Source organism: Ctenopharyngodon idella, chromosome 18 (genome assembly GCF_019924925.1).
Source record: "Ctenopharyngodon idella isolate HZGC_01 chromosome 18, HZGC01, whole genome shotgun sequence".
NCBI classification, from domain to species: Eukaryota; Metazoa; Chordata; class Actinopteri; order Cypriniformes; family Xenocyprididae; genus Ctenopharyngodon; species Ctenopharyngodon idella.
The window spans coordinates 33744256-33816344 of NC_067237.1; the positions used below are offsets into that span (position 1 = coordinate 33744256).

Here is a 72089-nt window from a genome sequence, read left to right on the forward strand (position 1 = left end):
GCATACTTGGTTAAATTTACAGTGGTTTCAATATAGATTCTTTGCCAAGGCAGAATTGCTGCTGTCAATACATCATGTGAGTGAGTTAGCTGAGATAAAAGAGGGCAACGAGAACTTAACATTCACATTTTTAGTATTTATTATTATTATTATTATTATATAGGTTTGTAGTCACTTTGGACCATAACTCACTTTTCACAGTATGGTGGCTCTGGCTCGGTTCTGAAGCTCAGCTCTGGGAACACTGTGAAAAAGTGAACATGGAACAGGCCTCCAAGTATAACATCTCCATCCTGGTACATTCCATTTAATTTGAAGCGTCCCTGGAGCTGACAGGTACCTGATCTGAGGATTGAAGCTGCAGATATACAGTTAAATGACAGGTATAGAGTAATATACAGAGTCATCCACATCTCCCCCTCTCTCTCTCTCTGAACCACTCACCCACTCTAAGTAACCAATTTATGATTAAGTTTGTATGGGGTGTTGCTTTAAAAGAGCAGGTGATGCCCTCAAAAAAAAAAAAAAAAAAGGACGTCACTGTGCCAACATAGACAACGGTCCTGATGGAATTAAAGGACATTTTTTTGCATGCACAGTGTATTGCTGTTCAGAGAGGTTGTCTAAAGATGAAGAGCAGATTTTTTTTCTCTGAATGTCCTCTAGATGCCAGTCATGCATTTCACTTTTGTTGTGCAAAAAAATAAAAAAATAAATAAAATAAAATAAATGATGGCTGTGTCCGAAACCGCCTACTCAATGAGTAGGTAGTTAATTTCAATAAGTACTTACTTAACGAGCTCTAAAAGAGTATGTACTTAATAGCCAGATCTCGTTGTGTATGAATGCGTTCCGGATATCATCCGCCATGTTGAAGTTATCATGTGACCTACGGCGTTATCACAAACACAACAACTTAAAAGAAATGAGTGACAGGTTTAATTCATCTATCTGTAAATATCTTGATATTGATTAAACTTACTCATTTTGTGGTCTTGTTGAAGAAATAGCTGCCCATTTATTTTGTGATTGTAGTATAACCAATACATTTTGGGTTAATTTAAGTTCTCATATTTTGAACCCTACTAATGTGACCCACAGTTTATTTTTTGCTACGAAAACCCAAAATCGTGATCTCTTGAATATGTTGTTAATTTATTTATTTTATATGCAAAAATGTTCATCCACAAGCAAAAGTGGCATACATTTCATTTATGTTTTCCTTTTTCTTGTTGAATTTAACTCTCGTTTCATCACTCAGGCTTATAAATAACAATAAATAAATAAATAAATAAATAAATAACAATAAATACTTTTTTATGCGTTACGGTGATGTATTCAAAGATATTTAACCTCGTCATCATGCTTTTTTAAACCCATATTTATGTTTTTTTTTTTTTTTTTTTTTTTTTTTTTTTGGTCATTATTATTGTTCATTGTTAAAGATACAACCATGGTATTTTCCCTTATCTTGTATGTAATTATAAGTTCTGCAATAAAAATAAAGATATGAGAAACAGGTGTACTAATACCTCATTGCACCAGTAACTCGATAACCCTACGGTTTTCCTCAGCGTTTGCAATGTCTGCACAAAGAAGACATCAGGCAGCTGCTCGAAGATCTCGCCTTTGAAGAAGACTGTTGATTCTATACTAAAAAAAAAATTAAGTATCACTACTTAAAAAATTAAGATTAATAATGTCCCTCATTGCTTCTCTTCTCAATGAGGACATTGTTGACCCAGAGGATGAGGAAGACCATGATGATGGACCCCTGAACCCCACAACCTTGAAGCTAGAGTGGGAGAAGATGTGCGGGACAATCTGGCTGCTGCTGTGTCTGCTCCAAACATTTGTGTGCCTGCTCTCCATGAGCATGACTACCTGTAAAACATTTAAACAGATTAAAACATTTTACAATTCCTTCATGTCAGCATTCTGTTTACATTACATGCTCATTTTTGTTGTAGTTTTATTACTTTTGCGGTGTAGTGGGCTAAACCACTGAACTGGTAAGCAGAAGGTTGCTGTTTCGATCTCTGCAGCCGTCACCACCAGTGTGTCCTTTAGCAAAGCACTTTACTCCAGGCTACAGGCTTTGGATAAAAGCATCTGCCAAATGCATAAATGTAAATTTGATCTTTGTAAATCCTTTTTTGTTAGTGTCTCGGGCACAAACGCTCAATAAGGCTGCTTATTTCTTAAAGTTTACTTTTTCAAGGTACTACTATAATATAAATGCATACATACATTTCATACAATTTCTATTTGGGGACATAAAGGATTATTTCACCCAAACATATAAATTCAGTCATTATTTACTTGCCTACACACTGTTCAATCCATGTGTTCATTTTTGTTTCCTTTTTCATCTGAACACAAAAGGTGATTTAGGTCAAGTTTGTCCTGCTGGTTTCTGTTCATACAATATCAGTCAATGGAGCCTGACTTCCAGAAGCTTCATGACAATATTTGATGATGCTTTTGAAGCTTATGAAAGTTGGGCTCCATTGTATGGACAGAAACCAGCAGAACAAACTTGACCAAAATTACATCCTCGATGCACACTTAATAACATAAACATAATACAAAAGCAGTCATTTTAACAGCACAATGTCATTTGCTTTCTGTATTAGAAGTAACAAAATGATCTTACTTTATATTTTTGTTTTAGGTTTTCCCTTTTTTCCCCACAAATGCCGGCATCACCTTGCCTTGCAGGCCCTTCTCCACAACAAAAGCTCTGCAGCAAATGCACAGAAATCAAGAATCAGAAAAGTTCTGTATTGAAATTACAGTAATTAAAATAAACTACAACGTATGATTTAAATAGATTTTTTATTTATTTCTGTAGTATACTCAAAGCCTTTGATGGCAGCATTCCTTCATCAGTCTCTTTCCACATGTGTGATCATCTGTCCCTGTGACATCCAGACAAGATTCAAGTTTCCTCTGAGATTTATGTGCTCAATACTACATTTACATGTTGAGGTAGTTGATGATGTGTTAACTCACTTTTTATCCAACACAAATGTTCCTTAATTTATCAACAGTACTAATGGACAAATACAATAGATAACTTATGTTTATTTTATGTAGATTTATTTATTTACATTATTTTCATTCATGTAATGTAAACAGTGTTGACAACAGTGAATTCTACATAATAGAATTAACACATACATCACTCAGATGTCTATTTCATGTTGCTCATTTTTAATACTAAAAGACATTTTTCCTGTCAGAATAAACATTTAGTAAGCATCTTTAAGATGTATATGGTTTAGAATATGTAAATCCACTTTAATTAAGTTATGTGTGCTTACTAGAGCTCCCCTGTTGTCTATACATAATAAAACATGTTTTTACTGCAAAATCACAACTCTACTGTCTAGCGTCGTTACATCTTTAACACTTCAACAGTTTGACTCTACAGTAGTTCAACAAATGCGATTTTAACACAAGCGACCGTGTTTTTGGTTTTTAATACTCACATTTGAAAACACCCATGTCGCTTTTCTCCTCCGTGTTCGATTATGACGTATCATCTCCCGTGGCCTCCTGGGATAGAAAAGTATCCATCGGATGAGCACTCAAAAATCTGGGCAGAAGCAGTAGGCCATCCAGGAACTTCTCGCCTACTCTTTTATGATTACTAAGGATTCAGACATACTTATTCGCTTACCTACCTCTTTTCGCCTAAAAATAGTAGAGAAGTAGGCGGTTTTAGACGCAGCCACTGTGTTTGTAAGGTTTAGGATTTGTTGCAGGGTGGGGTTAGGATTGGGCAATCAGGTAGAAGTAGCATATATATTTTAATCCATTATTTATTGATATAATTTTAATTTATTATTAAAACCCTATTTAAGAGTTGTACAAGTGGTTGTTTATAATAAATATGTGAGCAGTGAAATCTAGTATCCTACGCTTTCTTATTTGTCACTGAAATATAGGACTATAGATTTAATTTGAGCTGCTTACCACATGTTGAGCAGCAAGCTCATTGGCTGCAGATGCAACAGACCAATCAGCTTGTGCCATGTAGTAAACTGAGTTTGTTAGCTAGCAGATTGCATTAAAGATTTTCTGTAACGCAATAGATTAAGTGAAGTGACTTATAGCCAAGTATGGTGTCCCATACTCGGAATTTGTGCCTTGCAATTCACCCTTCCAAGTGCACACACACAGCAGTGAGTATTGAACACACACACACACACCCCGTGAACTCACACCCAGAGCAGTGAAGTGAACAGCAGACAGCGACAGGGAAACTGAGCGTGTGTGATTACCTGCATCTGTCTTTCTTTAGGTAATATATTCATGAAAAAAATAGCTTAAACCTAACAAAAATAAACTTTACAGCTCATAATAATTAACTCTCGGTTAAACCTGACTTCTTCCCTTTGCATTGATCAAGTTGGGTCTGCCACCTATGTTAGCAAATTTGATTTGCTAAAGGGTCATTGGCAGGTGCCTTTAACAACTGGAGTACAAGAAATCTCTGCATTTGTTACTCTGTCAGGCCTATTGTCCTATAAGGTTATGAGTTTTGGCCTGAGAAACGTCCCAGCTACATTTCAACGATTAATGAATAGAGTTATCGCAGGTTTGGAAGGTTGTGCAGTTTACTTAGACGATGTAGTCATCTATAATGACACTTGGTCAGAACATCTAAGTTGGATTAGAAATTTGTTTGATCGTTTTGCTGTGGCTAACTTTATTGTTCATTTAAGCAAATGTGAATTTGTTAAGGCCACTGTCTCCTATCTTTGGAAAGTTGTAGGTCAGGCTCATGTACATCCTGTTTGAGCTAAAGTGATCGCAATTGATCAGTTTCCTACCCCTACCACTAAAAAAAGAATTAATGAGGTTTCTTAGGATGATTGATAGGGGGTTCTGTCAGTTTTCAGTTTCTACTGTGGCAGCTCCTCTTGCCAACCTCTTTCGAGATATAATCAAATTTGAGTGGACCTCTGTGTGTCAGAAAGAGTTTGAGGATGTTAAATCTCCCCTCACTGCGTCTCCAGTTTTAGTTGCACCAAGACTGGATAAACCTTTTAAATTACAGGTTGACTCAAGTAATGTGGGAGCTGGAGCTGTTCTACTGCAGATCTCAGAAGATGATGTAGACTGTGTGGTAGAGTATTTTAAATTAAACACAAGTTTAATTCTTTTTAACTTAAATATTTGGTTATTAGAAAAAAGCCCTAGCTCTAATTTGGGCACTGAAACATTTTGAGGTTTATGTGGGTTCAGGTGGAGGACCATTGGTGGTTTATACAGATCACAACCCTCTAACATTTCTTCATTCTTTGCAGAACTCAAACTAGCAACTAGTTTGAAGAAACACCATCTACATCTAGATGGTGCTGCTTGGACACATCCTCAGTGATGAACCCAGATTCATAGGGTGTTTCGGGTTCTAATCATCAGACACCCTCACCTGGGCGACCCAACTGCGGGGTGATCAGTCCCCGGTTTGTGTCCAAGCAGCGCGCTACACCACAGATCTACCCTTTTAATCCATAGCCACCGCGAGGCCTTTTCAGCAGCTTCACTGATGTTCCTGGTGGCTTTTCTCAGATGCAAACCTCTCAAGGAGCCTGAGTGCCCGGTGAAGCGACTGCCCTGGAAATCCCCTGCATCCCACCTCAATAGGTTCACAGCAGGCCCTCCACCCGATTCCTCTGCAAGCCTCCACCAGCTTGAGGTACTTAGCCCTCTTCTGCTCGTGGGCCTCCTCTATACTTTCCTCCCAGGGAACTGTCAGCTCCAGCAGCACCACTTGCTTTGAGGCGCCAGATGTTAAGATCAAGTCAGGCCTGAGTGACGTACTTGCAGTCTGCTCTGGAAACTTGAGCTGTCTCCCAAGATCCACTCTCAACTGCCAGTCATGAGCCTTGGCTAGAAGTCCTGTCGGGACCTTGTGTTCTGCCTGAGGTGTCTCCTCTGCCCTGATGAAGGCTATGTTATAACTTGCAGATTGCTGGTGTTTACTCTGCTGGATTCCTGTGCTGATGGTGTCAGCTACTGCCTTCAGCACCTGGTCATGGCACCACTTGTACTTCCCTCTCCCAGGGCTTTAGGGCAGCAGCTCAAAATATACTCCAAGGAACCTCTCATGAGATTGTGTATCTTCCTACAGGGATCTCATCTTAATAAGACATATTAAGGGTAAAGACAACGTGATTGTGGATGCTCTATCACGAGTATAATGCATGATACTGCGATGTTGTGTTTTCTCTTTTCCTCTTCTAGTTTTCTCTCTCCATCCTACCTCTTCCCCAAGGCATATGGGGGGATGAGATGAAGGAAGATGCTGTGACATCATTGTTATTTGGGAGTATATGTAGTAGAGATTTGTGTATATAGTAATTAGTAATTTTATAGTAATTTTATTTGTTATTTGTTTTTTGTTTTTTTTTGTAGGTGTACATCCCAGTTTAGTTAGTGGGTTTTTTATTTTATTTTGGGGTTTGTTTTTGTTTTAGGTGGTAATCCTGAATGCACTGTAAAAAAAAAAAAAAATCCTAATTTTATAAAATGGCAGCCGTATCAATACTCAAAACCACGATCAGCAATGCAGCGATTGACAAATTTCTGGACCTCTCATAAGAAAACAGCCAATCGACCAAAATGACAGTTATAGGCTAGTAGATAAATAAAATGTGCACTGTTTTTTTTTTTTGTTTGTTTTTTACATGTTTCCCTATAATTTATTCTATATTTACGATTTCCTATTTGTACAGGCTTTACGTTATTTCAATGTTGTAATTAGCCATTCGTTTAATTATACCTTTAAGCAGATGTGTTATGTGACAGCATTAATTCAAGTTTCTTAAGGGTCAAGATCAAGTCATCTGCATCTCGTGCTGCATCAAACCACCCCTATAATATCTGTCGCGGCACGCATTGCATAGATAGACTAACTGTAGCCTACATCATGTGTGTAAGACTCCTATAAAATTATTAGATTAAACGATTAAGACTGGCTGTCTATATTATGATAGACTACACAACATTATAATATTATTTGCAAATTTATTTTTAAATCATTATTATTGTCCCTGGTTTACAATAGGGTACTCTTGTAAGAAAGTAGCAGTGGCTGGGACAGACTTTAAGCATCACCTCCTCTTAAAAAGATGCAATCTAATCCTGTTTACATGAAATAATGCTCCCGAGCAGGTTTAAGCTTACAAACCTGTTGCTATGACAGCAAGTCCAGGATGAGTGCCGAAGAACCACACAATCCAAGATCATGCCAAATCGTCATCAATCAAATCCAGCTAACTGAGTTAGCGACATACGAAGAACAGACCCCTGGTGGAATATTGACGAAAAAAAATATAAAACTGATTTGGAAAATACTAGCTAAAATACAAAGCTAATTAAACAGCACAATTTGTAACTTTCTCCATTTGTTTCAAAAGTAAAATCATGATCTCATCATGACAGTAACCCTAATTTATAAGATTAAAATGCAATTTTTAGTTTTTCAATTCCTCCTGGGGGCTCTGAAGAACTGTTTGTGAAGAATTTGTTTACATAAATTTACATCTGAATAATGAAACTCTTAGAATCAATAGTGGTGTGAAACAGTGACAATCTTGTAAATGTATCAGTTTTGAAGTTTGAAGTTGAGAATATTTAATTAAACTTTTTATTAAATTATGATTAAAATGTTCTACTGTTACCTGGTACAGTATTTTCATTTAAAATTTGCACTGTATTTTTTCAAAAACTGAATTATTAGATTTTCTGATTTATACAGTATTTGTATTTTGTCTTCCAAAATAAAACTGTTCATTTAGAATCTTGAGCATGCTTTAACACTTTATTGAAGGTTTTTTTTTATTATTATTATTATTGTAATAATTTGTAAAATAACAGTGTTTCTCTGTAGAACTTTGTGCTGTCACTTTATTGAAGGTGTTTGATCATAATAATCTGTAAAATAACAGTTTTACACTGTAGAAAAAAATCATTAAAAAAAAACCAGTCAAATGACTCATAATATCATAAAATTTGCAATTAAATAATCATAAAAAAATGAAGTAAAATATCTTAATTAAACAAGGAAAAATCTCTAAAATTTTTAATGAAAATGTTATGTTATTTCTGATGTTAGTTAGGAGGTGTACACTGATGGAATTATTTTTATGATTATATGATTGTATAGTGGTGGATTTACGCATACTGCGCAAATTGTCTTGAGCCATGTGTCGCAAATTGATGAATACGGCCGTCTGCTGGAAGCTAGTTATTATAATTAATAAAGTTTTAAATATGGATATTTTTCTTACAAAAACCCACAACTTTGCTTCAGAAGGCCTTTGTTAACCCCTGGATCCATATGGATTATTTTTATGATGGATGGATGCATTTTTTGGGGGTTTCAAAATCACACCCCCATTCACTACCATTATAAAGCTTGAAAGAGCCAAGATATTTTTAAATATATCTCTGATTGTGTTCATCTGAAAGAAGAAAGTCATACACACCTAGGATGGTTTGAGGATGAGTAAATCATGGGATAATTTTAGATGAACTATCCTTTTAATGATTATAATTCTATAAAACAGATGGCATTTAAATATTTTAAATAATTTTACACAAAGATGAAACATCACAATAATGTAAAACTATCTCTTTTGTGTTTCTCTTCCCATAATGGCTTTTTTAGTGTTTCTTTCTGGATGTAGAAGAATGATGTAGCACTTTGGGGCAAATATGGCTACCAGTAATCCAAAACTGGAAGCTAAAATGGCAAATATCTCTACAGCTACTGCATATTTCCCTGGTGAACTCACATATGCTGGAACAAATGCAATCCACACAGCACAGAAGATCAACATACTGAAAGTGATAAACTTTGCTTCATTAAAATTATCTGGAAGGTTTCTCGCAAGGAAGGCTAACATGAAGCTTGCTGCGGCCAACAGGCCAATGTATCCCAGAAGCATAGAAAAACCAGCCACTGAGCCAATAGCACATTCATATACTATTTTAGAGCGGATATACTGGTTGTTTTTATTGGGTGTTGGAGAGGCAGTTGATAGCCAGACTGCACATATCACAACCTGCAGGGCAGTTAGGACCAGAACTGTGCATCTTTGTTGAGCTGCTCCAAACCATTTCATTGCACCTTTACCTTCTGGTCGAGATGACTTAAACACAGCTATTACCACCATAGTTTTGACCAGGATGCTGGAGACGCACAGGACAAAGCTTATGCCAAACACAGCATGTCTTAACTGACACGTCCACAGCTGAGGCTGGCCAATGAATAGCAGAACACACAGGAAACACAGTTTGAGTGACAACAGCAGCAGAAAGCTGAGCTCTGAATTGTTGGCTCGTACTATGGGGGTATTACGATGATGTGCAAAGATGACCATTACAAGAGCACAGAAGCAGGTGCCAAGCAAAGAAGCAGTGGTCAGAGAGATGCCCAGAGGTTCCTCATAGGACAGAAACTCTACTTCTTTGGGGACACACTGATCCTTATCTGGATTAGACCAGAACTCATCTGGACACATTGTGCACTCTATAGCATCTGTGAGTAAGAAAAAGAGAGAAGGTAAGAAGTTATGAGGACATTATTCTCAAATTATGTTCTAAGTTTTTCCAACAAAAATCTCCTTACCTGTTGTATTAGAAATCTCTCCATCTCTGCATGGCATGCAGTCAAAACAGCAGACAGGAAGACCCTTCCTCATGGCTCGTCTGGTCCCTGGAGGGCAGCTCTCACTGCACACAGAATGTGGTGGCTGTCAGGGGACAGCATATGTTGTTAGTTTCATGAGGCATTTGGAAACTATTGTTCTACACAGTATTCCAGAAATGTAAGAATGAATGTAACATGCCTTTAATTATAAAAAATAAAATAAATGAATAACAAATTTTATAAAATTAATTACTTTTTTCATCTGAAAATTCCAATATAATGCATCCTCATCCAGTGTGAGCACCTTCCCTGTTCCTGCCCCTTCATTTACTACACCAACCGTTTTTACCCTTATTGATCCATCAGAGCTCGGCTGCCAGTTCATCACATCATAGATAGGCCAGAGCATCTCCATTCTTATCAAATGACACATGATCCCCAAAGCCTGTGGTGAAGTTCACTTTCTGTAGGTAGTGAACCAGCTGTACAGTTTGTAGACAGGAAAGGTGTTTAAAAGTTAAAAATAACAAATATGCATTTATACATGATTTCCACACTTTACTTTTACTTACTAAAGTTCTGTGATACAAATGCATAATTGACTGATGTCTCATACAGTTTAATTGTTATGGATTCAAATATCACATATAAATATATCTTTTGTTATTAAAATATAGTAATATAATTGTGACAATATCAGTTTCATTAAAATATCCAAGAACACATATTTTGCCTTTCCATATAAGCTCTTCTATATGCCTGGAGAGAATCTGCAGTACCTGTGGGTCTTACTGTACCTGCCAGGGTTTTAGGTTGATCATGTTGGCACAGTTGTTCCCATTGAATGGTCCTCTACCCTCCTCACACTGAATCAAGTCATGAAGCGCATGTGCCAAGGCATACACTGCCTTATAGACATTATAAGCTGCCCTCAACCCTGAAACATCAGAGTATGGTGTGTCCGTGGTGTTCAGATCCTCCTGTCCTGTACACACCTTTTTCATTTGTTCTCCATCTGTCTCTTTACTCCCAGTTTCAAAACTGCAACTGAACATGTTCTCCCAGAAGATCCTTAACATATTATTTCTTCGATCATTGCTGGGACATAGATGTAGCAAAAAGTCTTTAAGTCTCTCGATCTCTCCACGTCTGATGGCGATGCCCAGTGTGCCCCCCAGGAAGGGCAGGAAATGTGAACTGTGAAACACAGGTGAAGTGGCCCAAGCTTCACTCGCAATCCACTGCCTGCCTGTCAGATTTTGCAACACCACCTCATCCATCAAAGGTATCAGATAGGATGAAGTAGAAAAAACAACCACCACTTTTGCTGTAGAGGCCTGAATCACACTCATTATACGTTGAATGTCTTTGGGGTTGTTATCATGAGGCAGGATTTCAGAAAAAGCAACACAACTTCCAAACAGCTGCATTTCCTGCTGGAAGGAAACAGAAGCATAGATTCCGTAGTCGTCATCACTGTAGAGGAGACCAACCCAGGTCCATCCAAAATGCCTCAAGATCTGAACCATAGCCTGCACCTGGAAGGCATCACTGGGGATAGTTCTGAAGAAAGAGGGGTACTTTTTCCTGTCACTCAAACAGGAGCAGGTGGCATAGTGACTAACCTAATTAGGAAAGATGGAGCGAAGGCATGAAACAGAAATGAAATTGAGAAATGGAGTTATGATCAACATACACATACAGATGAGAAAAAAAAAAAAGTCATACAAGAAATAGATTCAGAATATATATGGCTAAAAAGAACATGTAACTGAAAAGTGCAAAAAATATGCATATAGTGCATTTTTACTTTTTTTCATCCCATCTTACTATAGGTACTCTAAACAGCCCCAGAACACTGGAAATCGCAATAGATGGAGTTGATCCTGGATCCCCCACAATCCCAATCACTGGAGGAGGGCCAGTGCAGTTTAGGTTGAAGAAGGAATCCTCTGTCCCACTAACCAGGGATATGGCAGCCCGAAATGCCATCCCTAGCATCACACAGTTGTCATAAATTTGGTAACCAAGAGTGATGTTTGGCAGCAGGTTTGGATTCTTATTGATCTCCTCTATAGCAAAAACCATGGTCTGTGCCTGCTGGAAGCTTTCCATATCAAATCTGAGGAAAAAGAAAGACAAATTAATATAATAAAGTGATAAAAAAAAAAAAGCTAATAACTAAAATATGAATTAAGCATTAATACATTCCAAATAAATGTGAGATCATGCATCACTCATGGAACCCTTTGTTAGATATAAAGTGGTTTTAATACATTTTTTAATTATTATTATTATTATTAATATTGTATTTTTGTTATTTTGGTCAAGATAGTATCATAGCTGTCTACACATTATTTGACAAAAACAGCCATATTTCCTATTTATTTTTATTTTTTGTTTAATTCCTTCTCTCTTCTTTTCTGGCCCCAGACTCACTTTTCACAATATGGTGGTTCTGGCTCTGTTCTGAAGCTCAGCTCTGGAACACTGTGAAAAAATGAACCTCAAACAGGCCTCCAAGTATAACATCTCCATCCTGGTACATTCCATTCAACTTGAAGCGTCCCTGGAGCTGGCAGGTACCTGATTTGATGATTGATGCTGCTGAGATGCACTTAAAAGACAGACACAGGCAGATGTTTAGCATGATCCACATCTCTCTCTTTCTGACCCACTCACCCATTCTGCTTGCTAATTTATGATGATGATTGTGTGGGGTGTTGCTTTAAATGTGCAGGCGGTGCTAAGTGGGCGTCTCTGAAAAACACGATGTCACCTTTCCATCACTTTATCATTTCCTTTTCTAATTTATGTGAAAGGTGAAGTATGTAAGATTTTTATGTAAAAATACATTGTCTTAACCTAGTTTATTTTTCATTAATATACCATTCATGAGTTTTTCTAACCAAAAGTGTAAACATCGAGCCTCCCAGGCACCATCAAAACACTGAGAGTGGTCTGCTTTGATCTGTCAATCTCATTCGAACTCAACCTATCCACCTTATTTTTAACCTATAAGAGCGGGCGTGGCCATTTGTAATTTGAATGTGTTGAGCCTTCCGGTCTCATCTGCTTCCAGTTATTTTAGCTGTACAAAATGCTGCTAGATAAATGCTGTTATATTACTTTTATGACATTATTTATTATCATATTATCTATTATTGTAAACACATCCATGTTGCCAAATAATTAGGATAGTGAGAGTTTGGGACGTGTCTACTGTAGCAGGCAGAACCAGAGGGTGTTTAGTTGGTGTTGTAAAATAGTTCTTTTGAGAGTATACATAAATACATATCCATTCAATTGATGTGATGAAATGCCCCTTTCACTGGGTCTGTGTACTTTTGCATCCATTCCTTTTTTCCTTTTTTAAACCAGAAATGAAATATGGAAAATGTGGTTTCTTCCTTTTTTTTTTTTTTTTTTAAACTGATGAATAGAATTAGCAGATACAATCTATTTTCCTTTATTTCCTATAAAACCAATAGAAATGCATTACACTTGTGAATTTACCTTCAACTGTTTTATCTTCAACATTTTTCAAAATTGTTATTATAATAATAATGTTTTAATAATTATAAAATTATTATTAACGATAGAAATTATGTTATTATTATTATTATTATTGTCAATATTATGGTATAATTAAGATAATTAAGTTCATTTCTGAGGGGAAAATAAATAAGGTCAAGGCCGATATAAAACTCTACACTGTAAAAAAATAATTGTTGGTTTAATTTAAAAAAGTAAGTTACCTCGTTGCCTTAAAATTTTGAGTTCATTGAAATTAAAAATTTGAGTTAATACAATGAAGGCGATTGGTTTAATCAACAGAAACTCAAAATATTATGTTATCTGAACCCAATTAATTATCTAAGTTGATCTGACAAAAGAAAAAATGTAGTGATCACTTGACTTGACTTGACTTGACCCTTAGCAGGACTTGACTTGCTTGGTTTGTGCACTGTGACTTGCTTGAGACTTGATGGTAGGGACTTGCGACTTACTTGTGACTTGAACATCATTCCTCACCATGTCTCAAAATGATGAAAATTACATGAATCTGACTAAACTTGGTGCATTTTTTTTCCCCCGAGTTGATGACTGTGGGAGTTGTTGACTCTGTTTACATGGATCACCTCAGAAATTGCCTTTGAATAGTGTGCGCTCTCCATGGGTGTGGCCACATTAGCGGATAATGAGGTGACTTACTAATGACTGACATCTCTCTCTTTTCAAACACATTACATAAACAGAGAATTTGTTTTTTGACTTACATTATTTAAAACCCGAAATTTCAACATTTCTTCGGACACATGACTCATGTTAGTTTTCTTTATTTTGCAAAAAGCACATTTTGTTTTTACTATGAGTGTAACAGCGCGATCAAAAGCTACATTCTGCTTTGTTCTGACGAGTCACGAGTCTGTAATGCAGTGAAGCAGCGCAGCGTCTACTTACTAGATCACAAACTAAATTTGTTCATTACCACTATCTGTTGTTATATCACGCATCTTGCGGCTTTACAGTTCGTCCACTGACAAGAGATCAAAGGACGTACAGGAGTGGTTATTTCTCATGTGTCGAGTAATTTATGCAAACCAAAGATTAAAATGCTGTCTGCGTCGAAGACTTTAAGCACATACAGGAGGTGAATAATAGCCTTTTTAAATGTATTAATTATCCTGCTTTATTGCACTCTATATTTAATGTCTATTTCCAATCTAATTACAGATGACCCGCCATGGGTTAATCCACAATTTTGTAATGAACCCAAAAGATCACTAATCGAATCGAATAGTAGTGCACTTATCACATGAAGGGCCCTATTTTACGATCTAAGCGCATGGTCTAAAGCGCACAGCGCACTTAGGGCATGTCCGAATCCACTTTTGCTAGTTTAAGGACAGGAAAAATGGTCTGTGCGCCCAGCGCATTGTCTGAAAGGGTTGTCCCTATTCTCTTAATGAGTAATGGGTGTGTTTTGGTCGTAACGTGCAATAAACCAACCGGAGTCTCGTCTCCCATTCCATTTAAAAGCCAGTTGCGCTCGCGCCATGGCATATTCGTTATTTAGAAGGCGGAATTTGCAAATGGAAAAAATGAACACGTCTATAGTGAGGCTGGCTAGTTAGAGCCAATTTCATGTTTTGTACAGTTATTTGTGTGTGTGTGTCCTCAGAGTTCCCCCATACATAAGCGTGTCAAATTTGGTGAGAATATCTCATTTTGTTTAGGAATTATCGATATTTATATTTATGAGCTCATAAAAAACGATCCACACCCAACTTTGATTGCATTTTTTTGCCACTTGCTATAAAAAATGTTGACATTTGGCAGTTAGCTTTTAAGCAACGATCTGTTTTCGAATTGTCTCAATCAGACGAAAGTTGTTTAAATGTTAAATCACAATGTTGCACAAACTGTAAGGCAAAACATGTTTGGTATCATTGGACACGGCAAGGATTCGGGAATCTGTTACCATGGAAACCACTTTGCGTTCCACCTTCCCGTGCGCATGGAAAAGTATTGAAGATATACTGATAATTTATAATAACTGATGTTATTTAATGATACTATAGATAGACTGCACTTTGTAGATTACTTTAACGAAAACAACTGTTTTGCATAACGTGCCATGTTTGCTGTTCTCGCATTTACGAGACTTTGACCAGCGGATGTCGCTAGCGTGCCACGCCCTTCCGCTCTGCTGCTCTGCGCATGCGTAGAAGTTTCTCATTATTATGAGAAACTAAGTCATTATTACGAGAAAGTTTCTCATTATTATGAGAAACTAAGTCATTATTATAAGAAAGTTTCTCATTATTATGAGATACTAAGTCATAATTATGAGAAAGTTTCTCATTATTACGAGAAAGTTTCTCGTTATTATGAGAAACTAAGTCATTATTATGAGAAAGTTTCCCATTATTATGAGAAACTAAGTCATTATTATAAGAAAGTTTCTCATTATTATGAGATACTAAGTCATAATTATGAGAAAGTTTCCCATTATTATGAGAAACTAAGTCATAATTACGAGAAAGTTTCTCATTATTATGAGAAACTAAGTCATTATTACGAGAAACTTTCTCAATATAATGAGATACTACGTCATAATTATGAGAAAGTTTCTCATTATTATGACTTACAGAATTATATTTTTTTACTCAATTGTGGCGGAAACGGGCTTCCATAGTGAAGCACTGTATCGGAGCTTGATTCGTTTTGCCATAACCACGTGATCGGTGACGTCCGAAGCTTCGTTTTCGTAAACAACGTGACTGCTTCGTATTCTGATTCACGTGAACCCTTGCGCAGATGTGGTGTCATTTGCTTTTCAGCAAAATAATATGTCATAATACGAATAAATATTTACATGTGTTCAGTTTGTATGTATCCTCAGTTCATACTTCATTCTATGACAATAATTTATTTTGATAATATATGCCCAAGCTTGCCTATTCAGACTCATTTATTCAAATTGTGTAAGTAAAATGACACGTGAAAGACTTTTTTTTATGTATAATAATAATTTACATTGTTTTATACGCTTTTCATAGCACAAACTGATTTATTACATGAAACAGTCCAAAAATAGCTGGGTCGTCTGGGACGCAAAGGCAGTTTTTTTCCACCTTTTGACCACAAGATGTCATTAGTGTGCACCATGTTGAAAAACTTCGAGTAATTAACTTTTTTACAATACACTCGAGGGGAAAGCCTCGGTGCTTCGCAAAGCTTCATTTCGCTATCACTAACTATACACCACTGTGAAGGGATGGCGTTCAGGCACGATCTGCAATGTCCGAGTCTCTCCTGTCTTATGATGTTTCTCATTTGTTTTCAGTCGGCGCAAGCAAGAAACGTTCACTAGACTATGGACTAGCTTTGACTCTGTGAACAGTACGTGGCCAGCTGAATGCAGCTGAATTTTTGTGACCACGTGTGCCGAACGCGTCTTTCCGCACTCACGGGCAAAGGAGTATCTCTGAAAGGCACCTATAGTGAATTTTAAATCGCAAATAGCAATTTTAACCAGAAAAATCACAATTAGATTTCGTAGTTGTTGTTTTTTTTTACAGGGACCAGATGCCACTGATGAGTCCTGCTGACTAAAACTTGTGCACAAGTCTCTTCAAACTGTTTTTCTGAAAGGTATGGGGCATGTTGAAAGGCCTTTACAATTAGTCACAAAAACTGCCTGTTTGGGTGTAGGGTAGGTTAAGAAGTTAGTATTTGTTGTAGCAATGTGCACCTTTCAGCATACGAGATTTTGGCACTTCTCTGACCTGCAGCTATCCCTGTCTCACTTTCAATGTTAGTGCGATATCTCTGCAGAATTAGAGCACTGATCCATTTATCTTTATTACAGTAACAAACTGAGTAGTTGCGTTAGTGGATTGGTAATAATACTCCTATTTCACAACAGGTGACTTCAATTTAATAATATTTTTTTTTTTCCTTTGTTTTAAATGCATTTTCTTTCTAGTTTAATCTGATTTAACTGGACCAAAATCTTTCAAGCAATCTTCTTTTATTTTTTCTTAATTAAAAAATAAGTCTTAATAATGGATTAACTTTAATTTGCAAACTTAAGTGTTACAATTTTACAAGGATAAAAATATAAGTCAATATGACAAATTCATAAACTGTTTTTTATGAAGCAAACAAACTGAAAAAAAAAAAGTTAATAATTCTAATACAAAAAAAAAAAAAAAAAGCACTGCAACCAGAGGTGAAACCCAAAACAATACGATGGTTTTACATCCCTGTAAATAAAACTATTTATTTTGTCTTTCTCTTCCCATGATGGCTTTTTTAGTGTTTCTCTCTGGATATAAAATGATGATGTAGCACTTTGGACCAAATATAGCCACCAGTAATCCAAAACTAGAAGCTAAAATGGCAAAAATCTCCACAGCTACTGCATATTTCCCTGGAGAGCTCACATATGCAGGAACAAACGCAATCCACACAGCACAGAAGATTAGCATGCTGAAAGTGATGAACTTTGCTTCATTAAAATTACCTGGAAGATTTCGTGCCAGGAAGGCTAACAGGAAACTTACTGCTGCCAACAATCCAATGTATCCCAGCAACATAGAAAAACCAGCCACTGAGCCAATAACACATTCATATACTATTTTAGAGCGGATATACTGGTTGTTTTTATGGGGTGTTGGAGAAGCAGTTGATAGCCAGACTGCACATATCACAACCTGGATGGCTGTTAGGACAAGAACTGTGCATCTTTGTTGACGTAGTCCAAACAATTTCATTGCATCTTTGCCTTCTGGTCGAGATGACTTAAACACGGCTATTACCACCATAGTCTTGACCAGAATGCTGCAGACACACAGGACAAAGCTTATGCCAAACACAGCATATCTTAACTGACACATCCACAACTGTGGCTGACCAATGAACAGCAGTACACACAGGAAACACAGTTTGAGTGACACCAGCAGCAGAAAGCTGAGCTCTGAATTGTTGGCGCGTACTATGGGAGTGTTACGGTGATGAGCGAATACACCCATCACAAAAGCACAGAAGCAGGTGCCAAGCAGAGATGCAGTGGTCAGAGAGATGCCCAGTGGATCCTCATAGGATAGAAACTCAACTTCTTTGGGGACACACTGATCCTTATCTGAATTGGACCAGAAGTCATCTGGACACACCATGCACTCTGCTGCATCTGTGAGTAAGAGACAGAGAAAATGTGAAAACTTGAAAGGAAATTTAAATTGTATTCCAATTTTGCCAATAATAATCTCTTCACCTGTTCTATTAGAAATCTCTCCATCTGCACATGGCAGGCAATCAAAACAGCAGACAGGAAGGCCCTTCTTCCTGGCTCGTCTGGTGCCTTGGGGGCAGCTCTCACTACACACAGACTGTGGGGGCTGAAAGAGACATCATCTGTTATAAGAAATGTTTTTTGTCATCTCTTTTAGATAATGACACGCTTGGATTTTTTGTTAATTTATTATTTGTCTTTTCATATTTTGAGCATTTAGATCTGCAAAAAGGATGACATTAACATGTCTAATGTCTAATTACTTTTTTTGCCTCAAAGTTCCAGTATATTGCATTCTCATCCAGTGTGACCACCATGACTGTTGCCACCCCCTTATTTACTACACCAACCGCTTGGACCCTCATTGATCCATCAGAGCTTGGGTGCCAGTTTAACACATCATAGATAGGCAGAGCATCTCCATTCTTATCAAATGACACATGATCCCCAAAGCCTGTGGTGAAGTTCACTTTCTTTAGGTAGTGGACTAGCTGTACAGTTTGAAGAAAGGACAGGTATTATATGTTTATCTGAAATTTAAATTGATATGGAGCACATATTTTGCTTTTGCAGATATTCTACATGCCTGGAGAGAATCTGCACTATATCTGTGGGTCTTACCTGCCAGGGTTTCAGATTTGTTATTTCAGCACATCTGTTCTCACTGAATGGTCCTCTTCCCTCCTCACACTGCATCAGCTCATGAAGCGCATATGCTAGGGCATAAACTGCCTTATAGACATTATAGGATCCTCTTAACCCTGAAACATCAGTGTATGCTGTATTTGTGATGCTCAGATCCTCCTGTCCTGTGCACACCTTTTTTACTTGCTCCCCATCTGTTTTTGTTACAAAACTGCACCCAAATATGTTCTCCCAGAAGATCTTCAGCATATTATTTCTTGGATCACTGCTGGGACGGAGATGTAAAAGAAATTCAAGAAGTCCCTGGATTTCCCCACGTTTAATGGCAATGCCCAGTGTGCCCTTCAGAAAGGGCAGGAAACGTGGAGTGCGAAATGTAGGTGAGTTGGACCAAGCTTCGCTTGCAATCCACTGTCTCCCTGTCAAATTTTGCAACACCACTTCATCCATCAAAGGCAGCAGATAAGATGAAGTCGAAATAGCAACTATCACTCTAGCTGTAGAGGCCTGGATCACTCCCATTATATGCTTAATTTCTCTAGGGTTGTTTTGGGGCAGAATTTTAGAATAAGCAACACAACCTCCAAACAGCTGCACAACCTTTTGGAAGGATTGAGCAGCATAGATACCGTAATCGTCATCACTGTAGAGAAGACCAACCCAGGTCCATCCAAAATGGTTCAAAATCTGAACCATTGCCTGCACCTGGAAGGCATCACTGGGGATTGTTCTGAAGAAAGAGGGATACTTTTTCTTGTCACTCAAACAGGAGCAGGTGGCAAAGTGACTAACCTAATTAGAGGAGATGGAGAGAATGCATGAGACAGAGAAATAGATGAATGATCTACATACACATTAGAAACAATGTGTTGAGAAAATAGTGTTGAGATATATTTGGCTAAAAATATAATTGAAAAATCCAAAAATATACATATAGTGCAAAAATATACATATAGTGTATTTTTACTTTTTTTCATCCCATCTTACTATAGGAACACGAAATAGACCCAGCACACTGGAAATGGCAATGGATGGAGTTGATCCTGGATCCCCTACAATCCCAATGACTGGAGGGGGGCCAGTGCAGTTGAGATTGGAGAAGGAATCCTGTGTCCCACTAGCCAGAGACATGGCAGCCCGGAAAGCCATTCCTAGCCTCACACAGTTGTCATAAATTTGGTAACCAAGAGTGATGTTAGGCAGCAGGTTTGGATTCTTATTGATCTCATCTATAGTAAAAACCATGATTTGTGAATGCTTGAAGTTTTCCATATTGAATCTAAGAAAAAAAAAAAAAAAAAAAACTGTTAAATGCTGAAATTAAATGATACAGTCCCACTTTATATTAGGTTTTATATTTAAATTAATCATTTGATGCAATGCAGTATCAATATAGTTTAAAAAATACTTGCATGTAATTATATCTGTAATTACATTTATAATTACACTGTTGACTCATCACTTACACCTTAACCCATACTTAAACCTACCCATACCACCAAACCTGTCCCTAACCTTACCAGTATCCAACCTCTATGGCAACAGAAGTGTTTTGCAATACAACATGAACACAGTAAGTACACCGTACAAAATTTTTGATGTGAGTACATAGTAGTTAAAGCCACCTAATATAAAGTGAAACCAATGATACAAAAGAGAATTCATTAAAATAGAAATGAATTTAATCATTCATATTATATATATATATATATATATATATATATATATATATATATACACACTGTATATAATTATTGCTGTCAACACATCATTTGAGCAATTTAACTGAGGTAGAATGCATAGAAAGATAAGAAGAACATAACATTCATATTTCTTAGTATTAATAATAATAATAAAAAAAAAACCTCTTTTTTTTTTTTCTTCATAGTGAGAGAGTCATTCAGGCCTCAGACTCACTTTTCACAGTATGGTGGCTTTGGCTGCATTCTGAAGCTCAGCTCTGGGAACACCGTGATTAAGTGAACATCAAACAGACCTCCAAGTATAACATCTCCGTCCTGGTACAACCCATTCAACATGAAGCGTCCCTGGAGCTGACAAGTACCTGATCTGAGGATTGAAGCTGCAGAGATGCATTTAAGGGACAGATACAGGCAGATGTTTAGCGTGGTCCACATCACCCTCATTCTGATCCACTCGCCCACTCTGCACACTAATTTGTGATGAAGGCTGTGAGGGATGTTGTTTTAAAAGAGTAGGTGGTGCCAAGTGGGCATTCCTGGAAATCACATCATCACATTCCCATCCCTTCATAATTTCCTATTCCTATATTAAGAATTTATTTAAGAATCTATAACCTATATTAAGAATTTATAACCTATATTAAGAATTTATTTATTTGGGGGGGCAATAGTACTGATGGAATAATAGGCATTGTATATGTGTAAAATATGTATTATGTATTTGGGTAATTTGCAGTATTAACCCTTATGCGGTGTTACACCCTGTAACACTTTTGTGCATAGATAATAAATGAACTGAAGTTTAATGACATATGAATATTTTCCAGTGCATGATAATATGAATTGTTTAATAACATTTAAAAGTTTAATAACATTTGTAAGCATTTTAATTTACCTTAAAGTGCACCATTATGCATTTTCGAATATTACCTTTCATGCAGTGTGTAATGTAGCTGTCTGTGAATGTAAATGATCTGCAAAGTTGTGAAGTCGAAAGTGCACGATAAATAAAGTTATTGTCTCTCAAAAAGAAAAAAAAAAAAAAAGAAAAAAAAAGAATCAACTCTGAACAATCTAAACGATTCATCAGGAATTCCATTCTCACTTGCGTGACGGCCACACGTCACTGGGTAACACATTAGCATAATGCCCGTATATGTTCTACGTTGTCTGCTGACGAACAACTTGACTCACCCACTATAGCATTTTCATGTGGTTAACATCATGTCGAGAAGACGCTGTGTCCTACACTGTGAAAGTAAATGTGTTTTATTTTCAGGGTCTGAGAGGACAGTCTTTGGACAGGGTCATGGTGAATGAAATCATGAGAATCACGCCTTCTCCGTTGTCCAAAAAAAAACCTCAGATCTCCTGGCTTCACACCACATGCAACGCTCCTGGGAAGAGTGCACGACGGATGAGAGTCATCTCCGCTAGGTCTGCCTGCATGCCATCGTAAAAATGTACAATCTTAAAGACTAGGATGAAGTCCCATTCAGTTATGGCAATGACCATTTAGTTTCTGGCACGCGGTGTGCATGGTAGACCAATCACAAAGGATTGGGCCATGTGGCCAATCAGAGCAATGTATGTTCACAGAAAGGAGGGGTTTAGAGAGGCGGATATACTGCTTCTAATGAATCGTTTACGAATCATTGAGAACTGAGGTGAAATTAAATGTATATTATGAGAAAACGAAAGTGCTTTTTGACCTTGCATGCATGTAAAACTGTTGTAGGAGACTCCCAAAACAATATTAGGAACATTAAAAAAGGCAAAATAGGGGCACTTTAAATAACGATCTGTTAATCATTATGTAATGTTTAATAAGTTAATAATTGTTAATAGTAAACATCAACAAGCCATTATCTCACATTTCTAGCTATGCAAATTTATATTAACTAATGAATCGTTAAGCATTATATAACGTTTGTTAATGATTTATTAATGAAATTTATTATAAAGTGTTAGCCACATTTTAATGTATTGTCATTATTTCTCTGCTGCACTCATGTCTGTTTAACACAAATGCTGTTATATCTCAGGAGGTTCTCAACTAATATATAAAAACATAAATAAATAAATGTTTAATATATTAAATTATATAACAGTATATTTGAAAATATACAGAATAATACATAAGGAACATTTGAAAAATATGTGACAATATATTTACTAATATTGTCAAGCAACGGAAGGAAGCAGACAGGTAAGTATAGCAAACAGGACTTTATTTAAGACAGGCACGGTTCTGGGTTGAGGAGATAACAGGTGAGTAAATCACAGTAAGCACGTTGCAGTATGACTTAGCTGAATACTGATACAATGTCTCTTTTGCAGGAATGGAGAATGGACCGATGGCAGACAGACGATGGAGGACGGATGACAGAAGACGGACGGTTCAGGTAAGTAGCCGGTAGGTAGTCCTTGTGGTTCGTCGGGACATAGTGATACACATCAACGTATGGACGAGACCAGACAACTGTGGTGAGGAAGGTGAATGCTTAAATAGGGAGTGTAGACGAGTGTAAACGAGGGTGATGTTTTGCAGGTGCCGATGATTGATGAGTGAGTGCAGGTGAGGAACAGGAGGGATGCTGGGAAATGGAGTGCAGGGAAGGTGACTGAGCTGGTGGCTGTGACAATACTTCCCCCTCCCAATAGGCATGTCCTCGTGCCGTAGATGGAACAACCGGGGAGGGAGGGCGGGCGTCCTGGAGTCTTAGCAGGGTGACGGTGCAGGAAGCTATGAAGACTCCAGGACAGAGCCATGGCATATCAGGGAATTCAGGGCGCCATGGCGGAGTAGGCCCTTCGGGAAGCCACGGCGGTGCTGGCCGTTCGGGAGGCCACGGCGGGGCAGGCTCTTCAGGACGCCATGGCGGGTCAGGCCCTTCGGGTTCCGTGGCCTTGGCCCATACCCCAGGCTCAGCCACCAAGGTCGGGATAGCCCCCCCCCACCCCAAAAAAAAATACTTGGGCGAGACTGGGTGTTGACGGGAGAGTCGCCTCTGGCCTCGGGACGAGGACAGGAGAGTCGCCTCTGGCCTCGGGACGAGGACGGGAGAGTCGCCTCTGGCCTCGGGACGAGGACGGGAGAGTCGCCTCTGGCCTCGGGACGAGGACGGGAGAGTCGCCTCTGGCCTCGGGACGAGGACGGGAGAGTCGCCTCTGGCCTCGGGACGAGGACGGGAGAGTCGCCTCTGGCCTCGGGACGAGGACGGGAGAGTCGCCTCTGGCCTCGGGACGAGGACGGGAGAGTCGCCTCTGGCCTCGGGACGCGGATGGGAGTCTTCTCAGGACTATGGTAAGGGACAGGATCCTGGATTAGGAAGAGATTCATAGCTGTAGCGGCGGCCATCTTAACCGAGAGCTCAGGAGTGGCGGCGGCCATCTTGACCGAGGGCTCAGGCGTGGCGGCGGCCATCTTGACCGAGGGCTCAGGCGTGGCGGCGGCCATCTTGCGACGGGGTTCTGGAGTGGCGGCCATCTTGCGAAGTGATACTGGAGACGGGAAAATAGACAACTTCATTAAAGGGGTGGTTCAGTGTTTTTTTTCCTAGGTTTGATTGTGTTTTTGGGGCACAGTTTAACATTAATGCTTCGGTTTTTTTAAAAACGCTGTATTTTTCATATATTTTACCTTTATTCTACAACTCTGTTTCCACTCTCATATGAACGGCTCGTTTGACTTCCTGCTTCTATGAAGCCACTCCCTCTGAAATACGCAATGTGCTCAGATTGGTTAGCTGGCCCAGTGTATCCAGAGCCATCGTGATTCGCTGAAGCGTCCGGAAATGCCACGCCCCTAACCATTAGTGGTTACCGGTTACATGGGCTTTGGTGGAAATGTAAATAATGGCGTCTATATTGCTCTATCAAATTGAGCCCGAATCAGACCCAGATGAAGAGGGTCAAGTAGAACCTCTGCAATCGCGGCTTTTAAAGGACGTTTATGAATGGTATTTCATTTAGTATTTGTGTCAAAGTGTTTAGATATGCTGTCACTGCTGTTTGTTAGCTTTCAATATACGGTTTTATCCTGATTAAAGCTTTACTGTAGCCGAATACATGACTGAGTAGTAGCATTTTTGTAAAGGTATCGTTTAATTTATAGTATGAACAACTGTTTGTCTATGAACATAGAAGTTTGTTGGTGTTTGTTGGTGTTTGTTGGAGAAGTATGCAATAGAATTTAGCTAACTGGCTAACGAAGCAAAAACGCATTGGTCTTTGTTTACGTCCTTGATGCAACCGAAAATAGCAACAGAACTATACATTTAAAAGACATGTACAAACAATAAAACGTACTTACAGTTTGAAGCCAATAAACAGCAGCTTCTGCTTTTAAAGTAGGAACAGCTTCTTTCAGTAAAAGCCTTTGTGCAAATCCAGCACTGAACTCGTGTAGATTCTGGAAGCTGTCTTCAGCGCCGCATCCAGTGTAGAAAATATCACAGATTATAATGGGTTCTACTATCTTTTGATGCGTCGCTCGCTTCCAGTGTACACAACTCTTCCGCTTCCATTAAGCTGCACGACATGGCCTCGGCCACTTTGTTGCGTGTTCCCGGGGGTGTGTTTTGCAGGGTTTACGATGTCACCAACCCGGGAAGAAGCTTGTTGTAGTCCAAACCGGTTGTTTTTGTAGGCATTAAACTGCCATAACTTTAAAATATCTTTAAAATAACTTCAACAATATCTCCGTTTGCATTGAACTTTCAGTGCTGTAACTTTGCAGAAACTGTTTATGCTCATGCAGCAACATTACACACTAACTAAAGTTTACACACTAAAAAAGTGAAATCGCATTGAACCACCCCTTTAAGGCAGTCCGAACTGTAAGTGGGAAACTGATGAGATCCACATCTCACAGGAAGACTGGAGGTTCAGGTGTGGTGACCAAGGTGACAGGAGATGAGGGTGACTGTGGTTGAGTGGCGGTGGTGTCTTCGTCAACCTCACAGACTGTGAGGGAAGAGCCACTCAACCACAGAACATAATCAATGTACTGGGCCAGGGAGCATGTAGTCACTGCCGCTGGGACATGCTGGTAAAGTTGGTCATCTAACCCACCCCAAAAGACGACTTCAGTGTGTTGTCATTCCAGGACACCAACTAAGAGAGATCAAAGAACTCCGTGACATAATCCTCAATTGGGCGGTCATCCTGGAACAGGGTGAGCAGACAATTAGCAGGCACTGTATGACATGTGGTAGATGGAACCAATGTTTGATTCCCACCAGAATCCGTGGAGCTCTGCATGAGGTCTGGTCTTCTGTCAGGCAACGGAAGGAAGCAGACAGGTAAGTATAGCAAACAGGACTTTATTTAAGACAGAGGCACGGTTCTGGGTTGAAGAGATAACAGGTGAGTAAATCACAGTAAGCACGTTGCAGTATGACTTAGCTGAATACTGATACAATGTCTCTTTTGCAGGAATGGAGAATGGACAGATGATAGACGACAGATGATAGACGACAGATGATAGACGACAGATGATAGACGACAGATGATAGACGACAGATGATAGACGACAGATGATAGACGACAGATGATAGACGACAGATGATAGACGACAGATGACAGATGATAGACGACAGACGACACATCAAAGTATGGACGAGACCAGACAACTGTGGTGAGGAAGGTGACTGCTTAAATAGTGCAGACGAGTGTAAATGAGGGTGATGGTTTGCAGGTGCCGGTGATTGATGAGTGAGGGCAGGTGAGGAACAGGAGGGATGCTGGGAAATGGAGTGCAGGAAAGGTGACTGAGCTGGTGGCTGTGACAAATATATCATAATGTATGTAATTTTATATTCAGTAATATACTTCATAATATATAGATTTAAATGTGATCTGAAATGGTACTGCATGTGTAATATATTGCAGATATATTTGAAGAGTTTGGTTCCAAAACTCCATTTTGATTAATTTGAGTAAAAAGGTGTTTTCTTTACCAAGAAAGTGGCAAGATGAAAACCACTATTTTCTGTTTCAAACTTTCACATAGCATCTTTTGGTTAGAAAAACATTAAAAATTCAAGTCTACGTTTTGATTTTAAAAGGTTTATTATAAAAATGGATTATTTTTCTCCAAATTGCAATAAATCCATGATATGTTTTTTTTTTTTTTCAAAATGCAATTAATCCATCAATATAAAAGTTATTTTTCATATTAAAAATACACAACAAAGTAAGTTGATTCACATATATGACAGCCTCTAAACTTTGCCAATACTAATCTTGTATACAGGCATTTGACTAAAAATACATTCAGCCGTCGCTCCCAAAATGAATTCAACGAGTCATCTTGTTAATGTTATAAATTAATTATGTCTCCGTTTGTCATTACCGATTAAAGAGTATCTGGCACCACCGCACGGTTAAAAGAAACACATTTCCCGAGTACATTGGTATTAAAAACGCCTTTTAAAAACAGTCCATGATTCAGTTTTGGGGACCGTGACAGAAGTTTGATGCTGTTGTGGAACAAGCAACAGCCTGACCAAGTGCCTCATCTTCTTAATCTCCTCACGTTAATGATTACATTTTGATGACTTGCGTTTCTTCCCCACCACAGAAACCACCACAGGTTCATCAATGGTGTCAAAATGATTAATTTTTCTGTTTTTGTTGATCACAAAGTACAAAGCAGATAAGGAAAACTAGGGCGCCGCCATTACTGTTTACAGTGCGTAGAATGGTGCGCTGTGATTGGTTGAGCGGATATATTGCATTCTGCAGAGAAAGGAGACTGGCGTTTGTCGTGTTTTGGAAAGAAAGGTAGAAAGCATGACAGAATAACACGACAGATAACGCATTTTGCGCAAAATTAATAAATGACTTTTCAATACCGACCAGATACAATACTGATTGTGGCGGAAACTCAATTTTTAAAAAAAATGGCGTTTAGTGCATTTTGGAACCAAACTCTTCATTTACTCATGCAGTATAAACAAACATATGTAAAGAAATGTATTATGTAATACATTTCTTATATTTTATAATTATTTACATATTAAATATTTCATAATTTCAAGCTAGTACACCTGCATGTACTAAAGTATTGAGCAAAGAGACTATCACTGCACTGAAGGGTGCAAAGCCATTACTTTTTAAATAAAGGAGCTGGGGATAGAGGAGGGTAATTAGCTCCTGACTGAGAAGCGCAATAGCTGCTGATAATGCTGAGGGAGCATATATATATGGATACTGTGATGTGAGTCACCAGAGAGTCAGCTGATGCAAACTTGACTGACGGGACCTGCCAGAACTAACGCTACGCTTGATTTCTGTCAGGACCACTATCATCATAAATGATTGACAGTTACATAGAGTTTGGATTGGCGGTATGGTTCTGTTCTGGGCAAGAATGGAGAGCAGCGATAACCCCCCAAAACAAACCCATATGCTGATATCCCCCAAACACAAACTGACAGTGAAAATCTGAATGCCATTTTTTCCAAAAATACGTTTTGTACCTGCAAAAAAAAAAAAAAAAAATTGATTTTTTTTTTCAATCCACCATTTGGAATTTTCCAAAAAACTACTTTTTTGAACACCTCCTAGATGGTTTGTCCGAATTTCATTGGAATTCAAGTTGATTTGTCAAACTGTCTTGTATAATGCGCAAACAAATTTTATGCAGTGTTTGTAAAAATAGATGCAAGGCTGTATCTCTTCATTGCTTTAACTGGTCCAGAGATACAAAAAAATTGCTATTTTTTGCTTATAACTTCTGAATCACAAAAATTATAAAAGTGGTCTCATTAGATTCAGGGCGGCATGTGAGTTGAATGGTATCCATTTTTTCCATATTGGCCATTTTGAATTTTGTAGTAAAATGTTGTATTTTATGAACACATTAGCGTATTGTTACGAAACTTGGTATGGGTCATTGGCACGATGCCCTGAAGGAGCCTTAGAAGTTTTGAGCCAACTATTGGTAAAATAAAATATTAACATGCTTATAATCTTGGATTTGGTTGACTTATTTTCATGGGAGTCATCTCCTTAGATTCCTGAATCCTTGCCAAGTCCAATGATACCAAACATGTTTTGCCTTACAGCAACATTGTGATTTAACATTTAAACAACTTTCGTCTGATTGAGACAATTCGAAAACAGGTCGTTGCTTAACCAGAAAAATCACAAATAGATTTTTTCACCCAAATTGTGCAGCCCTAGTTGCTCCTGATATCAGCATGTTCACAGTTGTTTTTTTACAGGTACCAGATGCCACTGATGAGTCCTGCTGATTAAAACTTGTACAGGAGTCTCTTCAAACTGTTTTTATCTGAGCGTGCTGAAAGGTAAGGGGCATGTTGAAAGGCCTTTACAATTAGTCACAAAAACTGCCTGTGTGGGTGTAGGGTAGGTTAAGGAGTTCGTATTTGTTGTAGCAATGCGCACCTTTCAGCATACCCCTAGATTTTGGTACTTCTCTGACCTGCAGCTATCCCTGTCTCACTTTCAATGTTAGTGCGATATCTCTGCAGAATTAGAGCACTGATCCATTTATCTTTATTAAAGTAACAAACTGAGTAGTTGCATTAGTGGATTGGTAATAATACTCTTATTTTTGTGAGACAACAGGTGGCATCAATTTAATAATATCTTTTTTTCTTTTTCTTTTTTTTTCAATGCATTTTCTTTCTAGTTTAACCTGATTTAACTGGACCAAAATCTTTCAAGCAATCTGCTTTTATTTTTCCTTGTACAAGTCTTAATAATGGATTAACTTTAATTTGCAAACTTAAGTGTTACAATTTTACAAGGATAAAAATATAAGTCAATATGACAAATTCATAAACTGTTTTTTATGAAGCAAACAAACTGAAAAAAAAAAAAAAAAGTTAATAATTCTAATACAAAAAAAAAAAAAAAAAAAGCACTGCAACCAGAGGTGAAACCCAAAACAATACGATGGTTTTACATCCCTGTAAATAAAACTATTTATTTTGTCTTTCTCTTCCCATGATGGCTTTTTTAGTGTTTCTCTCTGGATATAAAATGATGATGTAGCACTTTGGGCCAAATATAGCCACCAGTAATCCAAAACTAGAAGCTAAAATGGCAAAAATCTCCACAGCTACTGCATATTTCCCTGGTGAGCTCACATATGCTGGAACAAACGCAATCCACACAGCACAGAAGATTAGCATGCTGAAAGTGATGAACTTTGCTTCATTAAAATTATCTGGAAGATTTCGTGCCAGGAAGGCTAACAGGAAACTTACTGCTGCCAACAATCCAATGTATCCCAGCAGTATAGAAAAACCAGCCACTGAGCCAATAGCACATTCATATACTATTTTAGAGCGGATATACTGGTTGTTTTTATGGGGTGTTGGAGAGGCAGTTGATAGCCAGACTGCACATATCACAACCTGGATGGCTGTTAGGACAAGAACTGTGCATCTTTGTTGACATAGTCCAAACAATTTCATTGCATCTTTGCCTTCTGTTCGAGATGACTTAAACACAGCTATTACCACCATAGTCTTGACCAGAATGCTGCAGACACACAGGACAAAGCTTATGCCAAACACAGCATATCTTAACTGACACATCCACAACTGCGGCTGACCAATGAACAGCAGTACACACAGGAAACACAGTTTGAGTGACACCAGCAGCAGAAAGCTGAGCTCTGAATTGTTGGCGCGTACTATGGGAGTGTTACGGTGATGAGCGAATATACCCATCACAAGAGCACAGAAAAAGGTGCCAAGTAGAGATGCAGTGGTCAGAGAGATGCCCAGTGGATCCTCATAGGATAGAAACTCAACTTCTTTGGGGACACACTGATCCTTATCTGAATTGGACCAGAAGTCATCTGGACACACCATGCACTCTGCTGCATCTGTGAGTAAGAGACAGAGAAAATGTGAAAACTTGAAAGGAAATTACTTTTAAATTGTATTCCAATTTTGCCAATAATAATCTCTTCACCTGTTCTATTAGAAATCTCTCCATCTGCACATGGCAGGCAATCAAAACAGCAGACAGGAAGGCCCTTCTTCATGGCTCGTCTGGTGCCTTGGGGGCAGCTCTCACTGCACACAGACTGTGGGGGCTGAAAGAGACATCATCTGTTATCAGAAATGTTTTTGTCATCTCTTTTATATAATGACAAGCTTGGATTTTTTGTTAATTTATTATTTGTTATTTCATATTTTGAGCATTTAGACTATACATCTGCAAAAAGGATGACATTAACATGTCTAATGCCTAATTACTTTTTTTGCCTCAAAGTTCCAGTATATTGCATTCTCATCCAGTGTGACCACCATGACTGTTCCCACCCCCTTATTTACTACACCAACCGTTTGGACCCTCATTGATCCATCAGAGCTTGGGTGCCAGTTTAACACATCATAGATAGGCAGAGCATCTCCATTCTCATCAAATGACACATGATCCCCAAAGCCTGTGGTGAAGTTCACTTTCTTTAGGTAGTGGACCAGCTGTACAGTTTGAAGAAAGGACAGGTATCATATGTTTATCTGAAATTTGAATTAATATAGAGCACATATTTTGCTTTTGCAGATCTTCTACATGCCTGGAGAGAATCTGCACTACATCTGTGGGTCTTACCTGCCAGGGTTTCAGATTTGTTATTTCAGCACATCTGTTCTCACTGAATGGTCCTCTTCCCTCCTCACACTGCATCAGGTCATGAAGCGCATATGCTAGGGCATAAACTGCCTTATAGACATTATAGGATCCTCTTAACCCTGAAACATCACTGTATGGTGTATTTGTGATGCTCAGATCCTCCTGTCCTGTGCACACCTTTTTTACTTGCTCCCCATCTGTTTTTGTTACAAAACTGCACCCAAATATGTTCTCCCAGAAGATCTTCAGCAAATTATTTCTTGTGTCATTGCTGGGACGGAGATGTAAAAGAAATTCAAGAAGTCCTTGGATTTCTCCACGTTTGATGGCAATGCTCAATGTGCCCTTCAGAAAGGGCAGGAAACGTGGAGTGCGAAATGTAGGTGAGTTGGACCAAGCTTCGCTTGCAATCCACTGTCTCCCTGTCAAATTTTGCAACACCACTTCATCCATCAAAGGCAGCAGATAAGATGAAGTCGAAATAGCAACTATTACTCTAGCTGTAGAGGCCTGGATCACTCCCATTATATGCTTAATTTCTCTAGGGTTGTTTTGGGGCAGAATTTTAGAATAAGCAACACAACCTCCAAACAGCTGCACAACCTTTTGGAAGGATTGAGCAGCATAGATACCGTAATCGTCATCACTGTAGAGAAGACCAACCCAGGTCCATCCAAAATGGTTCAAAATCTGAACCATTGACTGCACCTGGAAGGCATCACTGGGGATTGTTCTGAAGAAAGAGGGATACTTTTTCTTGTCGGCAACAGTTGGTACTTTTAGCATTTGGACAATAGCTAGCCAATTAATTATAGAAACTAGAAATTATTAATAACTTGAGCACATGAAGAGATTTATGTGAAATTGTGTTTCTGTGGCATAGTCTGTTTTTGTACATGCATAGTGTATTGTCAATTACTGTTCATCTAGTCACAATAATCTTTTTATTACATTTATTAAAAATCTTTATATCTCATGTAGGTTAATGTAATCTGATTTACTAATGTAATGTCACATCTTTTTTCTCTTTTCTTTCTTTTTTTTTCTTTTTTTCTTTTTAGCACAAGTGACACAAATCTGCAAGCTGCCCGACTTATCCAGGAGGCTGTTCAGCTGTTACTGAATAACCAAACACCCAGACACTCAAACCCTGCTGACACTGCAGCAACGACTGAACATAATACAGTGGGTATGGAAAGTATCCAGACCCCCTTAAATTTTTCACTCTTTGTTATATTGCAGCCATTTGCCAAAATCATTTAAGTTCATTTTTTTTCCTCATTAATGTACACACAGCACCCCATATTGACAGAAAAACACAGAATTGTTGACATTTTTGCAGATTTATTAAAAAAGAAAAACTGAAATATCACATGGTCCTAAGTATTCAGACCCTTTGCTGTGACACTCATATATTTAACTCAGGTGCTGTCCATTTCTTCTGATCATCCTTGAGATGGTTCTACACCTTCATTTGAGTCCAGCTGTGTTTGATTATACTGATTGGACTTGATTAGGAAAGCCACACACCTGTCTATATAAGACCTTACAGCTCACAGTGCATGTCAGAGCAAATGAGAATCATGAGGTCAAAGGAACTGCCTGAAGAGCTCAAAGACAGAATTGTGGCAAGGCACAGATCTGGCTAAGGTTACAAAAAAATTTCTGCTGCACTTAAGGTTCCTAAGAGCACAGTGGCCTCCATAATCCTTAAATGGAAGACGTTTGGGATGACCAGAACCCTTCCTAAAGCTGGCCGTCCGGCCAAACTTAGCTATCGGGGGAGAAGAGCCTTGGTGAGAGAGGTAAAGAAGAACCCAAAGATCACTGTGGCTGAGCTCCAGAGATGCAGTCGGGAGATGGGAGAAAGTTGTAGAAAGTCAACCATCACTGCAGCCCTCCACCAGTCGGGGCTTTATGGCAGAGTGGCCCGACGGAAGCCTCTCCTCAGTGCAAGACACATGAAAGCCCGCATGGAGGACTCCAAGATGGTGAGAAATAAGATTCTCTGTAAGCGGTATGTGTGGAGAAAACCAGGCACTGCTCATCACCTGTCCAATACAGTCCCAACAGTGAAGCATGGTGGTGGCAGCATCATGCTGTGGGGGTGTTTTTCAGCTGTAGGGACAGGACGACTGGTTGCAATCGAGGGAAAGATGAATGCGGCCAAGTACAGGGATATCCTGGACGAAAACCTTCTCCAGAGTGCTCAGGACCTCAGACTGGGCCAAAGGTTTACCTTCCAACAAGACAATGACCCTAAGCACACAGCTAAAATAATGAAGGAGTGGCTTCACAACAACTCCGTGACTGTTCTTGAATGGCCCAGCCAGAGCCCTGACTTAAACCCAATTGAGCATCTCTGGAGAGACCTAAAAATGGCTGTCCACCAACGTTTACCATCTAACCTGACAGAACTGGAGAGGATCTGCAAGGAGGAATGGCAGAGGATCCCCAAATCCAGGTGTGAAAAACTTGTTGCATCTTTCCTAAAAAGACTCATGGCTGTATTAGATCAAAAGGGTGCTTCTACTAAATACTGAGCAAAGGGTCTGAATACTTAGGACCATGTGATATTTCAGTTTTTCTTTTTTAATAAATCTGCAAAAATGTCAACAATTCTGTGTTTTTCTGTCAATATGGGGTGCTGTGTGTACATTAATGAGGAAAAAAAAAATCAACTTAAATGATTTTATCAAATGGCTGCAATATAACAAAGAGTGAAAAATTTAAGGGGGTCTGAATACTTTCCGTACCCACTGTATAACAGTGATGCTGCTATCACGTCTTACACATAACACAAACTAAGGTGACACTTACCATAGAGAATCGTCCTGCTCCAGTCGTGATTGCAAATCAATTTCTGGTTGATCGACTACTTCAGGTGTTTCATCGTCGGACTTGGGCTCGAATTGATATGGTAAAATTGATGATTGATGATTGATCTTTTCTGTCCATACATTGTATACAATGTCTTGTGAATTGTTAGCTGTCATTCAGTTATGGCAATGGGCGTGTGGTGCGCACAGTAGACCAATCATAAAGGATTGGGCCATTTGACCAATCAGAGCAGTGTAGGCTCACGCAAAGGAGGCTTTAGAGAGACTGATTTTTCGACCTGCTTCTAACTAATCATTTATGAACTGAGGTGAAATTAAATGTATATTATGAGAAAACGAATGTGTTTTTTGACCTTGCATGCATGTAAACCTGTTGTAGGAGACTCCCAAAACAATATTAGGAACCTTAAAAAAGACATAATAGGGGCACTTTATGCACAAACATGTCTCTAATAGTAATTTTAAGAACAAGCGTATTTCCAATAGCAACTATAGCTTTAAGAACAAGCATGTCTCCAATAGCAACTATAGCATTTAAGAACATGTTTCCAATAGCAACTATAGCTTTAAGAACAAACATGTCTCCAATAGTAATTTTAAGAACAAGCATGTTTCCAACTTATAGCTTTAAGAACAAGCGTGTTTCCAATAGCAACTATAGATTTAAGAACAAGCATGTTCCCAATAGCAACTATAGCTTTAAGAACAAGCGTATTTCCAGTAGCAACTATAGCTTTAAGAACAAGCATGTTTCCAATAGAAACTATAGCATTTAAGAACATGTTTCCAATAGCAATTATAGCTTTAAGAACAAACATGTCTCCAATAGTAATTTTAAGGACAAGCATGTTTCCAACAGCAACTATAGCTTTAAGAACAAGCGTGTTTCCAATAGCAACTATAGCTTTTAAGAACACGTTTCTAATAGTAACTGTAGCTTTAAAAACAGGCATGTCTCCAATAGTAACTTTAAGAACAAGCGTGTTTCCAATAGCAACTATAGCTTTAAGAGCAAGCGTGTTTCCAATAGCAACTATAGCTTTAAGAACAAGCATGTTTCCAATAGCAACGCACAACTCCAGGGGGTTATGCCAAGTTTACACTACAGGATTTTAAGCCCGATTTGCAAGTTAATGAGCTCGCCGACAGGTCGGGCTGTGATCAGGGGAAAATCAGCAAGTGATCGGCGCTCGTCAATCTTTATGTGAACTACTCAATGACACATCAAAGAGGCTCGCTGACGCGTCGCTGACACCTCGCAGACGCCAGACAAATATCTAGCATGCTAAATATCTGGAGCTGTCGGCCGACTCGATATCCTGTGGTGTCACATGTCGCGACGCAACAGCCAATGAAATGTACACTGATGTCTATGGTAGCAGCAATAACAATCCGTTCAAATGTAATTTGCCGACGTTTATTCATATCAGATACACATTGTGTAAGTAACTATAATGCTCACTCACTCTATTGTTCCCATTCAGTCGGTCACGTTCGACGTACGTCGGACAGGCCGACGAATAGGAATCTCGCTAGAGAGGCCAATCTACTTCGAGTGTAACTACAACGAGCCAATGCACATTGGCATGCAATCATATGCATCAGCTGCTCGCCTCGCAGCGCGGGTATATAACGAGCAGCAGGTGCGTTGCATCTTCAGCTTTTCGCTTCGGAGCCGAACGGTGTTTGTTCCTGTTCTCTGCAAGCAAGTGTCTGCTAGAAGACGAGTCAAGATTTTTTGGTTGAACTTCTCTTTTTTTTCGAGTGCGGGCGAACAGCACAGCAGCGGGGTCGAAGTCCTCTCTTTATTTTCTGTTTTTTGTTTCGTTTGCCATTATAGAGCAAATAGCTGTTTTGACAGCGTCAGAAGGCTGTTCTCACGGCCGGTACGGTGCGCTTTGAGCGCTGAAAGCCGTTTTTACGGCTGGTAAGAGTGAGCGCCTTCAAAGAGAGAAAGAGCACACGACAGGCTGCACACAATCCCTGTCTGTGTTGCGGCGGCCGTTCCCCTGCGTGCTTCAGCACTCTAAAAGAGTAAAGTCCCTAAAAGAGCTTACACAAATAGAGCTTGCGTCTTTTTAAAGATGACATTCTATTTGTGTGTTTCTGGATGCGGTCGTTTCCTGTCCTCACTGACGGCCACGATCACTGTTTCACATGTCTGGGCGCGTGCTGAAATGATGTTCGTGGGTGGTTCATGTTTTCGTATGAGAACATGATCACGTCGACACGCCGGTTGTGACTCTTCTTTCTCCGGGAAGCTTGAGTCCCCTCTGTTGTTGGCCAGCTGCCGCTTGTGTGTAAAAGCACAGCCGCGGGTCTGCCCGACACTCTGGGAGACCGCGGAGATCAGCGAGAGCAAACCTCTCGCTCCTCTGCGTGTCGTGTGCCGTCGAGCTGTCGGGCTGCAGCGTGGGTTGTCACGGCAACCCAGCGCTCGCTCGGCGCTCTAGATGCGCGGTCTCCTTGCCTAATCTCCATTGTAGCGCCCTCTCTGGTGCACCAGAAGAGGCCTACTTTGGTGAAATGGCTTGGGTGTCTTGAGGTTGAGGGGTTCCTTCGGGGAACCAACCCCCTAGGGCCCCTCCCTCTCTAGCGCATTACATGCTGTGCAGCTTCTGGATTGGATTGCTGGTCCTTTTCATAGGGGAACCTAGCATTTCATTCAGGGCTCCAGCTGAGGGTCAGATGTCGATTGCAGCATCGGAGAGAGGGCTGTTATGCTCTGGAAATGAGGGTGACGCTGCCCACTGTAATGGTGTGTGCTTATGCTGACTCAGATTCAGAGTTTACAGCCATGCTTTCCCGGGTGTTCCGGATATGCATGAAAAACTTGGCAGTATGGAGCTATATTGGTGCCGTAAATATGGAATGCCAAAAGTGCCAAAATCTGCATAAGTTTTTACTCTCTCACTACCCTTATGGGTGGGGTGGCTGTTCACAGACCACACCCACCCTGCATGTGAGGCCAAGGCACTCTTTATGCATGAGGGTAGTTCTGAGCCGGGGTTGAGCTGCGCTTGTTGACTAACCGTGATCAAAGTCACGGCACAGGCCTTCGGCCAGACGATGTCCACCTCAGTGGTCCAGAAGCGCCCCCCTGGCTTACCTTGCTGAGGTGCAAGAGGTCGTCAAGCTAAACGCTTTCTCGACACTCCCATCTCACAAGGTGGCCTTTTCGGTGACACTGTCAGGGACTGAGCCCAGCAGTTCTCCTCAGTTAGTGGCAGACCGGGGAGCCTCCCCCGACAAACCATTGAGTTCCTCGTGGGCCCTCAGTCTGCTCATCGCCAAGGGTGTCGTCCCCTGCAGAAGAAAAAAAAAAAACTCCGGCCCAGTCTGCTCTACTGTGTCCGCTGCAGGAAGATGACGCCTCCCGTCTCTGCTACTGTTTAAGTGGTTAGTGAAAAATCACCCCTGAGACGGGTGACCCAGAGATGGGTGGGGCTGCTCTCCCCCCCCCCGGAGGAGGGCCGGGTGGTAAATCCTGTTGGTTGGGTTTGTTTCTGTTCTCCCGCTGGTCCAACAGCCAGCGGTACCCAAATTTTCAAAAAGAGAGCAGTTCCTCCATCTCTGGGTCTGAAGAGGGCTCGGAGAGCAGTGGGAGGAGAAAAGCCTCACCACTCTCATCCCCCTCTTCCTTCGCCAGAGGGCAGCAGCGTGCAGTCGAGAAGGCAGCAAAGCCTCTCCTGCACCCCCTGCCCAACCGTGGAACCAGGTAGGTGTTGCACAGCACACTCTGACCCCGCTTCGGGCCACCTCGCAGAGAGAGCCTCCCGAGCTGCGTCCCTGTGTTCCACCTCGCTGCCTCACTGCGGGTACGCCTGCGGTCCCTTTGATCCCGCTTGTACGGTCTCTGTGAGCCTGGTTAGCGCTCCCCAGTCCGTCTCGCTGGCTCATTCGGACCATCGGGCTCGGCTATGCGATTCAGTTCGCCCGGCGTCCCCCCCAAGTTCAGGGGTGTCCACCTCACTGCAGTGAAGGCTGTCGATGCCCGTGTCTTGCGTGCGGAGATCGCGGTCCTACTGGCGAAGGACGCGATAGAGCCGGTCCCTCCAGCCGATATGAGGTCAGGGTTCTACAGTCCCTACTTCATTGTACCCAAGAAAAGCGGTGTGTTACAACCGATCCTGGATCTGCGAGTTTTGAATCTGAGCCTTCACAAGCTACCGTTCAAAATGCTCACGCAGAAATGCATTTTCGAGTGCATCCGTCCCCAGGATTGGTTTGCAGCGATCGACCTGAAGGATGCGTACTTTCATGTTTCGATTCTTCCGCGACACAGGCCATTCCTGCGTTTTGCGTTCGAAGGTCGAGCATATCAGTACAGAGTCCTACCCTTCGGGCTGGCCCTGTCTCCCCGCGTCTTCACGAAGGTCGTGGAGGGAGCCCTTGTTCCCATGAGAGAACAGGGTGTTCGCATCCTCAACTATCTCGACGACTGGCTCATTCTGGCACAGTCCCGGGATCAGTTGTGCGAACACAGGGATTTGGTGCTCAGACACCTCAGCCAGTTGGGTCTTCAGGTCAACTGGGAAAAGAGCAAACTCGCCCCGGTGCAGAGGATCTCTTTTCTCGGTATGGAGTTGGATTCGGTCGAACAGATAGCACGCCTCACAGAGGAACGTGCTCAGTCGGTGTTGAACTGCCTGAATACGTTCAACGGCAGGACAGCGGTTCCACTGAAATTTTTTCAGAGGCTCCTGGGGCATATGGCAGCCGCAGCGGCAGTAACCCCGCTCGGTCTGCTTCATATGAGACCGCTTCAACACTGGCTCCACGGCTGGGTCCCGAGATGGGCATGGCAACGCGGCACGTTCCAGGTGGCAATCACTCAGGTGTGCCGCCAAACCTTCAGCCCGTGGTCGGACCCCTTGTTTCTTCGGGCTGGAGTACCCCTAGAGCAGGTGTCCCGGCATGCTGTGGTATTCACAGATGCCTCTGCCACAGGCTGGGGTGCCACGTACAACGGGCATGCAGTGTCAGGGGTTGGACGGGCCCCCATCTGCATTGGCACATCAACTGCCTCGAGTTGCTAGCGGTACGCCTTGCCCTGAGCCGCCTCAAAGGGCCGCTACGGGGCAAGCATGTACTGGTCCGTACGGACAACACTGCGACCGTTGCGTACATCAACCGTCAAGGTGGTCTACGCTCCCGTCGCATGTCGCAACTCGTCCGCCATCTCCTCCTCTGGAGTTAGAAGCATCTGAGGTCGCTTCGTGCCATTCATATTCCCGGTGTGCTCAACCGTGTGGCCGACGAGCTATCACGAGCTGCGCGGCCAGGAGAGTGGCGACTCCACCCCCAGGTGGTCCAGCTGATTTGGAGAGAGTTCGGAGAGGCTCAGGTAGACCTGTTTGCCTCACCAGAAACCTCCCATTGCCGGTTGTTTTACTCCCTGTCCGGGGGAACACTCGGAACAGATGCACTGGCGCACAGCTGGCCCCAGGGCCTTCGCAAATATGCGTTTCCCCCAGTGAGCCTACTTGCACAGACCCTGTGCAAAGTCAGGGAGGACGAGGAGCAGGTCCTGCTAGTTGCGCCCTATTGGCCCAACCGGACCTAGTTTCCAGAACTCTCACTCCTCGCGACAGCCCCTCCCTGGCCCATTCCTCTGAGGAAGGACCTTCTTTCTCAGAGACGGGGCACTCTCTGGCACCCGCGTCCAGACCTCTGGAAACTCCATGTCTGGTCCCTGGACGGGACGCGGAGGTTCTAGGTGACTTACCCCCCCGAGGTACTTAACACCATCACTTCGGCACGTGCACCGTCTACGAGACGGGCTTACGCCTTGAAGTGGAACCTGTTCGTCGAGTGGTGTTCTTCTCGTTGAGAGGACCCCCGAAGATGCTCGATCGGTGTCGTGCTTTCCTTCTTGCAGCAGGGGTTGGAGCGTAGGCTGTCCCCCTCCACCCTCAAAGTCCATACTGCTGCTATCTCCGCATATCATGACCACATAGATGGCAAGTCTGTTGGTCAGCACGACCTGGTCGTCAGGTTCCTTAGGGGGGCGAGGCGGTTGAATCCTCCTCGTCCTCCCTCCATACCCTCTTGGGACCTTGCTCTGATGCTGAAAGCACTTCAGATTGCTCCCTTTGAGCCCTTGCAATCAGCAGACTTAAAGATTCTGTCTATGAAGACTTTGCTGCTGGTTGCATTGGCCTCCATCAAGAGGGTAGGGGACCTGCAGTCTTTTTCGGTCGACGAATCGTGCCTAGAGTTCGGGCCGGGTGACGGCCACGTGGTACTGAGACCCCGGCCTGGCTATGTGCCCAAGGTTCCTACCACTCCCTTCAGGGACCAGGTAGTGAGCCTGCAAGCGCTGCCCCCGGAGGAGGCAGACCCAGCCCTGGCTTTGCTCTGTCCAGTTCGCGCTTTGCGACTGTACATAGACAGAACTCAAAGCTTCAGGACCTCAGACCAGCTCTTTGTCTGTTATGGAGGCCAGCAGAAGGGAAAGGCTGTCTCTAAGCAGAGAACGGCCCACTGGATAGTGGACGCCATCGCCCTGGCTTACCAAGCTCAGGGCGTGCCCTGCCCGCTCAGGTTGCATGCGCACTCCACGAGAGGCGTCGCATCTTCCTGGGCGCTGGCTCGTGGCGCCTCGCTAACAGACATCCGTAGAGCTGCGGGCTGGGCGACACCTAACACGTTCGCTAGATTCTATAGCCTTCGTGTCGAGCCGGTCTCCTCCCGTGTTCTCACCTCAGGTCAGAGGCACGGAGAGGCCCCGGCTTAGTGTTGGCTTGCTGCGCTTACATGCGCTTTTTCTCCAGAGAGTCCCTACAAGGCAGACCCTGTTGAGTCCTCCGATCTCCCTTCGGCAGCCGACGTGGCGGAGCGTCTGGCGCTAGGCCTATACTCCGTTGTATCCTTGAGAACCGGGTTTAGGCTGGGTACCATATGTGTGACCCTACTGGGATCCCATATGTCTAGTTCCACGGTTGCTCCTAAACGAAGCCCGTGTCTTTCCCTCTGGGAGAACCCACCTCTCATCGAGTTGGAGTCACCCCAGTTCTTCCATATGTAGTACAGCCTACGGGTTAGTCCATATGTACTTCTCCATATAACTCCTTCGGGAAGGATGTGGCTTCCGAAGCGTTCCTTTCCCAGCGGAAGGGTACGCTTTCCCAGCGTTATCCAATAGTCTCACTGAATGGGTTTTGGGGAACAGCAGTGATCGACACTCTCTGTGTTAGCCCTGTCCCACCGTCCGTAGGCAAGGGGGTTCAGGTGGCTTACAACAGAGCGCTGGAAGAGGGCAGCCCCTGTGGCGCTTTGGTAGGGATTCCTATTCGTCGGTCTGTCCGACGTACGTCGAACGTGACCGACTGAATGGGAACGTCTCGGTTACAAAGGTAACCCTCGTTTCCTGAAGGAGGGAACGGAGACGTACGTCCCGTCGCCACAGTCGCTGTACCCCGCTGATGCTGCCGCCTATCCGGTTCGGCTCCTCAGCGAAAACCTGAAGATGCAACGCACCTGCTGCTCGTTATATACCCGCGCTGCGAGGCGAGCAGCTGATGCATATGATTGCATGCCAATGTGCATTGGCTCGTTGTAGTTACACTCGAAGTAGATTGGCCTCTCTAGCGAGATTCCTATTCGTCGGTCTGTCCGACGTACGTCTCCGTTCCCTCCTTCAGGGAACGAGGGTTATCTTTGTAACCGAGACGTTCTCCCAGTTCACCGGCCACATGTATTTCTGGACAAATGAATGAATTCACGTTATATATTAAGATCATTGCATAGGTTTTTAAATGACAAAACACTCACTTGAACATATTTGAGAATCGGAATATCAGATGGTGAGAAAAGCAATACATCTGTCACTGTCATACAGCGTGGCCGGCTGGCCGCGGTGTGTCACGTGACAACCATGACGCGTCGTCATGGAAACAAAGGGAAACGTTCTAAAATAACAGTTGCCTTAACTCTGGGAGGTCAGCCAGAATATTTTAAACTTATGTGTGAAATTGAATTCAAAATTTAATCTTATTTCCTCCCAACATCCATTTTCAAATAAAGTCGTTGGGTGACATTTGTTGTCAGCTCGTGTAGTGTGTAACCTCCTGTTGCGGATCATTTACATAGTGTCATGTAGTGTGAACAGCACAGCGATCTGCCGATGTTTAAAGTCCTGCAGTGTAAACTTGGCTTTAATAAAGGCCTTCTGAAGCGAAGCGATGCGTTTTTGTAAGAAAAATATCCATATAAACATAAAACTTTATAAATTCAAATAACTAGCTTCCGGCGGACAACCGTAGGCAGAATGCGCAAGTCGACTTGCGCCAAATGAGTAATCCTCTGGCACGATGTATGACGCAGGATGTAGGAGTATTGTAAGCTTAGGCGCCTCTCATGGTTCAAACAAATAGGGCTGTGCAACAAATTTAAGCTCGCCTTCTCTTATATTGAAATCCTCCAAAATTTCTCTTTAAAAATTGTTGTAACTTCAAAAAGACGTGCTAGCTGAGGGGAGTTTCATCAAAGCTGACTAAATTTATAATTTTATTCGAAATTTATCATTTCAACTCCTGCAAGTCCTTGTACACCATACATGTCCTACATGCTGAACCCTTGGTTGTCCTTTTGCATGCGTGTGTGTGTATGAATGTGTGTGCCGATCTGTTAGTGTGTGTGTGTGCCCACATGTGTTTGAGTGTGTTTTAAATGCAATTACAAAGCAATTACTTGGTTTTGTTTAACTCTGAAACATGAAATGTGGAGTTATCTGCTTTTGCCAAAAAAAAAAAGACTGTTGGAGTTATCTGCTTTTGCTAAAAAACAAACTTTTATATATATATAAACATACTTTCAATGAACTGTAATTTTGTAAGTTACCTGGATTTTTTATTACTTAATCAAAACAATCCAGTTGCAGTTTGATTGATATTACTTGGGATGCACAATAATAAAAAATAATAATAATAATATTAATAATAATAAACATGATTTGTGAGAATTAATGAATTTAATGAATTAATTTGTTTTTGCAAATGAACTCTTCATACATACATTCACATTTATATGGGAACATGTATGTGCAATATATGTACACAATAAAGGATAAAACTTTATGAATATTACATGTAATGCTATTTTTTTGTTCATTTCTAAATACAGTAGTCAACATTTGAAGTGGATCAAAAAAGTTCATCAAAGTTGTCCTAAGAACTAAGTTGTCCTAAGAAGAAGGTTTGATGAAAGGTTTTGATCGACTTCAAATGTTGACTACTATATTTTATATTTATCAATATATAGCCATACATGGTAAATATTGAAAAATATAAGCACTAATTTCCCATATATGAAAATGTATTATGTAATATATTGCATTATATTTTGTAGTATATTTCCATATATTTTGAGTCTATTTTTGATGCGCCACATACGCTGAATTAAAGCCACAGCACATTGTTCTTGTTAAAAATACACCTGGGTTAACGTGAAAAAATGGCAAATTTCACCATAAAATCATATAAGTGAGGTGTTCTGTGTTTCACAATCAATATATGACATTCAGTGCTGTGAAAAAATAAATAAATAAATTAATTAATTAATTAAATAAAATAAAATACACAAAAACACATCATTGCCAGGAGTTTTTGCCCAAACTTTTTTTGCCCAAAAAGCCTGTTTAAATTATTTTAACTAGAGGTATAACTTAAGATTACTTTAAGATTACTTTTATCATGTAAACTACATAAACAGAATGTTATATGCATGTGTGTGTGGGACAGTAGGAGGGGAACACTGTTGCATTGGGAACATCACTGTTGTGACAGTGGAGACAATTTTGCCAGGGAAACTGAGCTACTGCAGGAGCGTGAGGGGACATCACTACTGCAGCAGTGGAGAAACATTTTTTAGAGAAAATTTTTCCTCTGTGGGAGCAGAGGGAACATCACTGCTACAGCAGTGGAGAAATTTTAGCCCGAAAGCTGAGCTCCTATGGGAGAATGACGGAATATCACTGCTGCAGCAGTCTTAAAACTCTTCCATGCAGTTAGGTAGGATTGGAAAGTTCTAGTTGAAATGGCTTGAAGAATGGAATTGAGAGAAGTATTAAGGAGGGGTTTCAATGGTTGGCTTATGGGAATATCAGCTCTGAATAGTGAGGTACTGGGGTTAGGAATGGGTCTGCCTCTGGTGCCAGCAGCCTGAATTTCTGGAAGGCAAAACGAGAGAGAGAGAGAGAGAGAGAGAGTCAGCTATTTGATTTTTGGACCCGGAAACATGTTTTGCAGTTATGATGAATTTATCGCAGGCTGAAATCCAAATGAGGCATCTCAGGAGAGGCATTAGTGCAGGGTAATGTGAATGGCCTTTATTAATGCAGTTCAGAGTTGCTTCGTTGTCACAATGTAGTATTGTTACTGTTGGTGGACCATTCTTTACCCCACAGGAAGGCTGCTACAACTAGAGGATTCAGCTTGAACAGCGCTGAGGATTTTATTGACTGCAGTGAATCCAACCCAATCTCACAGCAATTCGTATGTATTTTACGAGGTGGCTAATTCGTAAACCACACTCGTACAAATTAGTACATTTTTTGAATTCGTACGAATGACCTACCCCTAACCCCGCCCCTAAACCTTCCCGTCACATGGACGCAAACCAACGGCCTTAGTAAAAACCCCCTAATCCGATGGCGGGAGCTGCGTCAGTAAACAGTTGAATATCCACTGGGAGAGAAACCAGATTAATAAAAAAAAAGGATAGACTGTGCCATTGTTTAAGGAAGGTTATCCATAAACTGAGCTCATTGCAGCACAAACTAGTTAAGGAGATTTGGTCCTCTAGCACATGAAATGAAGATAAGAGGGAGAGGAGATCTGAGATAAAAGGGCGGCCTTGCAGGATTATGTGCATCGCAAAGTTTAAGTGACTGAGCAAAGATATCAGCTCCCATATAGAACAGTTTGGATTGTCTAGGAGGGTGGAAGCAACCAGAATTATCCTAATGATTTTCCTTGGGCAGTGAGGCCTGGAATTAATGCCCAGAAATTCAATGGACGTGGCTGGACCCATGGCTTTTATCCTGGGTGATCTGAATCCTGAGCTCAGTGAAAGCCGTGTGGGGCTGAGAGGTCTGCTTAATATTAGATCCCTTTCTACAAAATCACGCTTTGTAAATGAGATGATTACAGATCATAACCTAGATGTGCTATGTTTGACAAAAACATGGCTAAAACCAGGTGATTACATTACTTGAAATGATTCCACCCCTCAAGGTTACTGTTATAATCACAAGCCTCGTCTGAAAGGCAAAGGGGGAGGTGTTGTTGTAATTTATAGCAATATTTTCAATATTACTCAGAGGTCTAGTTTCAAATATAATTATTTTGAAGTGATAGTGCTTTATGAAACATTCTAGATCTACTGTAGATGATGAATCCCGCTTGACATTTGTGCTGGCTACTGTACACAGGCCACCAGGGCACCATACAGACTTTATCAAAGAATTTGCTGATTTTCTATCAGAGTTAGTAATGGCTGCAGATAAAGTCCTTATTGTTGGTGATTTTAATATCCATGTAGATAATGAAAAAGATGCATTGGGTTTGGCATTTACAGACATTTTTAACTCTACACGTGTCAGGACCCACCCATTGTCGTAATCATACTTTAGATCTAATATTGTCACATGGAATCAATATTGATTCCGTTAAAATTCTGCAGCAGAGCGATGAATCCCGGTTACAAATATATTAGAACCATCACTTCTAACACTAAGGATTGCTTTATAAATAATCTTCCTGATCAGTTTCATTTCCTCAGCATACCAGATAGCTTTGAAGAACTCAGTGTTGCAACAGAAACTATTGACTCTCTCTTTTCCAGCACTTTAGACACAGTTGCTAGTTTGCACTTAAAAAAAGATTAAAGAAATTAGTCCAATGCCGCGGTACAACGAGCACACCCTTAACCCTTTGACATGTATGATCAGTCTTGGCTGGCCCCAGGAGCGTACGATCACACCAGTGTGATTAGAATGTTCAGCACCTCACGTGATCAACTGCCAAATTCAAATGTGCTTGCGCGCTTTGGCTGGCGCTAAACCAGAGACGGACGCGCGCAGCGCTTTCATATGTCACACATATGCAGTGTTTTCAACCAAATAATGTTTATTTTAGGTTTCAGACATTTAAATAAACATGAGTACTAACAAAACAATATATTTAGAGTTTGTATAATACACAATGATGTCTATAGAAGCGGAAATAACAACCCTTTCCATTATAATTAGACAACACGTTTTAGTCATATCAAATCAAACACATTGTGAAAGTAACTTTAAAGTTTACTCTATTCTTCCCCAGTTCACCGATTCACTTACTTTCATGTATTTCGGGAGAAGTGGATGAATTTAAGTGTTATAAATCCAACAGATTCGATTCTCTGTGCGGCGCAAACTAACATGGCGGCACCCATCGCGCATATGGCTCAACTAACGCAATCGTTATAAAGGTGTTTAAACAGCAAAACACATCCACTTGCACATATTTGACAATCGGAATATCAGATATTTCATGCTATAGCTAACAAATTTGTGAATATTTTGAATAAAAAAGGAAAAATTAAATAAAAGCAGATCATCAGTCATACAGCGCTGTGGTGTGTTATGTGACAAGCAATGACACCTCACCATGGAAACAATAAAGTGATACGTTCTAAATAATGGTCACCTTAAAAAAACTCACGCTGGGGGGTCAGCCAGAATATTTTAAACTTACATGCGAAAGGATTAAGAGAGCAGCCAGAAAAATGGAGTGCAGCTGGAAGAAAACAAAACTAGAGGTTTTTCGCATTTCGTGGAGAGAGAGCATGATTGCATACAGAAAGGCCTTAAAAACTGCTAGATCTGATTATTTTTCAACCTTCTTAGAAGAAAACAAACACAACCCTAGGTATTTATTTGATACAGTGGCTAAATTAAAGAGAAATAAAGCTTCAACCCCAGACGTTTCCAAACAGCACAGCAGTAATGACTTTATGAACTTCTTTATACAAGATTGATAATATTAGAGAGAAAATTATAACTATGCAACCGTCTACTACAGTATCACATCAGACAGTGCATTGTAGTGTCCCTGAGGAAAAATTGCATTCATTCTTTGCTATAGGGGAGGAAGAATTGTCGGCGCCGACACATCCAACCAAGCTGTCTTCGTGTTACCGTAACTCTTCAACCGCCATCGTAATAATTCAAATTGCTGCAGACAGTAGACAATGTGGGCTTTTCGGCAATATATAGGTTATTACGTTAATTTTGTGCCTTCCGTCAAAAAAATGGCAGCCACTTTCAGGGAGAGTGGGTGGAAGGAGGATTTGAATAGAGAGATATGGAAAGCTGCAGTTTAGGGAGTTTTGGATCGCATAAATAATAGAAGAAACAAACAAAAACGTGGCGAAGGAGTACACAACGATTGGGATGATTTTTGATATGACTTGGGAGGAGGCTAAGCGAGACTTTCGCATTTGTTGTGTGTATCTGTATAATTTGTTCATGCGGTAAATGTATGCATGCATATCTGCGCGCATATGTAGTATATGTATGCATGTATGAAAAAAATTTCCCCTGAATGAAAACTGTGCAAAAAGACTTGTATAGAATTTTCAAGTTTGAAGTGTTAGATTCTTCTTTTTTTCTAAATAAAAATCAGAAAATCTATTCCTGTCTTTTTTTTTTTTGTCTATTTAAATTCCATTTATAAACTTGCCATAGATATTAATGGTCAATAACTGTAATTTATTGAAAGCCATTTGTTTTCTGAAAAAAAAAAAGACACCTTGCACTTGAAGATAGCACAATGTGTGAGAATTTTATAATAAGAAAAAAAACATAATATGTGAAAACGGGCTATTTTAGCTTCAGGTTCTAAAGGGTTAAAAAAAACGCAACTTGATCCTGCAGAATTAGTTAATTACAGGCCAATCTCGAATCTACTTAAAGATACTAGAAAAGGCAGTATCCTCGCAACTATGCTCCTTTTTAGAAAGAAATGGTATCTGTGAGGATTTCCAGTCAGGATTTAGACCGTACCATAGTACTGAGACAGCTCTCATTAGAGTTACAAATTATTTGCTCTTATCACCGGATCATGGCTGTATTTTTCTATTAGTGTTACTGGATCTTAGTGCTGCATTTGACACTATTGACCACAACATTCTTTTGAATAGACTCAAAAATTATGTTGGCATTAGTGGAATTGCATTGGCATGGTTCAAATCATACTTATCTGACCGTACCACAAGGTACCGCAACGCTCAGTACTAGGACTGTTGCTGTTCACCTTGTACATGCTACACTTGGGAGATATCATTAGGTAGCATGGCATTAGTTTTCACTGTTATGCTGATGATACTCAGCTCTATATTTCTTTGCACCCTGATGAATCTTACCAATTCACAAAATTAACGGAATGCATATCTGATATAAAAAAAATTGGATGACTAGCAATTTCCTACTACTTAATTCTGAAAAAAAAAAAAAAAAAAAAAAAAAACAGATTTTAATTACTGGGGTCTTCGTTGTCAGTTAGAAACCTGGGTGTGCTCTTTGATACCAATCTTTTATTTGAAAACCACGTTTCTAGCATCTGTAAAACCACATTCTTCCATCTTAAAAATATATCTGAATTACAACATATGCTCTCAATGACAAATGCTGAACAGTTAGTTCATGCGTTTATGACGTCAAGGCTAGATTACAGTAATGCTTTACTGGGTGGTTGCCCTGCATGCCTAATAAACAAACTCCAGCTGGTCCAAAATGCAGCAGCTAGAGTTCTTACTAGAACCAGGAAGTATGACCATATTAGCCTGGTTCTGTCAACACTGCATTGGCTCCCTATTAAACATTGTATAATTTTTAAAATCTTGTTAATTACTTACAAAGCACTAAATGGATTAGCTGCCCAGTACTTGTGCGAACTCTTAACACATTATAGTCCTTCACGTCTATTGTGATCTCAACATTCTGGCCAGTTGATAATACCTAGAATATCAAAATCAACCGTAGGCAGTCTTCCTAGCATAGTTCGAGAAGCAAACACACTGTCAGTTTAAATCTAGACAATCTAATCTTTAACCTGGCATACACATAACACATTATCTACTTCTATAATTCAAATCATGTAAATTGTTAGGTCAGCTGGAACCAGGAATACTTCCCATCAGGGTTGGGCAAAAATACATCAAAATGTATTTTAAAATATAAACACCAAATACCTTTATTTTAAGTGTATCAAAATAAACTACAAAATACAGCAGCCACACCATGTATCAAAATAAACTACTGTATTTTTGTATTTTAAAAATACTGAAAAAATACTTTTACAAGGGAGCATGAAATTTCTTCGCAAACCTTCCATAAATTGGCCTATTAGATCTATCCCTTCACCATTACACTGACTCAGTTGATTAAGAAAACAATGTTTGATAGCAACTGCCTGAGTCATGCAGTAAATCTGACATATGCAACCAGTTAAAGGCACAATATGTACAGTAGGATATGGATTCAAATATCAAAAAAAAAAAAAAAAAACACTAGAACAGTGTTATATATTTTGTTGACTTGTGTACTTACATTATTCCAAATGTTTCCAAGAATGTTTAAATCCAGAGAAATAAGCAATTTTAACTAGGACATGGGCTGTGTCCGTGCGTCGTCTATCAATGACATCATACCCGCGTTACCCTCGGTTTCTTGTTTTATTTTGTAGAAACCATGGAAACACCAAAGCCGCATTATATTCCTCATCTGTCTAATAAAACATATAATATATAAACATATAAAACTGTTTGGATTCATTCACTAACAGAAAACTAATCATGTTATATAGTTTCTTGTTACAGCGAGTACCATGTTTTACCATGACTAATATCGATCTAGCTTACTGCAGTGTGCAACAAGTGTCTCATAGCAGCTGCCAAGCGAACGCAGAGTAGCTTTATAACAACTTTCAACACACAAATGTATCTAATATGATAAACAATGGCGCATTACCCCACATACGCTTGACCGGAAGAAGCGGAAGCAGTGACTGCAGCGTAATAAAAGTGCCGCTGCTCTCGAGACATGTCACACTCGTCTCTCATTAGCAATCGCTTCAGCGGTCTCATTCAGCTCCAACATCACTCGGCCCTGCTCTGCTTCATACTACAATAACGTTAATACTCTCATCCATGAACATGATTTCTGCCCGAGTCCCATCCCGATTCTTTTCCACTGGCTGTAGACGTGAAGACAACACATCCCATGATTCCACAAAATCAAGGAAAAGCGACTGAATAAGTGCCCTCTAGCGGCGAAAATTTACATATTGTGGCTTTAACAGATAAAATATTCACATATCCCTGTGATCTCCCAGATGGTTAGTTTTAAAGTAATCAACAGTTTAATGTTTAACAGTTTGCGAATGACTCATAGTTGTATCCTATTTTAGTTACTTGGTGTTTGGCAACGAAGGGCCTACTTTGCATCAGCAAAACTGACTCATTCATGAGAAGACTGATGGCACCTGTATTAATAGCAACTAGTTTCTAACTAATTAATCAATTGATTGTAAATCATAAATATAGGGGGCTGCTGCTCGGTATAATAGTTTTCAAGAACATTATGTAAATTAGTAAACTATTTAGCCTAGGCTACTAAAACGAACACCAAAATGAACACCAATCAGAGGCTGCATTTTTATAATGTCATTATGTAGACTTCTTGCAAAGTATTTTACAGTATTTTAAAACAACAAAAATTCAAAACACTAAAGTATTTTGATACAAAATACAAAGCCATTTTCATCAACCCTATCAAATACAAATGACAAAATACTATTTGGATACGTATTTGAAATTCATGTATCATAAATACTGCCCATCCCTGCTTCCCATAACACCTGATGTGCTCGCTACATCATAAGAAGAATGGCGTCTAAGCTAATATTAGTCTCTCTCTGTTTATTCCGAGGTTTACCATAGTCTGCCAGATCCAGGCCGTATCCAGATGAGATGAAGGACATGCACCTAGACACAATGACAACGCAGCCCTGAAGTGTCAACTAAACTATCCCCTGCGAACGCCTCCTTCCCTTTCCTTTCCCTATGTATAGATAAAACGTTATCAAAATGATTCCAGTTCACATGGATCAACGGAAACGACCAATAATTCTGCATTATGTGGGCCAGACAAGTAATTTGGCAATGTCACTTTGTAAAAAAGATTAAGCATCTACACACATACACATTTAAACACACATACCTATAGACTAAACACGTAAATGAATGGCAAGAACACATTAAAAGTCTTCTGTTTTCAGTTAAAAAGGTGACATTTAAACGGCCCTAAGTTAATAATTAACGATTTTTACAATGGAAGTGATTCAATCAAAAATTTACTTTGGCTCGATAATAACTTTTTCCTAGAGCTGCTGTAAAGCCAAAATAATCTCTGTCCATTAATTTTCCTATTATCACTGTGAAGCTGCTTTGAAACAATCTGTACTGTAAAAAATGCTATATAAATAAAGATGACTTGACTTAAAGGTACCTGAGAAGTTTGAACAAAGCGCCACCTAGTGTTCCAGAGATATAAGGTTTTTTTTTGCAAAAACGCTTATAACTTTTGAAAACTTAGCTCAAAATTTGATTTCTTTGTCATTATGTTCCTTGGTTTATGCCGATTCTGACAACATCTCATTTGTCATTTTCCAACAATATGACTGTCCACCATATTGAAGCAAATGTTTGTTCCCTTTCATGGGAACTTCGAGCTGCGTCAAGACGCATTCGGAACGCTCCTGTGTGATTGCGTCATTAAGCACTTGTGAAATCAAACCAATGGCGTGACGGAACGTCAGAGGCGGGTGACGTCACAGACCAGGAAACTATAAAGCATACCCAGAACTAGGGATGGGTACCGAAACCCGGTATTTAATTGGCCCCAGTTCTAAATTATGAAAGACCGGTGTATCGATAAGCTCTGACGCTAACGGTTCTGCTATCGGTACTGGAGAAATTATGAAGAAAATACACATAAGTTACATTTATTATTGCTATATAGACATTATCTTGCAAATACTATCTCGCCAGAGTCGCCAGCTGTTTCTGTATGCAATAATATTAGGACATTTGTCTATGATGCATTTTTGCTTTCGCAATTCAGAAGAGAGATCACGCTCACGCAGAGGAGCTACAGCGCGCGCAGCCGCTCTCAACATGAAAGCCCTGTTTAATTGTGACGATGGAGGAGAGAACTAAACAACTAAACGTCTGCTTACACTTTAGGCCTGTGATATTAGGCTAATTTTATTTTTGATTTCGATTTTGGCTTTCAAGGATCAGAAAGAAGATAGGTAAAACTATTAAAAACTAGCCGCGTTGCGTCTAGCACACCTTCATTCTATTCACAGCTGTGCACGTTCGTTCCTCCCTAAACCCAAACTTAACGTCAGAATCAGCACAATCGGTGATTGTTGTAAAGTGCAGTCTTTACTGTTGCTAAATTGCGATAAATGTTTGATAATTATTATCAACATTTTAAAACGTTGAAAGCACAATAATCTGCGCAATAGACGCTGTTCCTCAGGCTGAATTGTGTGTAAGCGCTCCAAAACGGATCGCAAATAGACAAATTACACTTTGGGCTTCAGGTGCACGTCCAAACGATCAAATACACACAAAAGTATGTTAAAATGACCGGATTGGAGCATGTTTAGCTACTTAAATGCAGTTTATATCGTAAGTGTACATGAACTGGCAGAAAATCCGATGTGTGTTATATCTATTGTCTTAAAGTGACAGTAGTCACCTTCTGACGATTATGCCATCAGTGTGAATCAAACAACAAAATGCAAAGAGAAAATCACTCACAGTGCTTCTTCTGAATATAATTAGCTTTAATAAGCATTAATCTATTAATTTATACTGTGAAAACCATGCAGTGTTATTTTACATTTGGTTACTTAGATTTCTTTTATAGACTAGGCCTATATTACTTACTTGAACACATGAACAAATGAAAGCACATTTGTATCTTTGCTTTATTGTATTTGTCAGTTTGTTTTACTTTGTTTCTTTGTTCATGTTCTTACTGTATCTTATATAAAACAACAAAAATGCCAGACACTATATAATATAAAGCAATGTTAATTCAGCTCTTTATATATATATATATATGTATATATATATATATATATAAACAAAAAGTACCGATAAGAATACCGTTAAAGTACCGGATCGATAAACAGTATCGGTAAGAGTAGTAATACCGTTAAAACCTTAACGATACCCATCCCTACCCAGACAAAGAACGCTAGTTTTTGTGTCTTCAGCAAGCGCTCTGTGTTGTTGTGTGTCTTATTTGGTGTTGTCTATCAGTTATATATACAGAAACGATCTCTTTGTTTGAGAACAAGAGTATCATCATTACACCTATATATATATCCCCTGGAGATCCCTGTCAGACAGGACCTTCTGTCTTAAGTGGGCGGCTCAATACTTCACCCCCACCCGGAGTTGTGGAAACTGTGGGCCTGGCCTCTGAGGGGCTAGGCTCATAGAATCCAGTCTCTTAACTGAGGTTGTGGAGACCATACTCCAGTCCAGAGCTCCCTCTATGAGGAAACTGTATGCCTGTAAATGGAAGTTGTTTTCTACTTGGTGTAGACAACGTCAGTCAGATCCTGTCCATTGTCCTGTCAGCTCTGTGCTGCAATTCCTTCAAGAGAAGTTTTCGGATGGATTGTCCCCTTCCACCTTAAAAGTTTATGTGGCAGCTATATCTGCCTACCATGCTCCCTTAGGGGTCTCTTCTGTGGGAAGAGATCCTTTAGTCATACGTTTTCTTCGTGGTACTCTGAGGCTGAGGCCTTCACTACGTACAAGGACTCTGGCCTGGGACCTGGCTATCGTTCTGGAAGGGTTAGCATCTGCACCCTTTGAACCTTTAGAGGAAGTTTCGGAAAGATTCCTTACTCTGAAAACTATCTTTTTGCTATGGCTATTTCATCTCTCAAGAGGATTGGAGATCTTCAAGCACTTTCAGTTGCTCCTTCATGTCTGGAATTTGCGCCTGGTATGGTTAAGGCTTTTCTTCATCCTAGACCTGGGTATATACGTAAGGTCCCCACCAACGTCCCAGGGTCGATTGTACTGCAGGCCTTTCGTCCTCCTCCATTTGCTAATTCAGATCAGGAAAAACTCAATCTGCTTTGCCCGGTCTGGGCGCTAGACACTTATGTCCACAGAACTGCCCTGTGGCATAAAACTGAACAACTTTTTGTCTGTTACGGGTCTCCTAAGAAGGGAGGCCCTGCATCCAAGCAGAGAATGAGCAAGTGGGTGGTCAAGGCTATCTCACTTGCTTATGAATCTACCAGACAGCCTTCTCCTATGGCTGTCTGGGCTCACTCTACCAGGAGTATGGCTGCCTCAAAAGCTCTAATTTCGGGGGTCCCCCTCCATGATATATGTGATGCGGCTAGGTGGTCCTCTCAGCATACGTTCATCAGGTTCTATATCCTTGACTCAGGCTCCACTCCGGGGTCTGTTGTGTTCTCATCATAAGTTAACAGACAGGCACTTGGCATTATGGCGTAGTTGGGATAGGATTCCCAATGCATCTCGACGCAGCTCAAAGGGAACATGAAAGGGAACGTCGCCTTGCCATACTCCCTGCATGCCTGTGAGCGCATTGCTTCAGCCTATCAGAAGCTAGCGTTTTTTGTTCTGGGTATGCTTTATAGTTTCCTGGTCTGTGACGTCACCCGCCTCTGACGTTTCGTCACACCATTGGTTCGATTTCACAAGTGCTTCATGACGCAATCACACAGGATCGTACCCAATGCGTCTCGACGCAGCGTCTCATTCCCTATTCAGGGAACCAGGGTTAAATACGTAACCCGAGGCGTTTTTTCACTTCTCCTCCTACAATTTTTGCCCAGTTTTGTCCAAAATCGGCTCAGATGATCTTTGGACCATGCCACACAGAAATGACTGGACGAATATTTGATATTTGCTACCATTCTGGATGTGATGTGCAAGCAACTATTTTTATGTTTGCTTTTGAGCTACAAGGAAGCAGCGCATTAGTTTAGAACGACTAATCACTTGTACGGGAAACTGTTTAAAATGTGTATTCACCCAATCAGTATTGGGTATCCAGATGGCATAAACTGTGCTCGTGATTGAGCGGTAGTGGGGCGATTGGAGTATGCATTTATTTGTCATAAATTAATTAAAGAGTGGAGTTCTAAGATGTCCTATCCTGAAACCCCCTCTAGTGGACAGCATTAGTATTACAGCCTTCACAATATAACAACGCAAGTCAGAACAGTTATAGTCTCAAGAGAAGAGGGAATAAATATAATAATAATAACAAGTTTAAATAGTATATTAATATGCTGGCTTCTGAAGCTAACATAATAATCGTTTAATTTGTGGCATCTATGGGAATATGTTGGAACAAACCATATCAGTGTAGCAAATGAAAGCGATGCAAATTCAATTAATGCAAGGAACAAGAAGGATTTGAGCTGTGTCCCTTACACCCTGAAGGCATTTTTAATGATTTCACATCTAAGTGGCATACTTAAAAGTAATGGCTTATAACTACAAAATAAATAAATAAATAAATAAATAAAATAAAAAAAATGTAAAGAAAGAAAGAAAATGAAGAAAATAAATTTTGATCATATAAGGAGGTTCTTATGTTACAACACTGCTGAGAAAACCACAGAAAGAGTGGTGCAATTTATTGATTTATTTATTCATGCTCGACATGATGACTATAATAAAGTATATATGACAGGTCATAAAATCAAGTTTGGGCTTGTTCACAGTCATGTCAACTGCATCTGAGCCAAATTATGTGTTGTTATCTCAAAGCAATAAAAAGTTATCACATTTGGAACCATGGTAGCCATTTCTATGGTTTGCCTTTGAAGGGCGTGCATACCAGTACAAGGTACTTTCCTTTGGGTTATCCTTGGCACCTCGCATCTTTACCAAAGTCTCAACTATCAATGATGGGCTAATTTTAGTGCACTCTCAAGAGTTGTTGTGCACAGGGGCACACAGGGACATGGTCCTCGAGCGCCTAGCCAGACTGAGACTTCAGGTCAACTGGGAGAAGAGCAAGCTCTCCCCTGTGCAGAGCATCTCTTTTCTTGCTCTGGAGTTGGACTCGGTCACAATGACAGCATGTCTTTCAGAATACCGTGCTTGTTCAGTGTTAAATTGCTTGAATTCACACAAGTACAAAACAGCGGTCTCTCTCATACATTTTCAAAGGCTCCTGGGGCATATGGTATCCTCAGCCGCAGTAACGCCACTTGTGTTTATACACGCGCTTCAGACACCAGTCCCACTGGAGGCATTTCCCACAGCGTCATAGGACGCAGTGCGAGTTCCCATTTGAAGGGGAACTTTAATGTTAGGTGCGACTAATCGCTATTAACTACAGAAAATGTGTGATTAATTAGTTAATTTCATTTAATCGATTGACAGCAATTTTTTGTATACTTAGAAATTGTTTGTTGCTGTTCAAAAAATCTTTCTTTTCACCACTACCGCAAACAAGCTATGTAGCTGCTTGAATCTGAGTGCAGGAGCTCTAGGTTACCATAGAAACATAAGTGGTTTGCTTTTGATTGCTGTCATGACACTCGCAAACAGCACTGAACATGCACTTTGACCAGTACAACTTGAAATGTATTGTTAGTCTAAACATTTCAGTAACTTTGGAGGCTGTACAACAAAGGAATTATAATTGGCTGCTTTCTCTGCAGAAAGCTGATCTAGTGATGCGTCTAATTTTTTGTTGGAAAGGGTAAGAGACCTGATGAGACCACTGATCTAACTGCTCAGAGCCAGATGCCTATTCAACATTTAACTCATAAGAGCTAAATGCAGCTAGTAAATTAACCAGACAATATGTAACATGGTCCGGATGATAAACTAAATACACCATATTCAACATATACAACATCCTACTCCTCAGAGTTAAATGCAGCCAATAAATTAACCAGACAAGATGTAACACAGTCTGGATGATGGCTAGAAGTATAATCTATATGCCAGAGAATGTCCCATGCACACCAAAAGAATCAAGTGAGCTTCCGGGTAAACATGAGATCATCACGTGCAAACACAACATAATCTGTTTGCTTGCAGTCGTGTGCAAACACAACATAATCTGTTTGCATGAAAGAGAGAGGATAGGGTAACCCCCGTCTCCTCAATGCTTCCTTATTTTGTTGCAGACCTGTAATTTATGCAGCTATCTGAAGACAAAGAAGCTGATGAGTTTATCTCAGGCGTCTATTTATGGTCTTGATGATGCGTTTACGCTACGTCACCTGACCTCAGTGTTGGCCAATGATACTGGCGTTTCCACACATGCTTCAGACACTGGCTCAGGCAGAGTCATTCCCATAGCGTCAATGTCATGATGCAGTGTTGAGTTCCCTCAAAAGGGAATTGCACTGTCTGAATCAGCTGACTGCTCTTGAATTGCTCTCATGGCACTTTGATGGCATACGTCACAGTGACGTGGCGTTTGACAAATTTTCTAAGTGGCATGCACAGCTTCAATTTAGATAGCAATCCGTCTGTGCAGTACTGCATAAAGTCGAACACACATAATAAATAAATAAATAAATAAAATAGTTAATGCAAAAATCTAAATCAAGTCATCATTTACTTCCCCTAGCGTTGTTCTAATTGCGAATGCTAATTTTTTCTTTTTCATACCACAAAAGGAGAAAAAAAAAAAATTCCGCTCACTTTTGTCCATATACCGTAATAGCAGTGATAACCAAGATAAAGATGATGGAAAAGTATCACAGAATGGTCCCATGGGACATGTGCTCAGGGGGTATACACTAGGGTTTGGTGAAAAACAAACCAAAATTTTATGTATTTTTAACGAAAATCCTGACCTGTGCACAACTTTGAGTTCATGAGCTCATTAGCAAAAAAAAAAAAAAAAAACATTGCAGTAAACTAGGGAGGAGACAAGAGGCAGTTTTTCTTTGAATGGATGCCAGTGAAGCAGGGGCTTTAGTATGCTGAATCATGGATCGTGGATCCGGGGGGGCTGCCCGGGCCTGGGCCCGGGTAACTTTTGAGGTCTGGTACAAATATGATATACAAAAATACAGAGGCTACAGGTTCATATGTATGCACGATTAATCATTAAAATATTACAATCTCGATTCAATCACACAAGCGATCTTATTCCTAAATGACAACGATTCCTCAGTCAAACCTTTAAAGTTATGATCATGCCGGAATATTAATTTAAACCTGCTTTCACGGAAATTTGCGCTGCCGCTACTCCAGGGAGCGCAGCACTCATGTAAGCTATATGTCTGAAACAGATGCACAAAGTGTTTTCAGCTGACAGTATTGCTATTGCTTTGCTGCAAACATACGAAAATATTGGGCTAAAAGGTTAGTCCGGATATAAACACCGATGTTATGGCAACCGCAATCAAAATGAGTAAATTACTTTTGAAACTAACTGTATGGGCAAAATATACATCCAAACATAAACCTCTAAATAAGCTGAAACAATAATAAATTGTAAATGTGTTCAGCATTCTTCAACAAATATTTTTTCGGATTTTCTAGAATATTTTAAGACGTAAAGTGAGCAGGATATATTCAAATTTAACGTATGGCTTCGGCAGGCATGTGTAATAAAGCGGGGCAGCCGGTCTCGGAGCCCTCCCCAGCTCTACAGCGCCCCACAATTTTCCAATGTAATCTGTAGTGAAAAAGTGGAACTGCAGCGCACTGTTGAGAGGCTGTCCTGCTTATTTTCATGTCATGTATTTAAAAAAAAAAAAAAAAAAAAACTTTACGGATTCTAAATACGCTTTTTGAAAATGAGCAAAATTGGGTTTTAAGTTACTCCATTTAGTTTGATGAATATAAAATTTTCCTAATAACAAAAACAAATCGATAATAGGCCTATTTATTTTTCTTTTGGAAAAGTCGTATTCATTTGAATGAAATATGTTTTTCATCATTTGAGAGGAAACATTGTTGGAGAGTTCTCGGTATTGTGTAACAAATAAAATATTGACAACTTGTAATATTTTAAAACAACGTGTACTGTTCAGCCTGTAGGTGGCGAACAGTAGACTAACTGATGAAATTCATTTAAAAACTGAAGTCTTCATTCATTAATTTCATTAAACATTTTTTTTTTTTTTTTTTTTTTTGCATAATGAATTCATTTAAATTAAATATTTTTAATAGACTCATTTATAACATTTAGACATTTATAAATCGACTCATTTATAACATTAAATAGAACATTTTGTCAGAACCTAGGCCTGTTATTTTGTTTGGTTGTCTAATGTTTTGTTTTGTCATGGGAGAACCGTGATCTCTATATCTATCTCTAAAAAAAAAAAAAAAAAAAAAAAAATACAGAGTCATAAATTAATCTTAAAAGAAAATATAATGTCCCTCTATCACCCCCTCCCCCCACCCTGGGCCCCTCCTTCTTTCGATACGTTCCGCGATCCATGTGCTGAATAAACTGTTTTTGTAAGGAAACAGTATATCACTTAACGACAACCTATCACCTAATATTCAACATGTTTGCCATTAAACATTATTGCCATTAAAAATTGCTTGGACGCAACCTATTCAAAAAGTGTAGTGAATTCACAGTATTCATAAAACTGTAGGCAAAAAGTACCCAGATAACCTATACTACTTCCTGTGAGATTCTGAAATGGGCGTCCAATGGACACTTTACTTTTTGAATTGCAGTAAAGTGATAACTGACTCTGGTAGGTCAAATGACAATGACAATCTGATGAATGTACTGCCCAGTCTGCCCAGACTACATGATACTACACGCATTAGGCTCATGTGAGATGAGCAAAACTGGTGATCACCCCAAAATGCATGCAGGTTATAAATGTGTGGTCTGACTTGCTCTGATGTCATGCTAACTTATGCCTAAAAAACTCTTGTAATGGTGAGGCAGATGTGCCAGACGGCTAGGCCACCTTCACATTGTCAGTGTTTGGGATTGACAACTGAATTTACTTACAGGTGTGAGTTTTGAACCATGCTGATCACATAGTAGCTTACAATAGCATCTCAAGTACTGTCTGTATTGAACATGCAAGGGGAGTCAAGCTTGTATTCTGTCACCAGGAACTATAGCACTTGAATTTTTTTGTGAACTTTATTAAATCCAAAGTCACTATGAAATCTCTGCAGACTCTGGTGACAACTTTAATACATTTCATCACCCCAAGTTCCTTAGAAAATTAATTTAATTCCTAGATTTAGCAAGTTCAAAGACTTTCAAGCAATCCACTTTATGCGTTTTCCCTGTACATTGGGGACCCCTTGTGGGTATATAGCAATATAGCTTGTGGTGTGTTCTTAATATGTTGGTTTTGTCTATAGTTTCTAAATTAAATTTTGTTGAGAACTGATTATGATATCACATTTTAGGCAACACAGTGCATCTCTTTAATTTTATCACATGAATTGTGTGTATATTTCAAAACATTTGTCATAGGAATGACACATTTTAAATGAAAAAATGTGAGTAATGTTCTGTTCTGACAAAGAGTGTGTTTATTAAATCAAGCAAGAATTACATGTAATTTACATTTCCTAGCACACTGAGTATTAGAAATACTGGTAACACTTTACAATAAGGTTCATTAGTTAACATTAGTTAACTACATTAGTTAACATGAATTAACAATGAACTGCACTTATACAGCATTTATTAATCTTTGTTAGTTAATTTCAACATTTACTAATACATTATTAAAATCTTGTTAACATTAGTTAATGCTCTGTGAAGTAACGAACAAACAAAGAACAACAGTATTTTCATTAACTAACGTTAACAGACATTAGTACATACAGTAACAAATGTATTGCTCATGGTTAGTTCATGTTAGTTAATATATTAACTAATGTTTAACTAATGAACCTTATTGTAAAGTGTTACCGAAATATTTTATTATTTATAAATGTATCATTTGATAATTATAACTATATATGGAAATTTTGAGTGAGGGCTAATGATTTCCCCACACAGATGTTGCAACATATTCAAGTTGGACCCACGGATTTGTCACGTTGAACAACAGAAGCTGCTTGGTTTAAAAGTTACTTCATAAAAAAAGGGCAGGGTTTAGGAAAACTCATTGATTGGAGAAGTCTGACCCAGAAAGAAGTCTGATGCTTCATCTGAAGATTGAGTTATGACTAAAAAAATATGAGGTAAAATAAAAAAATAAAAAATAAATAAATAAAAAAATCAACATATGCATCAATCAAATGCCTTTAGAAACTAAATCACGTTGACTTTAAAGTCAATATGACAAATAAATTGGTACAAGATTATTTTAAAGTAAACAAATGGATAACTTGTATTTTAATAATTATAATACTACAAGACAGTAGGCATTGCAAAAAAAAAAAAAAAAAAAAAAGTTTATTTGTTTAGGCAAGTGAAGCCCAAAACAAATTGAGACAGTCAAATCAGAGTTCACAATTTTACATCACAGTAAGGTTAAACTATTTATTCTTTGTTTGTCTTCCAATGATGGCTTTTTTAGTGTTTTTCTCTGGATGTAAAAGGATTATGTAGCACTTTGGGGCAAATATGGCCACCAGTAATCCAAAACTGGAAGCTAGGATGGCAAATATCTCCACAGCCACTGCATATTTCCCTGGTGAGCTCACATATGCTGGAACAAACGCAATCCAGACAGCACAAAAGATCAACATGCTAAAAGTAATGAACTTTGCTTCATTAAAATGATCTGGAAGATTTCTCGCCAGGAAGGCTAAGAGGAAACTTACTGCTGCCAGAAAGCCAATGTAGCCCAGAAGCACTGCAAACCCAGCCACTGAGCCAATAGAACACTCATATACTATTTTGGAGCTAATATACTGGCTATTTTTATGGGGAGTTGGAGAAGCAGTTGATAGCCAGACTATGCATATTGCCACCTGGAGGGCGGTTAGGACTAGAACTGTGCCTCTTTGCTGGGCTGTTCCAAACCATTTCATTGTGCCTTTACCCTCAGGTCGAGATGATTTGAACACAGCTATTACCACCATAGTCTTGACCAGGATGCTTGAGATGCACAGGACAAAGCTTATGCCAAACACAGCATGTCTTGACTGACACGTCCACAATTGTGGCCGGCCAATGAACAGCAGCACACACAGGAAACACAGTTTGAGTGACAACAGCAGCAGGAAGCTGAGCTCCGAATTGTTGGCACGTACAATGGGAGTGTTACGATGATGAGCGAAGATGACCATCACAAGAGCGCAGAAGCAGGTGCCAAGCAGAGATGCAGTGGTCAGAGAGATGCCCAGAGGTTCATCATAGGACAGAAACTCTACTTCTTTGGGGACACACTGATCCTTATCTGGATTGGACCAGAACTCATCTGGACATATTGTGCACTCATTAGCATCTGTGTGAGAGACATAAGTGTATAAACAAACAAACAAATAAATAAGATAAAATTTTAAACAATATTCAAAAATTTAGAAAAAAAATTTTGTCAATAATATCACCAGTTGTATTAGAAATCTCTCCATCTGCACATGGCAGGCAGTCAAAACAGCAGACAGGAAGGCCCTTCTTCCTTGCTCGTCTGGTTCCTGGGGGGCAGCTCTCACTGCAAACAGACCTTGGGGGCTGAAACAAACATAATCTGTTATCAGTCATGACATTATGACAAGGTTTGTCTTTCCAATAGTTTTTCCTAATTTCTCGTATTATAGCTTTGACAAGTATATAGACTATATATTTCCAGAATGACATTAACACGTAATGTTCATTTACTTTATTTGTCTCAAAATTCCAGTATAATGCATCTTCATTGAGTGTGAGCACATTCCCTGTAGCTGCCCCTTCGTTGACCACACCAACTGTGCGGACGATGATTGACCCATCAGAGTTTGGCTGCCAGTTCATCACATCATATATGGCCAGAACATCTCCATTCTCATCAAATGACACTTGATCCCCAAAGCCTGTGGTGAAGTTCACTTTCTGTAGGTAGTGAACCAGCTGTACAGTTTGTAGAATGGACAGGGGTTATATGTTGCACTTTTTATTTTAGTTTTTGTGTCTAGTTCTTTCATATATGTAAAATGAATCTGCAGTATATATTTGAACCTTACTTGCCAGGGCTGTAGGTTTGTTATGTCAGCACAACTGTTCCCACTAAATGGCCCTCTTCTCTCCTCACACTGCATCAGGTCATGAAGTGCATGTGCCAGGGCATAAACTGTTTTATACACATTATATGAGGCCCTCAGCTCTGATACATCTGTGTATGCTGTGTATGTGCTGCTCAGATCCTCTTGCCCTGAACACATTTTGTCTCCTCTACCTCCAGTGTTAAACCTGCACCCAAACATGTTTTCCCAGAAGATTCTCACCATATTGTTTCTATGATCATTGTTAGGACGGAGGTATTGCAGAAATTCATGAAGTCCTTTGATTTCTCCACGCCTGATGGCGATGCCCAGTGTGCCCCCCAGAAAGCGCAAAAGACGCTGAGTGTGAAACACAGGTGAAGTAGCCCAAGCTTCACTCGCAATCCACTGTCTGCCTGTTACATTCTGCAATACCACCTCGTCCATCAAAGGCAACACATATGTTGAAGTGGAGAACACCACCACCACTCTTGCAGTAGAGGCCTGAATCACCCCCACTATATGCTGTATATCTTTGCGGTTGTTATCTAGAGGCAAGATTTCAGAAAATGCAACACACCCTCCTAATACATGCACATTCTGGTGGAAGGACTGAGCAGCATAGTTGCCATAGTCATCATCACTGTAGACAAGACCAACCCAGGTCCATCCAAAATGGCTTAAAATCTTTATCATAGCCCGCACTTGGAAGGCATCACTGGGGATAGTTCTGAAGAAAGAAGGGTATTTTTTTCTGTTACTTAAACAGGAACAGGTGGCAAAGTAGCTAACCTAATAAGGCAAAACCAAAAGGAGAGACAAAGAACGAGAATAAGAAAGATAGAGCTGTTGGATTTTTGTTCACATACAAACATATAATAGTCTTAAGGAATAAAAAGATTCTGCTACTAATGAAAATAAGTGTACAGAAACAATTACTAAAAAGTACAGAAAATGTGAATATTTATTATTATTTTATTAGTCATTTTATTCTGCCTTACTATAGGTACTCGAAATAGTCCCAGAACACTAGAAATCGCAATAGAAGGAGTGGAATTTGAGTCCCCCACAATCGCAATAACCGGAGGAGAGCCAGTACAGTTGAGGTTGGATAAGGACTCCTCTGTTCCACTAAACAGGGATAAGGCAGCCCGGAACGCCATTCCTAGCATCACACAGTTGTCATAAAGATGGTAACCAAGAGTGATGTTAGGCAGCAGGTTTGGATTCTTATTGATCTCATCTATTGCAAAAACCATGGTTTGTGCCTGCTGGAAACTTGCCATATCAAATCTAAGAAAAAGCAAGATAAATGTTGATATTTAACAATTCTGAAAAGGTAATACAAAAAAGTAACACATTTTAGCAAATTCACACTAGCAATTAACAGTGACTTCAAGTGCATGAGTTGTTTTGTAAAGAATATAATTTTTTTTAGACGTATTAAAAAAAATTCTCTCTCATCCATATACACACATACACACACATTATATATATATATATATATATATATAAGCCTTGAATAGTTGTTCTTATCCACTCCAGACTCACTGCTCACAGTAAGGTGGTTCTGGTTCTGTTCTGAAGCTCAGTTCTGGGAACACTGTACGGAAGTGAACCTCAAAAAGGCCTCCAAGTATAACATCCCCAGCCTGGTACATCCCATTCAACCTGAAGTGTCCCTGGAGCTGACAGGTGCCTGATTTGCGGATTGAAGCTGCAGAAATAAAGTTAAAGGACAGATACAGGAAGATGCTTAGAATGGTCCACATCTCTCTCAATTTCTGACCCACTCACCCACTCTGCTCACTAATTTATGATGAACGTAGTGGGGGTGTTACTTATACAGAGCAGGCGGTGCCAACTATCCTTGCCTGGAATTTAGAGCATCACTAGATATGATTCCTTCATTTTTCCTTATTTAAATTAGTGTAAATAATTGCAATTCAGTTTAACCCTCTGGGGTTGACGAACGCATTGAACGTGCATTTTGCTGGATTTTCTTCACATAGCAGCATTTATGGTCATACAGACAGAGCAGTACATCATTGAAACTGTAAAAGGTCTACTTTTGTATGTGTCTTCTTACAATCAAAACAAAACACTGTGCTTTTGTAAAATAAAGAAAGCAAACAGGGTATGCCGTCTCTGTCTCTGTGAACTTTTTTTCTGGAGCACATCTCTAAAATGAAACAAAACTCAGAAAAAAACTTCACACAGACATGAGCAATATAAACATTTAAGTGTTTACTTTCAAATTATCTAATTCAAAACTAAACAAATATTCTCTGAGAGATGCCCAGTCGTTTACGAGTGGTCTAATTACCGCTAACGTAAACATGCCTACGGAGAGCGCACGCTATTCAAATGCTAATGTTCTGAGGCCATCCATGCAAACAGTGTCAACGCCCACATCAACTTGGTAAAACGCATCAAGTTTAATTAGATTCATGTAATCCTGTAATAATTTACCTTAGAAGAAGAGCACAACTGGTTTCAGTTTCATTTCAAAGAGCAACAGATCCAGCCGAGGATTGTGAAGGGTAGTTCTTTATTTTTAAGTTCTTTATTCTAATCGCAATATAGACTAGTGTCTGTGAATATTAAACTGCAAAAAGACTGTTTAAATATGAATCCTGCGTGTTATGAGTGTCTCTGTGTGAATGAATGAACGTACACATTGACTAGTCTGTCTTTTCCCAAACTATATTCCTTTACTGAGAAGAGTTAAAATAAAATGTCTAATAAGCAACGTATTAAACTGCTAATTAACATTTATATGATCTATAATATAACTGTCATGGTTATGTTCAGTTTAGTTCAATTTCTGTCATGTCTGTATTAGTTTTCATTTGTTTCTATGGTAACTCATTTGTTATTCATCACGTTCAGGTGTTTGTGATTTAGTTCCTCATTACTCTGTGTATAAGAGTATGTTTACACGACAACAATGTACTAAAAACGGAAAAGAAGCCCATGCTTATAATGAATTATAGCTCCATTTATTTATAAATATTACTATTCTAAATTTATAAAGACTCATTAAGACCTATACCGTATTATAAGAATGGTTATAGTTATATTTATATTATTTTTATAATTACTTATAAGTCATGCATTTGCTTTTTCAATGCGCAAGCAAGTATTAATTAGTCAGTCATGTGATTCCATGAATGTGTTTATAAAGATGCAGCCTACATTGTTATAATGTGGATAATATTATAGTTACAAAGACTTTTTAGTAAATCAGATTTATTTCTGTCTAGTGAATATATTGTTATTGATGGCTGTTGTGTTCTTATAAATACTTATTGTGAGTGATAATACACTTACTAACCTGTTACTGACCTGTTTTGGATAAGTGTTTACTGTAAAATAGCCTACTCCCACATCAATTTTGTTCGCTTGTGTGTGTGTGTGTGTGTGTGTGTGTGTATATATATATATATATATATTCTTTCTTGTCTCTGTCATTCTTTCCCTCTCAGTCACATTCCTCACTGATAGACTCATTAGGGGCAGGGTCTTAATCTTCTCAGATGTGAATCATAGCATTATTCATGGCCGTTGTAAACAAAAAGCATCTTACAAAATTTGAATCAATATATTGTTTTATGTGAAAGAGTAGTCAGGATGATTTTCACATCATTTTGAAGCAAAAGCTCTTTTTGTTGTTGTTGTTGTTGTTGTTGTTGTTGTTGTTTTTTCAATAACAACGCATAAACATGATTTTCTCCAAAATACAAACATGTACATACATGTTTCTCACATATTATTGTAGCCCAGTTTGTGTTGAATACAGTGTAATGAGACTTTAGCCATTAATATGTTTATAAGCAACTGAAAATCTCAGCTACTTGAGGCTAAGGACATTCAAGATGAATGCACTTGATAGACACACTTTTCTGTGTTTGCTCCATGTACTTTATGTTCATTTGGTTGGTATCTGCTCACTTAGAAGGACTACACATCGACGCCATAAAATGTTGTGTATAATAACATAATGTGTGCTGTATGGTGTGACAAATTAACTCATGAACTGCATTAAAGGTAAAATGAGTCCTTCCTCAACAGAAATAAAAATGGATAAGAGCACATTGTACTCTCTCACAGAGATTCTCTAAAGGATTGGCTTATTGAGATATTGTCTTCTGCTTCACAGTGTCTTTCTCATCCTGTCCTCTAGATGACAGTCATACGCCTTTATTACTAACAATTTAACACTTTATTTTACATTTCCACTCTCTTTCTACCAGTAGGATTCTATAATACAGTATTGCTACAGGTCCCAGATTTCACAGTGCAAAACGTATTAATTGTACAACAGTATACAAAAGGTCCTTAAAATCAAACATTTAAATGTATTCATATATTTATTATTTTATACTTGGTAATTTTAATAATATAAAAACTAGATTTTGGGGTTTATTAACAGGTGTGACTCTCAAAATGCCCTGCACATACAGCTAAAACCTAAAGTATTGGCAGTGATTGGCAGTGACCCCCGCAATATGTTACGTTATCAGCTATAAGTATTATTAATATTCAGTAATACACAGTTCCCACTTTTCAATAAAACAACTATGCACATCCATGTTCAAAGGAAGTAACTGGTAAACAACTACAAGGACTTAAAACAAATTGACCTTGGCATATTTGAGCATATGTTTACTATTTTCGATAGCTTTAAAAGTGGACATGCCTAGACTTAATTGCTGCAAAAGTGTCAATAATGTCATCATAGGACATCTGCCTGGAAACATCCCTGTTTATGCTCATACAATCAGACATGGCATTGCCACATACCATTTTAAACCCTTTTAAAACTATTCTAAATAGCTAAAGCTGTAAACAAGAAGTAAACACTTATAGTTAGGACTGGGGCTTGCCTCTGATGCATCTCTTCCTACAGTAGCATCATCTGCCTTGTGATTCTCCAAAAATTTGTTGAGTGCACCTGTCTTGATTGTTTGTACCATTAATATAAAACTTTCCAGCATAAACAAACAGATTCTCATAATCTACACACCCAAATCACAATGCCTGTCTGTGACTTTAACTGCACTATTACAGCATAAAGAAATGCATTTATTTGATGTTTTTAAGTCATTTCTTGATATGCACTGAATTCATGTAAAACTCTTTTTTTTCTTTTTTTCTGTTGAAACTATGTTAGTTTGGCAGGTCCACGCTGGTTGTCAAACTTGTCATAGTTATGACACTATCACTTGGTCAATTTACACTAAACAGCCATCTCTGATCATGATTTTTTTATTCAACTTTACTATGCTATAATATTCCGTTGCTGAAATGAGCATGACGTGTAGTAAATCCGTCCCGTGTGTAGGAAACTTTTTCCTCGTCGAAGCAGAGACCAGGAGACGTTGGGATATCTTTCAAGCAGAAGTTACTCTTTATTAAGAAACGCGCTGTGCGTCGCTGTAGTCATCCAAGTCCAACTAAGGCAGTGTACTTGGTAGTTCATATACATTCAAGGGGGAGGGATACATAGAGTAGAGGTGGAGACAATCTAAACAAAGCATGCAAATGCAGTGCAGGAATCAGCCCATTCCCTACATTTCCCAGCCATGATCTAATCAGCATAACGGTGTCATTCAAATGCATAGGTGCTAATCCACTCAGTCTGACAGTATCGCCCATACCTTTACATTATCATAGAGACAAAGGCACCGCTGTATCTTGAGCTTGTCCTGCCAAATGGTTAGGAAGTGCATGAAGACAAAAGGTTAATGTTACAGACACCTGGGCTGCCTGCCTTGATCTCCTTAAATTGTCATTATCTTTACCTCAAAATGTTAAATACAATATACTTCACCTTAGTATTTCATGTGAGGTTATGTCAGGATGTAGGATCAGCAGATCTTAAACAGATTCTTAAATTTGTAATCCCACACGTGCTAATATGCAGTGTCATGTTTTGCTCGTGATGATGGAGCGACTAGCTTGTAGTAGAATAGAACAATTAACCAATTAGTGACATACCTGTATATTTTGCTTTCTTTTTCTCTTCCTTTTTTTATTTTTACGATACTGAGCCCATGATGGCTTTGAACTTTTCCCTTCCGCCTTCTCTATTCTCTTCCCAACAGCAGCGGCCACTACTATCACCAGGGAGACTTGTCACTCAGATAATCGCAAGTAATCATAATGCCTCGAAATAGCAAAAGTACGAAATAATAATAATAGTAATAATAATAAAATATATATAAATAAAAAAAAATCTCTTGGTGGGGCGGGGGCTCTCACTGGCGCCCCCCAGCTGTTTGCGCCCTAGGCGACCGCCTAGTTTGCCTATATCTAGAAACAGCGCTGCTTACAATATTGCTCTGAGCATGTGCGTGTTCATGGTTCACTAATGTCAGTCAGCGCGGCCTCGGACGTCAAGTTTGTAGAGAGCAAGTACATTTTAAATTCTGATTTTGGCTGCCTCTGGAATGGATCAAACCATAGATATACTTGAACCATAGTTCAAGTAAATATGCTAGAAATCCACGCTCATTCAAGGATGTGCATTTTATTGCATGGACGGAGAAACCATGGGCGCCTGCAGGATTTCATCTGACGGTATGTGTGACTGTGAGCGAAGGCCTGTCAGCTGGTTGAGGACTGAGCGGCAGTGTGTCCGGGAACCAGACTAAGAATTTTTTTCTCTCCCCCTCTCTAGTCTCTGTCTCTCCTCATCCTTCGGTCCCCTTTTCTCTTGCCTCGTCTGTCCTTACCCCCAGGTGCTGCAAGGGTGGGGCCGAGAGCCATGGGAACGGAGTGAGAGAGGACCAGACCTGGGACTTTATGTTGTTGTTTTATTATGTTTTATGCAGCAGTTGTCCCTGAGGGGCTGCCGCTTTACTTTAGTTTTGTTATCTGTTTATTTTATGATTAAAGTTTATGTTTGAATGTTCGCCGATTCCCGCCTCCTCCTTCTCTGAACCTTTAAACCTCATTACAGAGTTGTTTAAGCATATGGTGAGATATCATTTTTTTTATTTTCAGTTGATTCATCTTAGCTGTGTAACTGTAAGTCAGTTGTAGCTGTTGTGCTCGCCTCTTCTCTCTTTATTCTGTTCCCTTTTGTTCTTCTTATCTTCAGTGATTCTGCTTGTTAACTGCAGGGGCCTATACCATGATGGTAGCTGAACAAACTCAGGGTCACATGATTGGTTTCAAGTTGACCAAACCAAACCATTTCAGTCAAGCTTAGTTGGTACCATGACGCTGATCATCAACTTTCTCTGTCAACTCAGGCTTTTTTTCTCTTTTCTGCCAAAGATTAAGAGATTGAAGAATATGAAGTAGGAGACCGGGGCCAATAGTAACAAATTTTGGTCATGTCGTCATTACTCAAAAACCTTTTGGATAAAATTTTTATGTCAGTAACTTGTATCTGTGTTCTATTTGTTAACAGTCACCAAATGTTTTTACAAGCAATGTTAGAGTCATAATATTGATTGAAACATTAGAAGTCAAATGTTACATCTGCCCCCACATGCGGGGGCAATTGTAACAGCATATGGGGGCAATTGTAACAACACATGTAATACCTTCATATAAATACCAATGACCACAATAAACTCCAAAGAATATAGATATAGTTAAAACTATTCAATATCCATTACATCCATATTATCCAGAACAATTAATTAACTCCCCTTGCTGTTTTTCTTGGTCTGAACCTAGGCATGCTGTGAACAGTATACAGGGCCTACTCAGTAAAATGGATCCCCAGATTGAAAGGCAAAAACACTTTTCTTAAATTATTGGAATCTATCAATTTATTTTGATGTCCTTACTAAGCTGGACACTATTTTGATGGTGTCTGGGGCAATACAATTGCCCCTAACCTTACCACCCCGTGACAAGCTACCCTGCTAGCTAGAAACAACAAAGCTAATTGTTTGACAAAGATATTAAATGTTAGACAACAGAATGATCATCAAAACAAGACAGATTTAATTTCATAGACATTAATGGTTAAGACAGTATGAGGAAAATACTGTAGATGAAGAAAATTACTTTTATACCTCAAAAATGATTTTTTGTAGAAAAACTTTAACAAGTATGATTTAGAAGCTTGTCCTTTGGCATGCAGAGAGGGATCTCCACAGAGCACATGCAAAATGAGTTTCATGGTTCTGTCTCATTTCTGTTTGTAATTTGAGATGTTACAATTGCCCCCTGTTACATTTGCCCCCGGTCTCCCCTACATGCATTTACACAGCAAGAAAAAAATATCGGGAACACTTTCTATGAGGACCATGCTTATAATGGATTATAGCTCCATTTATACTTATTTTTAAGTAAGTATTTCTATGTTATAAACATATTTATAAAGACTCATTAAGACCTATACTGCATTAAATGAACAGTTATAGTTACATTTATATTATTTTTATAATTACTTATAAGTCATGCATTTTGTTTTTCAATGCACATGTTCATAATCATTTATACACTGATTTATAAGTATTAATTAGTCAATTGTATGATGCCATAAATGTATTTATAAAGATGCAACCTGCATTGCTGTAATTGTCAGGGTTATGTCTGTTTTGAGTTCTGGT

General features: G+C 39.6%; 4 protein-coding genes and 1 pseudogene across 4 annotated transcripts in view; all 5 read right to left on the reverse strand.

The window, feature by feature from the left end:
• Positions 1–314, reverse strand: part of LOC127499579 (extracellular calcium-sensing receptor-like) — a 4438-nt gene extending 4124 nt beyond the window's left edge. Inside the window, exon 1 of the mRNA XM_051869975.1 lies at positions 1–314. This exon is cut by the window's left edge and continues 445 nt beyond it. The gene's annotated coding sequence lies outside the window, so the exon portion shown is untranslated.
• An 8331-nt stretch (positions 315–8645) lies between these two features.
• On the reverse strand, positions 8646–13708 carry LOC127499580 (extracellular calcium-sensing receptor-like; annotated as a pseudogene).
• Positions 13709–18504: 4796 nt separating this feature from the next.
• LOC127500322 (extracellular calcium-sensing receptor-like) lies at positions 18505–20717 on the reverse strand. Its single transcript, XM_051871426.1, has 3 exons — positions 20106–20717; positions 19095–19910; positions 18505–18964 (listed from the first exon to the last, which is right to left on the reverse strand). The coding sequence occupies exons 1-3, from the start codon at positions 20388–20390 to the stop codon at positions 18722–18724; spliced, it is 1344 nt and encodes a 447-aa protein (XP_051727386.1). The 5' UTR covers positions 20391–20717; the 3' UTR covers positions 18505–18721.
• Positions 20718–31280: 10563 nt separating this feature from the next.
• LOC127499581 (extracellular calcium-sensing receptor-like) lies at positions 31281–32233 on the reverse strand. The gene is made up of 2 exons (XM_051869976.1): positions 31392–32233; positions 31281–31296 (listed from the first exon to the last, which is right to left on the reverse strand). Exons 1-2 carry the CDS (start codon positions 32231–32233, stop codon positions 31281–31283), a joined length of 858 nt encoding a protein of 285 aa, XP_051725936.1.
• A 29064-nt stretch (positions 32234–61297) lies between these two features.
• LOC127500305 (extracellular calcium-sensing receptor-like) lies at positions 61298–64796 on the reverse strand. The gene is made up of 5 exons (XM_051871398.1): positions 64512–64796; positions 63493–64302; positions 63152–63361; positions 62881–63004; positions 61298–62777 (listed from the first exon to the last, which is right to left on the reverse strand). Exons 1-5 carry the CDS (start codon positions 64794–64796, stop codon positions 61864–61866), a joined length of 2343 nt encoding a protein of 780 aa, XP_051727358.1. The 3' UTR covers positions 61298–61863.
• Positions 64797–72089: the final 7293 nt, after the last annotated feature.

Coding starts and splice junctions, on each gene's coding strand:
- LOC127500322 (XM_051871426.1), bottom strand. CDS start 20,390: ATGGAAAACTTCAAGCATTCACAAATCATGGTTTTTACTATAGATGAG. Junction 19,911..20,105: donor GTCTATTTCGTGTTCCTATA/GTAAGATGGGAT, acceptor TCCTCTAATTAG/GTTAGTCACTTTGCCACCTG. Junction 18,965..19,094: donor CAAATCTGAAACCCTGGCAG/GTAAGACCCACA, acceptor CAAACTGTACAG/CTAGTCCACTACCTAAAGAA.
- LOC127499581 (XM_051869976.1), bottom strand. CDS start 32,233: ATGCTAAAAGTACCAACTGTTGCCGACAAGAAAAAGTATCCCTCTTTC.
- LOC127500305 (XM_051871398.1), bottom strand. CDS start 64,796: ATGGCAAGTTTCCAGCAGGCACAAACCATGGTTTTTGCAATAGATGAG. Junction 63,362..63,492: donor CAAACCTACAGCCCTGGCAA/GTAAGGTTCAAA, acceptor CACTACCTACAG/AAAGTGAACTTCACCACAGG. Junction 62,778..62,880: donor AGAGATTTCTAATACAACTG/GTGATATTATTG, acceptor TCTCTCACACAG/ATGCTAATGAGTGCACAATA.